Source organism: Ambystoma mexicanum, chromosome 5p (genome assembly GCF_040938575.1).
Source record: "Ambystoma mexicanum isolate Mex_15411 chromosome 5p, UKY_AmexF1_1, whole genome shotgun sequence".
Classification (NCBI taxonomy): domain Eukaryota; kingdom Metazoa; phylum Chordata; class Amphibia; order Caudata; family Ambystomatidae; genus Ambystoma; species Ambystoma mexicanum.
The window spans coordinates 66,309,198-66,381,286 of NC_090930.1; positions in this window are offsets into that span (position 1 = coordinate 66,309,198).

Below are 72,089 nucleotides of genomic sequence, written 5' to 3' on the forward strand. Positions count from 1 at the left end.
TTGCTTGTTTCAGGGACCATTGGGAATGTGTCCACTACGATCGCCACAATTTACTCCCCCAGTGTAGGGCAGGTTAGATTCCTCTCCAAAACAATCCCCAAAAACATGCTAGAGTCAACGGGTCATATCATCCTTGGAGGAGATTTTAATACATGGGCAGATCCCACGTTAGATTGGAAACCCGGCAACCCAGAAACACGTGATAAACTCGGAGGAGACCACGCTCAATTCAGGGTGATGATGGAACTGTATGGATTGACTGATGTGTGGAGACGAATGCACCCCACGGCGAGAGCTTACACCTTTTTTTCAGCCCCTCACAATACACTCACCCGCATTGACCACCTCTACCTCTCAAGAGATCTATGTGATACGGCCTCACACACAGAAATCACACCGATCACATGGTCTGACCATGACATGGTGACCGCCGATATAATATGGGAATCCCTACCAGTTAGAGGTGGAAAATGGAGATGCAACAAGACCCTATGGAAAGACCCTGTCTTTAAGTCGGAGATGGAAACTGAAATTGCTGATTACTTTCGATTGAATGATACCGGGGAGGTCTCTACACAAGGGGTCTGGGATGCGGGAAAGGCGACCTGGAGGAGGGTCCTGATGAGGGAGGGAGCCAATAAAAAGAGAGAGAGAAGCCTGATTGAAAATAGACTCCGTAGAGAAATCGCCCAACTAGATAACGAAGCAAAGGAAGCGGACGTAATGGACCATGAAAAAGTCAGTGAAGCAAGGAAAAAAAGGGAGGAACTCCGTCTCCTAGAACATGACCAAATAGCTCACAAACTTCTTTTCCTAAGACAAAGATTTTATGAGAAAGGAGACAAAGCAGACGCATTGTTAGCGGCCAGGCTACGAGCACAGCAGGCAGAGTGCAGAGTACAGGAAATAGTTGATGGTGGACCCAACACAGTTATAAGTAGGACCACCATCCCCGAAGCCTTTGCAGACTTCTATGAAGCCCTGTATACCCCAGAGAGGGAATCTGACCCGTCTAGCATTCGATCCTATTTAGCTGATATCGATATGCCCAAACTGACATACATTGAGTCTGAGACCCTGGACGCCCCCATAACTGAGGAGGAGATTCAGGAGGCCATCAAATGACTAACACTAGGTAAATCCCCAGGCGAAGCCGGGTATACTGCAGATTTTTACAAGACATTTGCCTCACAGCTCACATTCTTTCTAGTGAAACTATTTAATGAGATCCTGGAGAGGGGGAAACCTCCGGATTCATTTGTCAAAGAACTCATAACTGTCATCCCAAAAGAAGGGAGAGATCCCAAAAAATGCGGATCATACCGTCCTATCTCCCTACTCAACTTAGATACAAAGATATACACAAGGGTCTTGGCAGCCAGAATTGAAACATACATGCCCCGACTCATCCACCCTGACCAGGTGGGCTTTATACTGGGTCGCCAGGGTGCAGACACCATGCGCAAGACCCTGCACATGGTACATGCCTCCCACAACCTGAACACTGATCCTGCACTATTTTCCATCAATGCAGAAAAAGCATTTGATAGGGTAGATTGGGACTTTCTAATGGGTGTCTTTCAAAAAATTGGGATGGGCCCCAAGCTTAGAAAGGGAATCCAGGCGGTCCATTCGATGCCTACAGCTTCAGTATTTGTAAATGGGGTATATTCTAGATGGTTCCAATTGAAGCGGGGTACCCGACAGGGATGTCCATTGTCGGCCATCTTGTTTGCTTTATCGCTTGAACCACTAGCACACAAGATGAGAACGGACACCAATATAGAACGGATGCACCTGGGACACACAGAGCACAAGTTGGCATTGTATGCCGACGACATACTCCTGCATGTGGTCAATCCTGAAAGATCTATTCCCCGAGCTATATCCCTCCTTGAAGAATATGGTCAGTTATCAGGGTTCAAGGTCAATCGGTCCAGATCCATATTGTTCCCCCTCCAGGGGGCGGCAGAGGTAAACGAAACAAAATATTCCTCCCTTGGACTGATGCTTGAGCACGACACCATGCGATATTTAGGGATTCGAATTACGAAACAAATATACAATCTTTATGAAGCAAACTTTCCACAACTTATTGTCAAATTCCATGCGGATATGGCCAGGTGGGACAAATTGACAATCTCGTTACTTGGCCGGGTTAACGCCATTAAAATGACTTGTCTCCCGAGGTTTCTCTACCCCTTTCAGATGCTTCCCATTAAAATACCGGAGCAATATTTCACAGAGGTTAGAAAAGCGACCCTGAAATTCCTGTGGTGTGGGAAAAAAGCCAGGATCGCCTACAACACATTAACGTTGTCCAAAGATAAAGGAGGGGTAGGCCTCCCAGACCCCAAGAAGTATTATGTTGCTGCCCAATTACGGGTGCTCGTCCCTCACTTACGTAACCAAAAAGAACCATAGTGGATAGCAATGGACAACCACTATTTAGACCCAGCAACACTCTCGGAGTGGCTATGGGCCCCACGAAGGAGAGTGTTGAGGAGGACGAAGGAGCATCCGCTCTTTGCCACCATATGGGAAATTTGGAGGGAGGGTCCAGAGATGAGAGAAATCAGAACATGGCCATCTCCGCTGAGCCACCTATGGTCCCCAGGCATAAATAACCACATCCCCTGTGTTGAAAGATTCCAGGCGTGGTATGAAGCAGGAATAGAAAGGGTGGGCCAGCTTCTCCGAAACGATTCCTTTATCACTCTCCCGGAGCTAACAGGGGCCCTAAATATAGGTGTGCTGTCCACTTTCCACTACCTACAGATCAAAGGGGTCTTAACAAAGGCAGCATGGAAGGAAAAACTGAGTAGGGAGCTCACCCCCTTCGAAAAGGTGTTGGACTCCAAGACTGATAGGAAGGGCCTGATTTCCGCCATGTACAAATTACTAGTGGAGGCGGGTAGAGGGAACACACATAACCTCAGAACACGTTGGGGGAATGACATGGGGACGGAAATCGATGAAGACGTGTGGGATGAAATGTGCCGCATGGCAACACGCACTTCTATATCGTGCCAATACAAACTCCATTCCATCAAACTCTTGCACCGCTGGCAGTATGGCCCTTATAAACTATCCAAAATGTATCAATCATCCTCCCCCCTCTGTTGGCGTGAATGTGGACAAGTCGCAGACTATTGGCACATGTGGTGGGGATGTCCTAAGATTAAGATCTATTGGAATGAGGTCTTGGGGTGGATTAGACATCTAGATGGGATTCAAAGAACGGTGGACCCACATCTTGTCCTGTTCGGTCTCGAGAAAATAGAGGACAAATGGCAGAGAGTCCAAAGCCTAGCTCCCCATCTGTTGCTCGCTGCTCGGGCATTAATTGCCACCAAATGGAAATCAATGACGACCCGACCGAGAATGAATGGATCAATGTTGCAATGAACATATGTACCATGGAGAAAATTACCGCATCACTCCACGGCAGGGCGACACAGTGTGAAGTGCTGTGGTCAGATTTCCTAAGCAAACACACATCAAACAGACATCCAACCCCAAATGGAGATAGGGTTCACTGTCTATAGGGCCCGACTGGGTCCTTCTCCTCTTGGGTACTTTTCCCCCTCTACCTGTTATGAGACCGCTTCTACGCTACCTCTCAGGCATCAGTAGAACCGTGACAAGACACCCTCCTTATTGCGAGGCCCTGAACACACCACATCGGAACAGTTTCAGCCTGCGACAATGAGCGCATGACCATGAAAACACAACTCCTTGGTTACATGATTTCTTAGTCCGTGAGGGGTGGGGGGAGGAGGGAAGGTGTAAAAGAATAAGGAGAACGAGAAAAATATGTTGGTTTTTTCCATTGTTATACCGTTGGATCTATAGAAACAAAACTAAGCACTGTATATTAGAATCACTTCCACCTGTGTAACGAATATGGATGCATATGTAACTTTTTCTTTTTTCTCTTTTCTCATTGAGAGAACTGTTATGTGTTAAAACTTAATAAAATCAAATTAAAAAAAAAAAACTTTACAGATATCTACGGATTAGGACGAGGGAGATTTTGCTGGAACACTGATGTTTTAGTGATCATTTTAATTGGAATGTAAACAATGTTAACGGTATTGCTCCCTATCTAAACACCTGTGAAGAGATGTTAGAACTAGAGTGCTAAGACAGAAATTGAATGTGCTACCATCACAGGATGTCCTAGGTATGAGGCAGAAGTCTCCTGTGGATCAAAGGTTATGTTGTTACTGTGGTCCTAGCATTGAGACCCCAAGACATTTGTGCATGGAGTGCCCTGCCCTTGATAATCAACGATATGAGAGGTTGAACATATGTATACAGAACCTAGAAATAACTAGGGCTCAGCAATTATGGGTCTGTATCCAAAATACGAATTATTTCATTGTTAATTGTAATTTTAGAATTTGTGGAAATGGTATTGACTGATTTTAGTACTGCATTGTAGTCCTGATCTTAAAATAGTTTTTGTACTTTTCTATGAATTGTCTTGTATGGAATGTTTAATAGTTTTGAAACAAAATTTAAACATATTGAATATTAATTGTTTTCACTGTGTTAATGTGGTTCATGTGTGAAAGGTTCAGCTGTGCAACCAAAGCGAACTATAAATAAATAAATAAATAGATTGCTTTGCGCTGGAAACCTTGACAGCTGTGGGAGTTACGTACATTACTTCAAAAGGGGTCTCGAACCTGGGGTCCTTCCATTGTTGAACGAAGTTCCTGATGAAGACACAGTCACCTGGGAAAAGCTGTGATTGCTGCAGCTGCGATGACTCCTGTTGTGGCCACGATGATCATGATCATGTCATTGGAGCCCAACCTGGTGAGATATAAACCTGATAAAACCCCCTCAAATTTGAGCAGAAGTATGTACATCTCTAACAGTGTGTGTGGGTGTGAGCGGGGTATGCAATCTCCTGCCTGTTACTATTTCACGCAGTGCGAGGCGATGGTCAGTCCCTGGATGATTGCTTAGAGCAAATAAAACAAGAGGCAGACAGTGCTACCAACTTTTTTTAAGCGTGTTACATAATTTTGCAAGTGTCTGCTTGACAACCCGTTTATGCAGTGCACGCCCCCGCTGGCTTGTGGGTGAAAAATAGTGCATAGTTTGTGTTTTATACCTAGCAAAGAGCATATTTCATTAAACATTTCATTATAAAAATGAGTACCGTTGTCAGACCTGTAAACATCAGAAATCCCCCATCGGGGAAACACTTCACATACTAGAAAGTTTGCTGCAGACCTAGTATCAGGTTGAACACATGAACCTGCTTCAATCCATTGTGAGAATGGGCAGAACCCACCAATTAGGTAACGATCGCTACTGCACCTGTTAACCACGTCCAAGTAATCGATATGTAGATATTTAAATGACCCGAAGTGCAGGGAAATGTCACCTTGAGCTTTCTAAGTGTGCAAACAGTGCAATATGTTTGGCAACTACTACAGTTTGTTATGTAATTAGCAACAAGCTCTTGTAGGATTGGGATAAACAAACCATCTTATAAATCGGCAGCAATGTATTGTTTGGATGTGTGTGAGGGAAAGTGCAACTGATCAAGGGCAACGGTGAGAAACGCTCGAGGCATAACAGACTTGCCTGAAATATTCAGTCTCCATGTGAGGTCTGTGAGAGACAATTAACACCCCATCTTCATCCATAAATATTTTTCCTGCTGGGGAGCGTATGCTTTAAATTCAATGAGCTGGGTCAGGGGAAGGGCGTTGTAAGGTAATTTCGACTTGCTATAAAATCAATTCAGAGGAGATTGTGGCATTCGGGTTCTGTAAGTAAGCTGCCCATTTGGCTGCTAAATCTGCTACACGGTTGCCTTTAGCAATTGTGTCTGTACTGGTTGTGTGAGCTGGGCATTTTACCACTGCTACTTCTGTAGGGAGATATAATGCATCTATTAACCTGGAGAGTAACGCGGCATGCTGCAAGGGCATAACATCCGATTTCTTAAACCGTTGCCTCTGCCATATGGACAGGCCGGGATGTATGGTAGATGTAACATAAACTGAGTCTGAACAGATGGTAGTGGAGCACCCTTGGGAAAGTTCTAATGCTGTTATCAGGGCTACGTGTTCTGCCACATGCGCAGAGTAGTGTGAGGACAGTGGCATCTTTGCTAACACATGGTATTCCTCTGATTAGAGGCTCACTACTACTGCTCCCATGTGCCGTACTCCTGTGATCTGATCTATTAATGACAAACCATCAAAGAAGATCACTTTTCCCTCTTTGAGCGGTTCCTACCTAAGATGGTCAGTTTCAACAGTAGTGTCCTCATAGGTAGTGCAATCATGCACCGTGCCATTTGGATGTATTGGCACCACAATAAAGGTTGCTGGATTCATGGTGTACCATCTCACTATATGAATAGAGGGGTTTCACAGAATGACCTCATACCATGAAGCTCGTTGGATGGTGAGAGTACATTTTTACTTTTCTAGGATTGAAAGAACTACATGCTCTACTTAAAGTGTGAAAGGGAATCCCATGGTAATGGTAGATGATTTCTGCATGGGGAAATGTAGTGGCTGCCAGATCCTGCTCACACAGGAAGTACCTCTCCATGACAGGGTCCAGGAGACCACTGAAATAAGCCAGAGGAACAAATTGTTTTTGTAATATGATGTGGGTAAAACACAGGCATTACTGATCACATTTTTGAGCTCCTGAAATGATTCAGTCACCTGCACTGTCCAAACAATTGGTCCTTTTGTTATTTGCGCTTCCTTTAGCCCTTGGAAGAGGGCTTTGGTATAAGATGAATAGTCAAATATCCATGCTCAAGAATAGTTACATAAACCTAACAACTGCGGCAACTGCTTAACAGTAGTAGGCTGCGATGTGTTCTGTACTGCTGCTGCCCTTTCTGGCGTTATTCTTCTCCCTGCTGATATTATGTAAGCATGATAAACAGTGGTGTGTCTCAAGAAAATTGATGATGTACCATGTTTCACAAATATTTCTTTTGCATTATTTTGCATGTTGTTCTTTTGTTGTTTGTCTTGTGGCCGTTGTGCATTCATTTTACGGAAATGTATTTGATGACTGTTTGATTTGATGCATAATATGGATTTGCTGCCTGAATGTTTTATTACTGTGAATGTGGGAACCATTGCTTAACAAACATTGGTTCAACTATTTGTATAAACTGTGTGATTATTGAACATGGGTTGGAACACGTGACTTGACGTGTAAGATAACCATTATTAGTCCTGAAGAAGGACTTCATAGTCCGAAATGCATCGGATGTAGGTGCATCTGCAAATGAATTCTGTTCAAATAAGCCAGTTTGGCGCTAATGAAGAAAAACAAAACTAAGTCTGGTGTATTCATGGGATATAGAATTTGAATCAAAGATATGTACAACCGTACTTACTGAATATAACCACATTGTGATGTCTAGGGAGTGCAGCCCAAACAGCAGGCAAACTTGCCTTCATTTTATTGTTCATTCATTTTGTGAGCCCGGCAAGGAGGCACTAATCATTCGGTGTGCACCTCTTTCACAAGAATTATCACCTTTAGAATCTAATAAAGACATCATAGACAAGTCAGATTTAAGTTAAGCTGTGCCCACTCACCTCAACTACATACCCATATGTCACGCAACAGTGGGGGTACAACCTTGTATGCCTAGTATATATGTTTGGGCACACGTGTGCTGCACACAGAACAGGGTATGGGCTGGTGGCAGCTACCCGCTGAATTGACAGTGGCTCTGAGTGTCCTCCATTTTGGGGCACCCAGGCCCTGCAATAGGAATCAATGGATTCCTGGACAAAGGCAAGATGACCACTGTAGCCTCTTGGTTTATTTTGCCTTCACACCTTGTTTTCCCAAAGTCCTGGGGAGCCCTGACACTGCCCCTTCCCCCTGAATGGCTGCTGGGCGGAAGTACCATATATTGCGCTGTGGCTGGCTCCTGTCAGACCGACCGGAACCTTCCCAGGGCCTGTGTTTTTAGGGTGCGCCCTAGGATTGGGACCTATGTGAATGGAGTTGGGAGCCAGAGCTGTGAAAGTTCCAAACTGCTGAAGAATACTTTCCTCGCCGGAGAAGGACCAGGGTCAGTGAGTGCAGAGGAAGGTCCATCGGTGGGTTTCCCTCCCGCCACTACAATAATACAAAGATGTCAGAGGGTCCAGACCTGATGAGGGTCTGAAGTCCACTCCAGTGATCGAGTGCAGATCACCAAAAGCCCTCCAGAGGTCCGTGCTGCAGCTGCAGAAGCAAAAACACCAAAGGACGGAAAGCCAGAAAATTGTGAAATCCCGACCCCTGCAGCCGTCACCACCAGAAGTCATCGAAGGTCCCCAGATGTCTTACTCTCATCTGCCAAGCATTACAGGAGACCACAGCAAGTTTCATCTTCCCAGAACTCCTACAGTCGGAGAAATCGTCGACCAACGAAGGCACTACAAAGTAAAAAACTGCTGCCCTTCATAGAGACTTTTGGTACATTTCTCTTCTTGGACTCGGCATCCCAGTGGCTAGAGCTACAGAGAGAGAGAGCAGTTAGCTTTCAATACCAACACCTTGAGACCTTGAATCTCAAGGAAAGTGGGGGACAAAGAAAGAGAAAAGAAAGAGAAAGAAAAGTACCCTGTGGTGGAAGTTCTACCCCTCAATGGGGAGGCAGAACTCACATCGCAAGGAAAGACCTGCAGAGAAGCACAACAGGTAAGTGTGCCACAGAAGGTAAGTTTTAGCGTTAGGGGGTGATGGGAGGTGGGATAGCAGGCAGAGGGTATGTACGTGATTATTGTGTGCCTGACATTTCAAATTCATAACTTCCTGATTTTAATTTTTCAGCTACGAAATAATCACGTACACCCCTACAAAGTAGGCTCCCAGCGCATCAGGCTCAGTTCCTCGCATTCCTGGCCCCTGTTGGGAGTATGGGGCCTTAGACCACTGAAGGATAACCCCAAGTGTAAAGGTAAGTCACTTGGCGTCCAGGTTGTCAGCCTGACCTACCCTTACTCTCTGCCTGAAATGGCGGCCACTGTCCTCCCCTCCTCTCATGGGATCACTTTTAGTGCTCCTGTAGAGATTTCCTTAGTGTGCCTTGGCGCCTTGGAGCAGTACTCAGAAGTACTGCCTACTATCCCACAGAACACCCACAGATTGTTAGAAGTGTCCTCATAAATGGCCGTCCAATGGCTTTAGAGACACTGGGGCTAGCATGACAGTGGAGGACATGACCCTGCTCAGGCCAGATGACTAAGTCAGTGCTCCTCTGAGAACCATCAGGTTAGCTGGTGGGCCCCCCAAATGTTCTCCTGTAGCCCTAGTCACCATTTAGATTGATCACAAGACAGCAAAGCTTCCTGTCCTGGTGCAGGACAATGTACCTGCCAACATTTTGTTGGGTAATTCCTTAGTGGAGATGGGGGAATCTCTTATGGGTTACTCCTGACTGCTGCTGCAGTCACTGGGTCACAGGTCAAACAGGGTCTGACTGACAGCCAATTACCCAACCAAAGGGGAAACTCAAGGCAAAGAGGAAGAGGAAGAAACCCACCTCTGTGAAGGGGGCCCCTTCTCTTCTAGCTATTTCAGCAGCACCCACTGTGGTCCCAGCTCCTGAAGGACTAGGCCCAGTTGTGACCGCAGATTTGATTTGTACATTTATATAGTGCATATCTCATAATGGGAACCCAGCAAAGAACTGCATCTGACAGCAGATAAAACATTATCGTCAAGTTCTGCACAGAGTTTATACACTTGTTTTTAGTATTAACAGGGTTTAGTAAATAAATATTTCTTTCATTGCTTTCTAAATGTCCTCAATGATTTGATTTGCCGCAAGTTCTGTGGAAGAGAATTCCAAGAACGAAGGCCAGCGAAGGCAAAAGTCTATCCCCCAAGGTTGAAGTTCTAGATGGAGGAACTGCAGAAAGACCCTGTCCGACAGAGCGCAGGGTACGGTTGGGACAATAAGCAGCAATCTTAGATATGATATGATATAAGTTATTTATAACGCACCTGTACACAAGTGTTTCTAGGCGCGAAAAGACAATGAAGGGGCGACAAAAGGGGGACAAAACAGACGATCTTACTAGGCCTTGTTTCATTCAGATCATGCAAGTGCAATGGGGGGGAAGGGTGAGGAGAAGTGCCAGAGGGAAGCAGGGGAGAGTTCAATAAGCAAAGCTCAAGTAAGGGCCGCTGGGGTGGCCGGCCCTAAGTAAGTGCAAGGAGGCAGGGGACTTTAGGGTTGCAGATACAGTCCCTAAGTGTGCGGTAGGCCTGGAGGCAGTACATGGGGCTACTGGTCGTGAAGGAGCCTGGTGCACACAAGGTTCAAAGGGTGGCCAGGTAACCAATTAGAGCAGCAGAAAAATATATCAGCAAGCAAGGGAGAGAGAGAGAAAACAGAAGCGAAAAGGAAGGTCTTGCGTTGCGTCTGGAACCTTAGGTGGCCCTGCTCAAGTTTTATAGAGGCAGGGAGGCTGTTCTAGGGGGAGGCACCAGCTGAGGAGAGAGATCTACCCCTACCCTCTGCCTGGAGAAGCGCCTGACCCTCAGAGAGTTGGAGGTGGATGAGCGCAGGGCTCGAGAAGGAAAGTGCTTAGGAAGAGAGTTGGATGCAGTGTGGTCCCCAGACCCAGAAAGCCTAGTGGACAATGCAGAGGGTCTTGAACTTGATCCTTGCAGCCAGTGGAGAGATTTCAGTGCTGGAGAGATACGATGCCTGGGATTGAGGCCAAGGACAAGTCTCGCAGTCCTGTTCTGGATTAGTTGCAGAGGGCAAAGAGTAGAGGCGGGAAGATTTAGAAAGAGACTGTTGCAGTAGTCCAGCCTAGAGAGAACCAGGGCTCTTGACACAGTGAGCTTCTGGTGAAAAGTGAGAAAGGGAAGAATACCTGTGCGGAGGTGCAGCTGGTAGTGGGACTTCTTACAGAGGTCCATGATGTGACGAGAGAAGGAGAGGGTGGAGTTGAAGTTGACACTAAGGTTTTTTGCCTTGCAGGAAGGCACAGGCAGAGGGCCCAAGGAGGGCGTCCAGAGTGAAAGAGGTAATGATGCCGGCGCCGTTAACCCCTTACCGCCCTATTACGAGTCTGCTTGCGGGACCCGCAAAGGGTGCCTGGTAAAACCAGGCACCCTTTGCGGGTCCCGCTAGCAGACCAGGGAGCTAACAACGGGCCCGTTATTGACGGGCCCGTTGTTAGCTCCCTCCCCATTCCCATTGAGCCCTATCGGGGATCGATTGGGAATGGGTTCCCTGAATGGGGAATTCCGGGTCCTCCAAGGTGGAATGGCACGGTATTTCCCCATTCACGGAACCCGGACCCGGTATGCGGTATGGGGGTATCCATGGCGCTAATAGCATCATGGCTACCTCCATACTCGTAATGACCCCCATAGAATCTTCACAATATAGCATTGGGCCTCATTACGAGATTGGCGTTAAAAATCCCTCATTACCGGCATTCCGGTAACAACATGTCCGTGTAGCTTTGATCCCGCAAACAGCAGCAAATTACGAGTGTGCGAGTATGCGCATACCTGCATGCCGGTAACGGTTATACCGCCATGCCGGTAACGACCCCCAGATAGCGGCATCAAGAAATTCACAGATAAAACCTCTGCCATCGGCAGCCCCCAAATAGCGGTACCAGTATTAGCACAGTGGTATTAACGGGTCCGTTACTACCGGCCCCGGAAGTAACGTAATTGCGTCGGAACAGGAAATGCTTTGGCGGCCATCTTCAAAAACACAATCCATTGCCATTCTCCACAGACTGGACCTGTTCAGGCAAAACCCTTAACACACCTTGGAGAAGATGTTGAAAGCAACCCAGAAAGGCACTGCCTTCTTGAGCAAACCCAGATTCAAGGACGAGGAGCTCAACATGTTAGCGGACACGTTAGTGGAGCATGCGGACGTGGTCGTCTGTGCTGACCTGAGGCATCCAGCACAGCTCAGGAAGAAGGAGATCTGGGAGAAGGTAGCGAGGAAATTGAGTGCGGTTGGCATCACCGCACGTACCATAAGGGACTGCAAAAAGCGGTGGGACGACCTGCGCCTAAGAGTTAGGAACATTCTATCGGCCAATCGCAGCCAGGGGCAGGCAACAAGCGGCGGTGCCCACCCACCCATTAAATTGGCCAGGTGGGAAGAGACCTGCAGCACATTAATCGATGTCGAGTCCATCGAAGGAGTCAGTGGAGCGGAGTTCGGAGTCCTATCATCGTCAGATGAAGGTGAGTGTCCCCACAAACACATGACATCCAATGATCATAGTTGATCAACAAATGTGATTGTGATTGTGAGGCGAGCCAATACATGGCCCATCATACACACATTCACATTTCCATGTCCAGATGCTGGCCCCACCACTATCACATCAAAATGCATGCTGCATGCCACCCCCAAACCCAAATACACACCTGATACACAGATTAACTGCATGTGTCACACAACACGCAAGACACCACACACCCGTGGGCCCCACAGCAGAGACCATGGTGAACATTTGAACACCTGAGGGATGGCAATACTCCCCCCAAACCATGCACGCACCCAGTCCGCTGCAACAACAAGCATGCAGCGATCCAAATGGTACTAACTGCACAAAGACCAATGCATGCATGATGCAATTACCACCATCGCTGATGCCCTGACTCTCTCTGTCCCCCACAGGAATTGATGCAGACAGTGATGAACACGATGCAAGTGAACAGGGCAGGACACCTGCCAAAAGGCCCAGGGGCCGGGATGATGGCACCAGGCCATCCACGTCGAGGGGTACAAGGATGGCCCAAGTGCCACACAAATCAGCCACCAGTTCCCAACCAAGCCCGCAGCCACCTACACAGGACCAGCAGACACCTGCCCCTGCACCCCTGGAGACACAATCCACACAGGCTGAGGCCACATATGTGGAAACTGAGCGTGAGGGCTCACAGTCCGCCGCCACAAGCTCGCTAGGGGAGAAAGCCCGTTCGGCACTTCATAGTGGGGATGAGGAAGAGGGCCATGATGACGACACCAATGTAGAAGGCATCTTCTCTGAGGATGTTGATCAAACCCCAAGCCCCCAGGTCACCCCACAGGGCACCCCTCACCAGCATAGTGAAGCACAGGGCAGACATGGAGAGTGGTCTCCGATAAAGGACAGCCCCGTATTAGCTTCAAGCACACCAGCAAACCTCCCATCCACCTCCACCACCGCAATACGGGACGTCGAGGGACGTCTGTCCAGGATAGAGGGCCGGCAGGAGGAGATGCATGGATTTGTCAAACAGTATCTCGCAGAAGGTGAGGCAACACGCCGTGCAATGCGTGAGAACACTGCGGCCGTCATCAAGGCCATCAACCGAAATTCTAAGCGCGTCCATGATGAATTTGCTGCTGTGGCCCAGATCCTCACCAGGATAGCCAACACTATGGAGCAGCGGCATAAGCGGTATCTGAGCCACAACCATCGACATCCTCATCATCTACCACGCCTGCCAGTTCTACTCAGACCAGCCCTGTGCGCAGGTCCCTGCGCAGCAGGTGGTGCTCTAAGATGCAACCCCTTCCTCCGAAGGGGGATCCGCAGTAGCCAGGGCACTTTGCCCATGTTGACTTGCAGTGCATCTGGTCACCTGTTGTGCCATTGATGTCTGGGGGTGTTGGGGGGTGGGGGGTGCAGTCTGGGAGGGGTGTGTGGGGGCGTGTGGGGGTTTTGGGGGGAGGAGGGAGGGTGGAGGGGAGGAGCGGTTGTGTGGGGGTTGTTGGGGGAGGGGGAGGGTGGAAGGGGGTAGGGATTTTGGGGGGAGGAGGGAGGGGGGTGGCGGAGGTGGTGTGTGCGGGGTGGAGGGTCAATTCACATTGTATTTACTATCAGTCAGTTCAATACACCCGTTGTGTACAGAAACTTCACATGAGTGGACATTGCTTCTTCTGGGTGTGTCAATTTATTGCATTACAGTGCACATTGCCCATATACCCCCACACCCAGTGCCCAGAGTCCCACAAACATAGCACCCTCTGCATCCCAGTGTGTCAGAAAGAATGGTCTATGACCGATTGGCACACAACACGTCCCTCAAGTGAATCGCGACCCGGCCGATGTCCAACATCTACTCCTTCCTCATTTTCAACTTCACCTGGTGGTGGCTGGTCCATGTCAGGTGGCCGGGGTACGTTCCGCCGGATGCACATGTTGTGCAGCATGGGACATACCATGATGATCCTGCCCACCTTCTTAGGCCCATAAATGAGGGCGCCACCCAACCTGAGGAGGCAGCGAAACCGTGCCTTCAACAGGCCAAAGGTCTGCTCAATGACCACACGCGTGCGTGTATGGGCACGATTGAAGTCCTCTTCGTGCCTGTTCTGCGGATTCCTGACAGGGGAGAGGGGGATAGCCAGCATCACCTGCATGAGAGCACAAGAAGGTATGTGTAAGGGTACTTCTCAATTTCCATTTGTGCTCTGCCTGTACATCGTTCATGCTCGCATGCATTATTTCGTCAATGCAGCAATTGACTTCACAGCTGCACAACTATCTGCCCTGTACACTACTTGTCAATCCATGGTGCTGGTCTTGGGTGACGTACACGACTTAGGGGCCTTGACATTGGAATCATCTGTCACCCAGATGGAGTGACAAGGTCCATGATGTACACACATGTGAGGGTTGTGTGGCAGGGATGAGGCTAAATACATGTTGGGCAATGTTTGATGCATTAGGCTGCTGGACTACATGATATTGCTTGTTCAGACTGTGAAGCATATGGTTTATTGTAGACGCCATGCACGTGACCCTCAACTTCTTCACACTCGTCATAATGGCACAATGTGAATGTTGGTAGTGTCCGTCCGTGTTGGGAAGAGTACTTTAGATGAAGCAGGTTGTCAACTTGCATGCTGGTACTCATGTGCTGTGGGGGTTTCCCACACCAATCGCACCCATGTAGGTGTTGCTCCCTACTTAATGGGTTCAATTTGAAGCATCATTGTCGCATGTCTTCCACCATTTATATTCATCTGCACATGTTGCCATGGTGTTATGCAGTGTTGCTGTCGGGGAGGAGTGGTGACCGCGGAATTGCCTGAGGTGGAATTAATACTGCGCACTCATGGATGCTTGTCCTGCGAGGTGCTTCAATGCGGTCAAGTGTATTGAGCCTTGTGGATATCTGATGGTGCATTGTGATGCTGAGGCCATGGTCAGGTGATGTCCGGTGGACATGTTCAAGGGTGTGCACTGATTGTGAGTCTGAAATTTACACATTGGTGTGCGACCAGAGTGCATCAGCCTCCATTGTCTGTGTCATGCATCTTATTTGGTTGATTATGGGCACGGTTTTAGGCAGCATGGACAGTGTCCAGACACCACATTGAGGGCACTCCCATGGCCCAGTGAGCATACTGCTTGCATATGCATGTACACCCCCCCCAAACACTCTCCCATGGCCCAGTGAGCATACTGCTTGCATATGCATGTACACCCCCCCCAAACACTCTCCCATGGCCCAGTGAGCAGACTGCTTGCATATGCATGTACACCCCCCCAAACACTATCCCATGGCCCAGTGAGCAGACTGCTTGCATATGCATGTACACCCCCCCCCAAACACTCTCCCATGGCCCAGTGAGCAGACTGCTTGCATATGCATGTACACCCCCCCCAAACACTCTCCCATGGCCCAGAGAGCAGATTCACCCCGCAGCTAGCCACGTCGTACGACATCGCCTTCCATTTAGCGGGGTAGCGAGGAGTTCCGCAGCACCATTGCATCATGCGTGGATCCTGGGAATCTGGCACAGCAATGTGTTATCATCTTGCTGGCATCACACACCCTCTACAGTGGAGTGGAATGGCTTCAGATTGCAGTACACCACCTTCACGGCATGTGGGACTACCAACTCCACGTGGGTGCAGTCAAGGGCACCAATTACATTGGGCATGCCTGCCAGTGCATGGAATGCTATTTTGGTGTCATTCACCTCCTGTGGTATCCGCGTTAGGGATAAGTAGGCCCTTGCGTACTTTAAGAGTGCATCCAGCACTTGGTTTAGCACACCAGAGAAACATGGTTGTGAGATGCCATGCAGCTGGCCCACTGTGTGCTGGTAGGTGCCTGTGGCCAAGAAGTGGAGCACAGAAGCCACCTTCAGCAGAGGGGGGATGGCGGTGCAGATGTTGGTCAGGCTGACCAAGTCTTAATGTATTAGTTCCATTATGGTGGTGATGGTGTCCCTGTCCAGGCGGTACAGGGTGTGGATCTGTGCTGGGGTTAAGTTGAATGGATTGGCCCTTATACGTGGGATTGGTGGCTGCCTGCGGGGAACCACTGCCTGCACTGGTGGGATTTGCTGGACCAGTCTCACCCTCCTTCTCCTCCTGCATCTCCTCTGTGTTGCCTGTTGTACTGCCTGCTCAAGGAGTAGCAGTGCAGGCATGTCCTCCTGCTCCAGTATGGCGAGTGCAAGTGGTATCATTTTGGTCTTTGAAGGGGTGTGTGTGTGTGCTCCTTTTGTGCAGGGCCAGGCTCCATTGTCTCCACCTGTGCTGATTTTGTGCACCTGTGGCAGTTGGAAACACAGCAGTTTCCTATTAACGGGTGATCTGAGATGCCAGTATTGCCGGCATCCTGGTGACCCTTCTTACCGCCATCTGGATGCCGGTATGGGCATGTCCGTGCGTCTCATAATGTCCTCTTCCTTGCGGCATGCCGGTATTACAGGCAAGGCGGACGTGCACACGCGCGCATGCTGGTACAGTGCTGCGCGGCCACAGCGGGTCCCTGTCAATGCCGGTAGGACCAGCGTTGCAGGTCGTGATGGGCCGGTCCCATAAACGATGCCGGTAATGCCTTACCGGTATCGTTATTACCGAACCGCCAACCTTGTAATGAGGCCCATTGTATATATGTGCAAGCCCGCCTTCTGGAATTGAGAATCAGTGAGATATAGAATCTTTACAAGGTTCTATAGCATTGTATATGTGTGCGAGCCAGCCTTGTGGAGCTGAGAATCACTGAGATATAGAGTCTGCACAAGGTTCTACAGCATTGTGTATATGTGTGAGCCAGCCTTCTGGAGTTGGGAATCAGCTGCAGCAGGGGGGCTTCTTTTCTTTATGAAAATAAGTACTTCAGTTGGAGAAACCTACTGGACTCCGGGAAATCACTTACTTCAGAATGGCGACGAGCTAATGTCTACTAAAAGACCTCCTGCACCTTCATTATACTGCTCTACTTTCTGCTCCTTCTGGGCTGGATTTTTCCTCCTCCTGGAGCACCTTCTGCCCTTCAAACGTGCTCTCAGGGCATTTCAGGCCGTCTCTTGCCACCACGCCTGTGGATTTACCTCTCACGTTCGGGGCTTCACTTCTCAGGTGCCACACCTGTAACTGAAAGTCAGCCCCTTAGCCAGCAGCACCCAGGAGCTCTTCCTCCTTCACAGAGTCTCTCTGGCTTCATTCTGTCCTCACTGATGCCTCACCGTGGACTGCCATTCAGGCTCAATTTGGAGGTTTCACAACATCGTTTACCTGGTTTGGCCCCCACCTCGTCAGGCGGTTCAGAGTACAGCACACTACTCCACTTTGAGCTACCTTCTCAGCGTTACCCACGTTGCCAGTATAGCATCCTCATCTGCCTACCAACCTAGGCAAACCTCACTCAGCCTCCATTCTCAGCAGATCTTCTCCATTTCAGCATATGGCGTTCTGTTCACATGGACTAGACCATTCCCTGCTCCATTTTGCCAGAGCAACTTCTTCTTTTCTTATACTTCTCATCCTCAACTTGGTCCGGTCCATATACTTGGGCCGCTTTGCTGATCTGAATTACTATTGCATACACCCATACTGCAAATGCTTGTTTACCTTGCATGCCTTACCTGTCACTCATTTTGATACTTGTTGCGGATCATCTGCCAAGTTAGTATTATGACTTTGCCATCATTTACTTACTGCCTCCAGCACGTCCCATCATTAACCTTATACGGTCTGTATACTTGGGACGTTATGCTGAACTGAGTTGTCATTGCATTTACCTTTAGTACAGATTTTTGCTTATCTTGCAGCCATAATGGTGACTTATATTGATAGCCTTTGAGCATCATATGTCAAGTTATTATTATTGCTCTTGTCATAGGCATTGTTTGCATACTGCCTTGCCTCGTTCCACGATTAGCTTGGTAAGATCTGTATACTTGAGAACATATTCTAATCTGAGTTGCTATTGCATCCATCATTGGTACAGAGGTTTCTTCATCTTGATTGACCCCCCTGTTTACTTATTTTAATAACTGTTGAGGGTCATCCTTCAGGTCATTGTATTACCTTGTCAATGACATCCCAGAACAAACACACCAGAACAGCAACAAAGACTGACAACTGCAGAACACACTCCCACAGACAGGAACGAAAACCGAACCAACGCTGAGAGAAAAGACAAATCTCTCTACTTAACTCCATACCTCGCAAACAATCGGTCACCAGAACAAACCAACCCAACGCTAGAACCAGCAACAGCAGACAACCGAACACAACAACGCAGAAGAAGGATGGACAACACTAGAAACAACAAAAACACAATAGACATTATAACACCTTACATCAACAAAACAAGAGGAACTTCCACCCGACACCCACAATTCTTGGAAGAAGAACCTGATGAAAATAAAAACCCCTGACAGAAACTAGAAGAACTTTTCGACGACACAGACGCACCTGCACCAACACCTCAATTAGAGATTGACCAGAAAGGAAACCTCAACACCGATCGGAAGACGATCCCAACAATAAAACCCAAAGCAAACTACACCTACAAACTCCACTGCAACCTAATAAATGCAAGATCCATGTCAAAACACTCAACTGAGTTCTTTAACCTACTCAATGACAACGGCATTGACATCCTATTCATCACAGAAACATGGCTGGACGACAACTACAAAATCACACTCCAAAGCTGCCCCCCAACTAATTTCAAATACCTTCAAGTAAACTGGAAAAATAAAAAAGGAGGCGGCATCGCAATAGCATTCAAAGGACATCTGAAAATAAAAACAGACAAACCTCTCAACATCATCAACTGTGAAACCATGGTCATACACCTATCAGCAAACCCAAAAACCAATATCACATTCATCCTGGTGTACAGACCACCGACATACGATGCAACCTTTGTTGATAACTTCATAGAAGCCATCACCAACATAGCCATCAAGCACGAACATCTAATCATCCTGAGGGACTTCGATATCTGGTTTGAAGAAAGTCAAGCCAACTCCCAAAACTCACTGATTGGACAATTTATAGCCATGAAACTACAACAGCTGGTCAAAGGGGCAACACACTCGGCAGGACACACCCTCGATGCAATATTTGCCAAGGAAAAACCTATCACCACGGCACCGCTGATACAAATACTGTGGAATGACCAGCTCATCACCCTTTTCGTGATCAGACTACCAACCCAAGTCTGCATCCAACCCTCCAAACTCACAACCACCTCAAAAAGAAACTGGAAAAGCGTCAAGGCAAGCAACCTATTCGAACAACTGGAGATGACCAAACCATCAACTATAGAATTAGAGCTGGCTGACCTAGACGGGAAAGGGGAGCTACTACACAATTGGATTGCTAATACAATTGATAAGATCGCCCCGGAAAAACCATTCACCCCATCAAAAAAAGAGCAATGGCAAAATGGTTCACACCACCACTAAGCACCATGAAAAAGAACAAGAAGAAGATGGAACTGGAATGGAGAAAAGAACACAATCCAGACAAAAAATATGGTTCCAGAAATGAATCCACACATACAAGAAGGAAATACAAAAGGCGAAGAGAAGGCATTATGATTACACAATCACCAATGCCACCAATACACAAAAAGAAATGTTCAACATCATTAAAGAAATGAGAAACCCACCAGGCTGCAAGAAAACACCCCAACCCCGTCAGAGAAACTTTGCAATGACCTGGCAGACCACTTCAAGAACAAAATCAACGACATCCGACAAATCATACAGAACAGACCAACCAACCACAACATTCAACCAACCGGACCAAACACAGAACCACAGCACAAACTCCAAAACTATCCATAAATATCAGCAGAGGCATTTGTCTTGTTGGTAAAACACAGCAAGAAAGCAGGATCACCCATGGATCCCTGCCCCCCTAACATATACAAGTCAATCCTCGCACAAGGAACGCCATCAGAGTACTACAGAAACCTCCTAAATCTCTCACTAGCAACAGGAACTGTACCAACAGCCTTTATATCAACATATATCAAGCCACTTTAAAAAAAAACACAAGTGACGACGTAGAAGACCTCTCCAACTACAGGCCGATTTCAAACATTCCATACCCAGCAAAACTCCTTGAAACCTACGTATACAAATTAACCCAAGAACACGTAGAAAAACACCACCTACTTGACCAAGCACAAGTTGGTTTCAGACCTGCAATAGAAACAGAAAAAGCACTACTATCCATCTGGGACGACCTAAAAACTAACAAAGACTCCAACACAACCTCAGCCCAGATTCTGCTCGACCTCTCCACAGCCTTTGATACAGTTAGCCATGACACCCTAACCAAAAGACTGGAAAACATAGGCATAATGGACATAGCACTACTCTGGATTAAATCATTCCTAGCAGACAGAACAGAAACCGTATGGATAAAACCCTTCAAATCCACCCCACGAGTTAACAACTGTGGAGTACCAAAGGGGTCCTCACTATCACAACTGTATTTCAACATCTACCAGACCCCAGTAATCAGAATCTTCAGAAAATACAACATTACATGCTACAACTACGCAGATGACATTCAAATCATCTACAAAATCCAAGACACTCAAGCCGATCACTCAAACCTAATCGAGTGTCTAAAAGAAGTCTTTAACTGGATGAATGCCAACAACTTGAAAATCAACCCTGGAATGACAGAAATCATGATTATATCCAATAACCAAGAGAACAACACCTACATTCAAAGGCCAACGGGAATGGGAACCGCACCAACACCACCTAAGGTACTAAAAAGTCCGGGAGTGCTAATGGACAACACCCTAACCTTATAACCACAAATAAATGCAATCATCAAGAAATGCTTCTTCCTCCTCCAAACGGCAAGAAGAATCCTACCTTTCCTCTCCTTCACGCACAAAACACTCACAATCGTTGCCGTCATCATGTCAAGAATCGACTATGCAAACAGCCTCTATCTCGGGATATCAGACTACCTCCTGAAGAAACTAGAATGGATCCAAAACACAGCAGGCAGACTGCTCCTCAAACTATCCAAAAGAGACCACATCACTCCAGCCCTAAAAACACTGCACTGGCTCCCAGTCAAACATTGCATTACCTTCAAAACAATGTGCATAGCACACAGGGCAATCAGCGGACAAGGAGCTGAATTCCTACAAAAGAAAATAACAAACTGCAAGCCAACGAGACTCCTCAGATCAAGCAACGAAATCTTGGGGGCTCCTCCTTCTCATGCTTAGCCGCAAAAACCTGGAACAATCTCCCGAAAGAAATAAGAAACACCAAAGACTACCTACAATTCAGAAAATTACTAAAAACCTGGCTATTCAACACCACAGATTCAAATTGAAAAACCGAAACAACCAAACAGGAAACACAAAAAAGGATGACTAAACTTTGGATGACACTGCCAACACCCAGAACCGACCAGAGAAATCAGCATCCCTAGCCATCTCCGGCCAACAACCTCACCCGCCCCATAATTGCTATGCGATATCATACTTGCATAGAGTTGTGTGAATGTCAGCACTGGCCAACCTTGAACTAAGTTGTGGACAATGGCATGGACACTGACCGTATGCAGTTGTGAATGAAGGCAGGTGCCACACCTGAATGTAATTGGAAGCGTTGGCATGTGCCACGATTCGAAGGGGCTGGGAGCAGTAGCCTGCATGAATAACTGAATAAGATGATGAATGCCAACCACTCGCCACAAATGGATGGCATAGCCTGGCTAGTTAAGGCCGCGCACCGACTGGATCGGGAATGCTCTCTGGGCCAGATTTGAAGGGTTGCACATACGTCTGCCTGCCCCGCATACAGACAGGTGTCACATAGGTGGCAGAGACCGAAGGTGGACAAAGTTATGAATGTAAATGGATGCCACGTTTGAAAGGGACTGTGAGGATCAGACGGCCCAGATCAGGACATAGATGCAAAAATGCTCCCGCACCTCACCTGGAGAGAACACGGAAATGTGACGCCTCCATTCCGGGCAACAACACCAATTAACCAATCCACTAACAATTTCACCCCTCTGCATACCCCTCTCAAACTCTAACCAAACACAACCACAAGCCTACAACACAACAATCCACACAAACTTCACTACACTGCAACAACAATACAAATCACACATAGACTCGCACAACAGCACACGACGACTACCAACTGTAAAACACCCTAAGCCCCACCAATGGACCCACCGGGTTGAGGCCGCCAACAGCACATCACTGCTCTCTTGCACTTCAGAGCCGCTAGAGCGCCAGGGCACTACACCAAATTCTGTCGCAGCCCGTCCAATAAGAGTACAAGTATGAAATAAATCAAAGCTAACACTAAAAATGGTGCATCAGAAGAAGTATCCTCTGAAGAGGAGTCCACAGGCGGCACATGCTCAGTGTGCAATGTTGAGTGGAATGTTGATGGGAAACCTGTACGTGGTTACTGTGTCTTTACTGTGTGCGGCTGCGCCCGCACGTGTTCATGCAGCCTTGTGGGTCCCTGGGCTGCTGTCCCTTGTGCAGCAGGTTGCGCAGGAGCCTCCTTTGATATGCTCCTGTGTGACCTGCTGTGCGGAGGACAGCAATCAACACTTGCTCAGGGACCCAGGAGGCTCCTATGGAAGTTCACCTCTGCCTTATAAGACAAAGGCAGTTTTAATGATAAAGCAGGTACTTGTGATCATTTGCATACCCACAATGCATTGCTCGGTGGCTCTCAACAGGCATAAACCTTTGCTGGTGGCATGTGTGTCTTGGCTGAAAGTGATTATTTTACATTCGCTTTTTAGAAAGCACTAGAGATGGCATGAAGGTAAAAATGCTGCAGTACCACTGGCAACCTACAGATGTCCTCCCAAGGAAGCATCAGAAGCAGGCAGGTCAGCCTGTGATGGGTAAAAGCTGATAAAGGTTTGCATTTCTGCCAAGGGCTGCATGTTCCTTCTGAAATCCCATAAGAAATCCTGCAGGCTCTGCCCACTGGAGCAAAGTGCCATAAAGGTGACAAACAGCAGCATGTACCCAATGCCCCATCAATGTAAACTGTAAATGCCCCCTGCTGCACACTGGACACTGGTGCAAGAGCTTCTAGGGGGTGCAGCTACTTACAGGGATAATCAGGGGAGCACCTGCCAGAGGGGGGTGTGGGGGTGGGGTAAGAGGGTGGGCAACCACTATCAGTCCTGGCAATAAGGGGCATCCAGGGGGTGAATTAAACAGGGTCAACTCAGTGGGTGTAGAATGTAGCCCCTCCCTCGCGCCCCGCCCCCTTCCCTCACGCAACCCGTGGTGAATATCAGTTTACCCATAACGCCTTGCGGTAATCTGCATCCGTGCAATCTTCTGAATGATCTCAAGTTTCTCTTCTAATCTTAAATAAATTCCTAATTTCTGCCCGACGGCGCTTCTAGTCTTCTTTCCCATAATATGTGAACATCTATAGGCGACTATAGGTGTGCAGTGTTTTAGTTCTTATAGGTACTACATAAGGTTACTAATCGTCCTTCGTTTGTTTGGCCCGATTATACGGGTCGTCACTTGCCCTTCGTGTGGCGGTGATGACGGTAGAATCAATTTTTGGAAGATCTCGTTAGAGGTCTAAATTATGTAGAAGGAAGACTTGCAATATTGCCACTGCCCAAAAGCTGCATTCGTTCTGGATGCACTTCCTGCCTTATGCTCAAGCAACTCCAAGCCAAGGTGGATCAAATGCCCTTCCTGCTGCATGCCCAGGCAGCTCCAATGCCCTTCTTGAGTCATGCCCAGGCAGCTCGAGTGCCCTTCCCGGCTTCATGCCCAGGCTGCACCAATGCCCTTCCTACTTCATGCCCAGGCTGCTCCTATGCTCTTCCTGCTTCATGCCCAGGCAGCTCCAATGCCCTTCCTGCTTCATGCCCAGGCAGATCGAGTGCCCTTCCTGCTTCATGCCCAGACAGCTCCTATACCCTTCCTGCTTCATGCCCAGGCAGCTCTGATGCCCTTCCTGCTTCATGCCCTGGCTACTCCAATGCCCTTCCTGCTTCATACTCAAGCAGCTCCAATGCCCTTCCTTCTTCATGCCCAGGCAGCTCTGATGCCCTTCTTGAGTCATGCCCAGGCAGCTCGAGTGCCCTTCCCGGCTTCATGCCCAGGCAGCACCAATGCCCTTCCTTTTCATGCCCTGGAAGCTCCAATGCCCTTCCTGCTTCATGCCCAGGCAGCTCCAATGCCCTTCCTACTTCATGCCCAGGCAGCTCCTATGCTCTTCCTGCTTCATGCCCAGGCAGCTCCAATGCCCTTCCTGCTTCATGCCCAGGCAGATCCAATGCCCTTCCTGCTTCATGCCCAGGCAGATCGAGTGCCCTTCCTGCTTCATGCCCAGGCTGCTCCAATGCCCTCCCTGCTTCATGCCCAGGCAACACCAATGCCCTTCCTGCTTCATGCCCAGGCAGCTCCAATGCTCTTCCTCCTTCATGCCCAGGCAGCTCGAGTGCCCCTCCTGCTTCATGCCCAGGCAGATCCAATGCCCTCCCTGCTTCATGCCCTGGTGGCTCCAATGCCCTTCCTGCTTCATGCCCAGGCAGCTCCGATGCCCTTCCTTTTCATGCCCTGGTGGATACCCTTCCTGCTTCATGCCCAGGCAGCACCAATGCCCTTCCTTTTCATGCCCAGGCTGCTCCAATGCCCTTCCTGTTTCATGCCCATGCAGCTCCAATACCCAAATAAAGGGAAACGCTGAGAAAGAGCGACAAGAAATGTCTGAGGCCCAAATGACTCGGATGTCATTTGCATATGCGCAGTACCTGCATACTCGCCACCCTCTGTAAAGAGTGGGCAGCTCATAATCCCTTCTGAATATCTATGACCAGATCAAGGCTGGGATCCACAGGGTAGATGCTTATAGGGTTTCCTCGTCGTTTGTTGCAGTTTGTATCCCTTATCTTCTTCATAGGGGCCACCTAAAATAAAACTTGTATTTTTTAAAGGAAAGCCACTGTGTCTGACATGAAAAAGGGGTTGGATTCAATGGATGCATAACAGTATCACGCGACATTACTGCAGTGGCCTAAAAAGAAGATGTTTGTTCAGGCTTGCATTATTTTACATTCTGAGATTTGTAGTTTCCCATTTAGGATGTGGGAAAATAATCTGCAACAACATTCTTTCTGCTTAGCATGTTTCTCTAAAGATGTACATGTTGTAATGTTGATTTAATATGAGATATGTGTATTTAGCCAGTAAACGCAGAAGCTCTGAAGTTTCCTGTGACCATGCGTGAGAAGTCCATGCAGTCCTGTTTGCCCCTTTGCATTCTCCGACTAGTAGTTTTCTTTCCCATTTGAAATTAAGGAAACCTAAAAGTCCAAGAATTCCAAGCAAAATCAAGACAAGGTGCCCTTCTCATGCATAACCGCCACAGGAAGCTTGAGAGCTCTGGTCTATAACACATTAATGTAGGTCTTGAAATACAAAAAGTAAATACTTGTGCTAACCAGCACTTGGAAGGCATGTGATCAAGTGCCAAAACTGTAGCATGGGTTAAAATCTTCTTAACCAAGTGGGTGATCCTAGGCAAATAATGTAATCGCTGATAGTATGGAGGGCTCAACTGAGTAGGGCCAAATCTTATTTCTTCCTCTGTTCCTCCCAGAACAGAAAGTTGTGTGGGGATGTCAGAGTGCCCGACAGGAGAATGAGTGAAACTCTTTGCTATGCTCTCTTATGCTATGTTATTGAGTCTTTTATATCACACAGACTATCATTTTCACACTTTCTTGGGGTTCAGGATGCGCACGAGGTGGGGTAGTGGTCTAACGTACAAGCATGGCAAGGCTTCCTTGTTGCAGTATTCATGTGTGCTTGAAGTGAAAATCTAGGGGTTTCTGTGGTGTGCAAGTTTGATACATGTTGTGAGTAGTTTGGAGCAGTGGTTAATGTGCACTTCTGGTTACTAACGTACATTTTGGGTGTTATTGTAGTGTTTGTCAATGTGGTGTTTAAGGCGTGCAGAGAGTTGTGTTGGTTTATCTGTAGTGGGTTAGTGTACTATGTAGGCGCATGTAATGTAGAGATATGTCTTCAGGTGGTGTGTGTTCTATTGTGTAACCTGTGCTGGTTCGCTGGTGCAATTCTGTTTAAAGATGTGTTGTTGGTTAGGGTAGGATGTAGAATGCTTTTCATGTGGTTACTCTTAACATGTTTTGCTCAAAAGACCACCTAATGACAGCTTGGGACAACAATTTCATTTGGAAACATTACAGCTGGTTGCAATAATTTGCTTAACTCAATGCACAAGATTAATTCTCCAGCTTTTATGCCTACTTATGCCCTTTTGTGTAATGTTGGGCTAAGCGTTGCTAAACCAGATGATTTTGCCATGGCAACAATTTAGGGCCCACAGTTTCTAGTGGGTTTCCCGGGACCTCCGTTCTTACTGCCCACTGACGCCTTACAGACACTCCAGCAACACTCAGTCTTACATGGGATTATGGCACAATGGAACTGGACATGCATCATCAAGTAGCAGCTGACAAAGCCAACCAGGCACCACATGCCGAGCACCAGAGAATTGATGCACCGGAGGACGATTCACAAGGGAGCCAAAGACCAGAGGGGTGAAGGACCATATGAACCAAAGACCAGAGGAACATAATCAACCAGGTTGCCCAGGACCAGGAGGGTGACTGCCCAGAGGAGAGTGACTCACAAGGGAGCCAATGACCAGAGGGGTGATAGACCATATGAGCTGAGGACTAGACAAGAGAGGCCCACTATGGAGCCAAATACCAGAGGAGAGTGACCCATTAGGGAGCCAAGAGTCAGAGGAGTGACTGACCAGTGGGGAGTGACTCACCGGGGAGCCAATGACCAGGGAGAGTGATTAACCAGATGGGAGTGATTCATCTGGGAGGCAGAGAATAGAGCGGTAACTGACGAGGGGGCCAACAACTAGAGGGGTGATGGACTATATGAACCAAAGACCAGAGGGGTGATGGACTGTATGAACCGAAGACCAGAAAGGTGTGGGCCACCAGGGAGACAAGGACCCGAGGAGAGAGACCCATTAGGGAGGAAAGGGTCAGAGGAGTGACTGACCCGAGTGGAGTGATTCACCCAGAGCCAAGGAACACGGGGGGGGGGAGTGATTGACCAGATGGGAGTGATTCATCCGGGAGGTAGGGACCAGATGAGAAACTCACGAGGGAGCCAATGATCAGAGGGGTGATGGACCATATGAACCAAAGACCAGAGGAGAGCGATCAACCAGGTTGTCCAGTACCAGAACGGTGACTGACCAGAGGAGAGTGACTCACAAATGGGAGTCAAGGACCAGAGTGGTGACAGGCAAGAGAAGAAACTCACGAGGGATTGCTGCCAAGTGGGGGGCCTATGTCATGTGAGACACCAGGAGCCATTCCTGGATTTTCACTTTCCATGCTAGTTCTTGTAGGCCCTTACTTATAATAAGTAGAACACAAATACCAGTCCCAGCATTCAACAGGAAATGCATGAACTGGTTCAGTGTCATGCATGGCCGGGGCTACCCGGTAGGTATGCAAGGGAGCCAAGGGCCAGAGGAGGGCCGCTAATCAAAGACCAGTTGGACGATGACCCGAGAAGCCAAGGACCCAAAAAGCCAACGATGTGCTTTTATAAGTCACACACATACAAGAATCAAAATAGGCACTAATTGTCAGAAAAATAAAATGGAATTTTAATGAATGCTTTTTGTTCTAACAAACTATGACTGTGTTCTCTATCTGTATGTTTGCTTCATTGTTTTATTTGTCTTACTTTTGAGACCTATCCACAGTGGCTTAGAGGTGCACTTGCTTTTCCAGCTCATTTGGTTGGGAGTCAGCTTGGTTTGGGCTTGTTTTAAATGGTGCATTCAGCTAACATTTTCCTTCTGACCTGGCAACGCTGGGCAAGTGAAGGATGCAACAATTGCCTTCGACATAGTGAGGATGGCACTATGAATCCACTTTCCAGGCTGTTGGGGGATGGTCACCCTGGGGATGGACAGAGTTGCCAGGTGAAGCCCATGGAAATATAGGGGTAATATGGCAGTGCCCAAGACAAGGGTCAGAGGATTGGCCAGGAACCTTTAAAGAAATAAAGGAAGAGGCCATCAAAGGGGTGAGCTGCTGGTGCATAAAAAGAGGCACCAATGGTCTGGAGACAATTGCTTTCTCCCCCCAGTGTTTGGGCATGGATGGCCATCACCTTTTACCTTCCGACCCGCCCTGTTGGCAGAATAAGACATTACTTTGTCGCAAGAGACAGATTGGCAGTTACAAATGCAACCAGGCTGCCCAATGTTATATGCAACAAGCAAATTAAAAAAATGAGTGGGATTTCTGCCCCCTCCACAAATGGACAAGCACCCTCTGGATGTCGAACCGCAGGGGAACTCTGGTATAAAATTGCAGACCCCTTGCCACTTGCCCCCTTCACCAGGAGCTGAAAGTAGCATCACTCCTTTTAGCTCAGGCCAGTGGTGACCAGCATAAACATGCCAGCTGCTGAGGGGACATGGGTAAGGAGTTGCAGTCCGACCCCGGTGGGGGCTTGAAGGAACAATTCCCAAACGCTGGTCGCTTGCGTCACTCCTTGTCCATAAGGAATGTAATGATGGGGTTGATGTGATATTGTTGATTTAACATTATAATAAATCCTTCAGGCTTTTTGTCTCACAAAGTAAAGAGTTTAATCAATTTGTGTGTAATTATATGTTAAACTTAATATGCAAAATAACCCTATTACATTTTTATGGGGCACTGCAGTGGAAGAGTGTCAAGGTATTTAACCTGTGCCCAGCTGTATCAGTATCCTGACCTGCAGCACCTGCCCTACAAGGGGCATAGAGCAGGTTCAGAGGTCACAGGTGCCCGGTTGACCTCTTATGAATTGGGAACATTTAATGGGTGCCCTGCCCTTCGTTACGGTGGGAGCTGGCAAGTGGATTTATGCCCTTGAGAAACATACAGCAGGCATCAACTAGCGGTGGGAAACATGGACAGTCTGTTTGCCTCCCTGCTGGGGGAGCAGACGGACATAGTATTGAGAAAGCTAGGGTATAAGGGGATAACGTTTAATAATACCACCCATGATGGCTCCCCATTTAACAACTGTCGAATGCAAGTATGGAACATATTAATGGACTTGTACCCCGACAGACCTGGCCTGCGATCTAAAAAGGCTCATACGATGAGCATCCCACACTTTATATACAGCAGATACAAGATATGTGGCGTTTAGAGATGGGAGAGTCATGGGACAGAAATATCACAATTTTTGATCATGTGTTACTCAAGTTGGAAAGAAGCAAAGTCGTGGCCCAAGATACAGGCACACATAATACATTATTGTTGTCGGAAACAGGAGAAGGATCAGGCAGTACAGATACAAAAGGAAGAAGCAAAGTTTGTACCAAAAACATTGCTAAGCTAAGCATGGAAGGGACAATAATAACAGGCACTCTGGAAGGGCAACCTGCGCACAGCCCCCCACAGGCATGGGCACAGGAGCCTAGGAATGCAAGGATGGAAATAGGAACTTTCCAGAGAAGAAGAGAACATTTCCAGAGAGGTGGAGGGGAGGATTTGGAAGCATGCGACCCAGAATGGGGCAGCAATGTTGGCCTTGTTGGAAGATGAGTCATTTTGCATGAGAATGCAGGAACAGGCCGGCAATACCCTTATACCATAGTGTCCCAATGTATCAACCCACCTTTAGCTCTTAAACAGCCTTCAACCAGCAGCCCTCAATTTGCCCCAGGCCCTGTACCGCAACAACCAGTGCAGCAGCAGGCACATAATTGTACTCAGCCCCCCACTCAGCTGTGCAATAAGAACACATTGCCACAATGTACAGTAACTTACTAAACGGTGTGACGATCCTAAAGATGACATCACTACTCCCCATAGAGGAGCCCTTTTCCATGAGGCTACGGTGAGGAGGCCGCTAACGGATAGTTCCCCTAAGGGTGGTAATATGTGGGAGGACCTCATGGGGATGAACTCCAATCCTGGGGATAAGGATTTTAATCCAGGATATGGCCCTTCTAACCCAAACTCCCACGGGCCACAGCATCACCTAACCCTTCCTTGCCGATTATGATATCTGAGGCAATGTGTTATTGTAATGTATCAGATAGTCTAGTATTGACAGATGCTAGTATGGGGAAGAGTTCAAGAACGCTACAGCAAAGCATGAAGAATATTCAAACAGCTGTTGTGTTGTCAATCGAACTGATGTTGCATTGGGGCAGGCCCAACTCTTTAAGCTAAACACTAACGAAGAACAATAAGAACGATACCTGGAAGTCTATGGTCAGTGAGCCTGGAATCCGACAGAGAGCTTGTAAACCCAAAGCTAAGTGTGGAAGGACTGTTTTGAGGCAGTGGTACAGAGTTGAGAAAACGGATGGAAGGACACCCAGAACACTTCTACCTAGACTGTTCAGAGCCGGCACTCCGGAAGCTGAGAGACAGTCTTGTGGATGCGTGACCTGTAGTGGGTGGACTGTGTGGTCCAAGAACTACGCTCAGACTGCCCACACTATCCTAACGCGGAGCCTTTTAGGCAATTGTATGGGAAGCATGAGGAACTGTGGTGGTAGCGCAACCTGTAACTGGTGGACTGTGGTGTCCGATACTTGCGCCCAGACCACCAACAGTACCAGGTTTCTAAGTCACGTGTACCCAATACAAGTGGTAGAAAGAAGCAAACATAGCAGCAGCTCACTAAGCCAAGCAGTCCTATTGCGAGTAGCATAAAGAAGTAGAAGCAGCAGCGGGTCGCTAAGTCGAGATGACCCAAGACGAGTGGCCGAAAGAAGTAGAAGCAGCAGTGGGTTGCCAAGTCATGTAAACCCAATATAAGTAGTTGGGAAAAGTGGAGTAACAAACCCGCGTCCCCTGGCAAAACTTTTGAAGAGTTCCATGAGAGAAAGTAACGGGAACTGTGAGAAGTCTGGGAGGGGCCGGGAAAGCTTGAAAGACTGTATGTAATTGGTAATGTTAAGAGGGAATTAGAGAATCCCCGAATAGTTACAAAGCCTCTCACTCATCCTAGTGGGAACACCTGTGATGAAAGTGTTGAATTAGAGCCTAAGCTGAGCAGTGGGAAGAGAGATCCAAAGGTCAGGAAATTTGGATGAGAGGAAGACCCAGTCTGCTTGGAGTGAGTTGAAGTAATTAATGAGGAACTTGCAAATTACAACGCTAAGAAAATCTACCAAGAAGTGACTCTAGACTAGGATAAGGGAGTCATTCTCCTAGTCCCCGGACATGGTGGAACTTTGGCAAGCATACCTTAAGAGACTTGTGCCCTGTGGAAGAGATCCATTCTTCTGGGTTAGGATAAGAACTCTTTTCTTAAGTTAGTTTTGTGTTCAAGTGGTAGAGATGGGATGGGGATTTTGACCATGACTGAATACTTTCTTTTGGACACCACCGACTTCCTGACAGGCACGCGTTATAGTTTTGTTGAGGCACTTAAACTACCTCTCGTTTCAGGGATAGTTATGCTCGCTTTTCTTTTTAATCAAATTCTACAGCAATCAACAAGCCCGCTCTTGGTCTGACTCCTCATTCTATGATACCACAACGGAGCAAGCGTGTTAGGGGGCAATGCTTTCCCGCTCCTAGGATTGAATGTTAACCCTCAATAGGACAGCCCAGTGTCCAGTACTATCAGTAACTGCTGACCCGGATGAGGAACCCTGATTGTGAGTGAAGATAAGGGATCCAACATTCTCTTTTTTGTTCGACACAAGGGCTACTAGATCCTGCATTACGCAAGGGGCGTCCCGCTGTCATACAAAATAATGGGCACACAGGGGTTTTCAGAAGCTATCATATTGGGTCCTTTAACTGAAGAGTTACCTGTCACCGATGGATGCAAGAATGATCAGTCCCCTTATTGTATTCACTAGGCTCTCCCCAGTTAATCTTGTATAACTGTCCCATCTGGAAAAGGATAACACTGAATGGTGCACAGTTTCATGCATTGACCCAAAACAGCGGTTAAGAGATGTGTTCGACGAGCAGCTGTTTGTGGACACTGAGGATTCAGGGGAGATAGTTTTCCAAAGCTCCATACCCTGTCAGTCAAGGGTAGAAAACAGAGGTTCTCACCCCCTGCTCCTTGCCAAAGCATTGCCATCACATATGCAGAAAGACCTACGGAGGGTGCCCATCCATGTGTGGCACAGTAGCTCACATGATGAAAGGCTGCTGTAAAGCATAGGGGTTGTGTGCATCAAACTATAAACGAGGGGCAATTCTGCCCAGAGTCAACCAATTTCCCATGTCAAAAGAAGCAGACAAAGGCATTTATTCCACTCTTCTGGGCTTATGGCAGCACGGCATTATACAGCCATCAGATTTACCATGTAACACAGCCATTTACCCTATGAAAAAAGCAAAAGTGTCATTGTGGAGGATGGTGCTGAATATGCACCCTTTGAAAAACATTATGGAGGCAGAATTCCCAGAGGTTCCCAATCCCGCCACCATCCTTTATAATATTCCCATGGAAGCCACTTAATTCACTGTAGTAGACCGCAAGAATGCCTTTTTCTCTATCCAATTACGCCCTGAGTTGCAACCGCTTCCAGCGTTTACCTACAGAGGACATAGGTTTCAACACATACAGTTGCCCCAAGAGCACTGTGAGTCCCCCAGCATTTTTAACAGGGTGGTACAGATGGACCTAGGAAACGTACAAACCCAGAGCACAGAGATCCAATAAGTGGATGGCCTTCTGGTCTGTAGTACAGCAGAAAAGCTACTATTGATTGATTGTTTTGATTGATTGTTTATTTGTATAGCGCCTATACACAATGTGTTTCAAAGCGCTTCAAGGATGGAGGAAACATGGGAAAATACACTTACATTCTTACAGGTCCTTGATACAAATCAGAATGTGAGAAAACTATCATATCATAACAGATAGTACAAGTGCATGGACCAATAAGGGAGAGGAGGGGAAGGAAAAAAGGAGACAATACTAGCAGTAACATTACTATGCCTGATGACAATTGTTGCAGTGCAAGAGTGACAAGAGGAGGGGGAGGAGGGGAGGTGTGGGGGAGGGGAGGGGAGGGAAGAGGAGATGAACAAAACAAGTGACCATCTTAAAGGTCAACGCCTGATCATGGTAGTGCTGAGAGGGAGAGGGAGAGGGAGGAGAAGACAAGGAGGAAAAAGGGGGGGGGCAGACAAGCTCTTATCAAAGGTCAACGGGCAATGATAAGAGTAAGTGCCAAGATAATTGAAAGGTGAAGTGGGGGAAAGGGAGGGCAAGATGGCTGACAGAAGAGAAAGAGACATGGGCTAGAGGAGGCAAACAGAGGGACGCAGGAGTGGGAGGGGGAGCACAGAGGGACAAGGGGGCCAGTGGAGGCACACAGAGGGACACAGGGGCCAGTGGGGGCACACAGAGGTTCTAGGGGGGCACACAGACATTCACGGGGGCACATAGACATTCACAGGGTGCATTAGGGGTACACAGACACTCAGGGGGTGCATTGGGGGCACACAGACACTCACAGGGTGCCTTGGGGTCACACAGACACTCACGGGGTACATTGGGGCATACAGACACTCACAGGGTGCATTGGGGGCACACAGACACAAGGGGCACATTGTGGGGCTCACAGACATTCAGGGGGTGGATTGGGGACACACAGACACTCACATGGTGCATTGGGGGCACACATACATTCAGGGGGTGCATTGGGGGCACACAGACACTCACAGGGTGCAATGGGGGGCACACAGACACTCACATGGTGCATTGGGGGCACACAGACATTCAGGGGGTGCATTGGGGTCACATAGACACTCACGGAATGCAATGGGGGCACATAGGCATTCAGAGGGTGCATTGGGGACACACAGACACTCACAGGGTGCATTGGGGGCACACATACATTCAGTGGGTGTATTGGGGCACATAGACACTCGGGGAGTGCATTGGGGGCTCACAGACACTCAGGGCTGCATTGGGGGCACACATACACTCAGGGGGTGCATTGGGGCACAAAGACATTCAGGGGGTTCATTGGGTGCACACAGACACTCAGGGGGTGCATTGGGGCAAACAGACATTCAGGGGGTGCATTGGGGCACACAGGCACTCACGGGGTGCAATGAGGCACACAGACACTCACAGCGTACATTGGGGGCACACAGACATTCAGGGGGTGCATTGGGGGCACACAGCCACTCATGGGATGCAATGGGGGGCACACAGACACTTAGGGGGTGCAATGGGGGCACACAGACACTCAGGGGGTGTATTGGAGCACACAGATATTCAGGGGGTGCATTGGGGCACACAGACACTTAGGAGGTGCATCGGGGGCACACAGACATTCAGGGGGTGCATTGGGGACACACAGACACTCACAGGGTGCAATGGGAGGCACACAGATACTCACAGGGTGCATTGGGGCACACAGACATTCAGGGGGTGCATTGGGGCACACAGACACTCGGGGTGCATTGGGGGTACACAGACACTCAGGGGGTGCATTGGGGGCACACATACAATCAGGGGGTGCATTGGGGGCACAAAGACATTCAGGGGGTTCATTGGGGCACACAGACACTCAGGGTGTGCATTGGGGCAAACAGACATTCAGGGGGTGCATTGGGGGCACACAGACACTTACAGGGTGCAGTTGGGGGCACACAGACACTCACAGGGTGCATTGGGGCACACAGACATTCAGGGGGTGCATTGGGGGCACACAGAAACTCATGGGTGCATTGGGGGCACACAGACAATCAGAGGGTGCATTGGGGCACACAGACATTCAGGGGGTGCATTGGGGCACACAGACACTCACAGGGTGCAATGGGGGGCGCACAGACACTCACAGGGTGCATTGGGGCACACAAACATTCATGGGGTGCATTGGGGGCACACAGACATTCAGGGGGTGCATTGGGACACACAGACACTCAGGGGGTGCATTGGGGGCACACAGACACTTATGGGATGCAATTGGGGGCACACAGACACTCAGAGGGTGTATTGGGGGCACACATACACTCAGGGGGTGCATTGGGGGTACACAGACATTCAGGGGGTCCATTGGGGTTAACACAGCCTCGCACAGGGTGCATTGGGGGTACACAGACATTCAGGGGGTGCATTAGGGCACACAGACACTCATGTGGTGCAATGGGGGCACACCATCACTCAAGGGGTGCATTGGGGGGCACACAGACACTCACGGGGTGCTTTGGGGGGGCAATGCAGTGTACCGTGGTGGACAGGGGTAGACAGGGCCTTTGTTGTGGGCCTTCGGTAGTGGTGGCCAGCTCCGCCTCCTGGCTGCCCTGATTGGCTTAAGGGATAAGTGCAGCCAATGTGGGGTGAGGAGCAGGGCCAGACCACACACACAGAAGCAGATGGAAAAATAATACGGCCATTTTTGAAATGGCAATTTCAACACAGTCAGGGCTGCAAGATGCCCAAAGCAAAGGAAACAAAGGCAGAAGGGAGAAGATTTCTCCAGAATTCATGGTTTTTCGTAATGAAGCGGCCATGGGGCATATTCAGATGCATTTTTCAATTAAAAGTCAATAAAGATGTTAAATGCTCCAGTGCTTACCCAAGATGTTCCTGTCAGGGCAGCATGCAGGGGCAGGAGGAGCAGACATCAGGAAGGAGGCAAGAAGAAGAATCTTGTAGATCTATGTAGAAATGATTCAGCAAAACCTCTGACCTTATTGGCAGAGAAGGGTTACAAGGTGGACAAGGATAAACTACAGCATTGTCAGCAAGAGGTTGTGTACCTAGGACAGATAATATCATTGGCAGGGAGAAGAATAACGCCAGAAAGGGCAGCAGCAGTACAGATCACACTGCAGCCTAATATTGTTAAGCAGTTGCTGCAGTTGTTCGGTTTATGTAACTATTATCGAGCATGGATATTTGACCATTCATCTTATACCAAAGCCCTCTTCCAAGGGCTAAAGGAAGCGCAAATAACAAAAGGACCAATTGTTTGGACAGTGCAGGTGACTGAATCATTTCAGGAGCTCAAAAACGTGATCAGTAATGCCTGTGTTTTACCCACATCATATTACAAAAACAATTTGTTCCTCTGTCTTATTTCAGTGGTCTTGTGGTCCCTGTCATGCAGGGGTACCTCCTGTGTGAGCAGGATCTGGCAGCCACTGCATTTCCCCATGCATAAATCATCTACCATTACCATGGGATGCCCTGTCACACTTTAAGTGGAGCATGCAGTTCTTTCAATCCTAGAAAAGTAAAAATCTACTCTCACCATCCAACGAGCATCATGGTATGAGGTCATTCTGTGAAACCCCTCTATTCATATTGTGAGATGGTACACCATGAATCCAGCAACCTTTATTGTGGAGCCAATAGATCCAAATGGCACGGTGCATGATTGCACTACCTATGAGGACACTACTGGTGAAACTGCCCATGTTAGGGAGGAACCGCTCAAAGAGGGGAAGGTGATCTTCATTGATGGCTTGTCAACAATAGATCAGAACACAGGAGTAAGGCACATGGGAGCAGCAGTCGTGATCCTCTAATCAGGGGAATACCATGTGTTAGCAAAGATGCCACTGTCCTTACACTACTCTCCGTATGCGTAGAAAGCTCAAGGTGACGTTTCCCTGCCCTTCGGGCCATTTAAATATCTACATATCGATTACTTGGACGTGGTTAACAGGTGCAGTAACGTTTGTTACCTAATTGGTGGGTTCTGCCCATTCTCACAAGGGATTGAAGCAGGTTCATGTGTTCACCCTGATACTAGGTCTGTAGCAAAAGTTCTAGTATGTGAAGTGTTTCCCCCATGGAGGATTTGTGATGTTTACAGGTCTGACAATGGTACTCATTTTTATAATGAAATGTTTAACAAAATATGCTCTTTGCTAGGTATAAAACCCAAACTATGCACTATTTTTCACCCACAAGCCAGCGGGATGTGCACTGCATAAACGGTTTGTTAAAGCAGACACTTGAAAAATTATGTAACACGCTTAAGAAAAGTTGGTAGCACTGTCTGCCTCTTGCTTTATTTGCTCTACGCAATCAGCCAGGGACTGACCATCACCTCGCCCCACGTGAAATAGTAACAGGCAGGATATTGCATACCCCGCTCACACCCACACACACTGTTAGAGATGCACATACTTCTGCTCAAATTTATCAGGTTTATATCTCACCAGGTTGGGCTTCAATGACATGATCATGATCATCGTGGCCACAACAGGAGCCATCGCAGCTGCAGCAATCACAGCTTTTCCCAGGTGACTGTGTCTTCATCAGGAACTTCGTTCAACAATGGAAGGACCCCAGGTTCGAGACCCCTTTTGAAGTAATCTACGTAACTCCCACAGCTGTTAAGGTCTCCGGCGCAAAGTAATCTATTTATTTATGTATTTAATTATTGTCCGTTTCGGTTGCACATCTGAACCTTTCATGCATAAACCACATTAACACAGTGAAAACAATTAATATTCAATACGTTACAATTTTGCTTCAAAACTACAACATTCCTTACAAGACAATTCATAGAAAAGTACAAAAAACTATTTTAAGATCAGGACTAAAATGCAGTACTAAAATCAGTCAATACCATTTCCACAAATTCTAAAATTGCAATTAACAATGAAATAATTTGTGTTTTGGATACAGACCCATAACTGCTGAGCCCTAGTAATTTCTCGGTTCTGTATACATCTGTTCAACTTCTCATAGCGTTGATTCTCAAGGGCAGGGCACTCCATGCACTAATGTCTTAGGGTCTCAATGCTATGACCACAGTAAGGACATAACCTTTGATCCAGAGGAGAATTCTGCCTCATACCTAGGAAGTCCAGTGATGATAGCACATTCAATAAATGTATTAGCACTCTAGATCTAACATCTCTTCACTGGTGTTTGGTCAACTAGGGAGCAATAACGTTAACATTGTTTACATTCCAATTAAAATGATCACTTAAACATCAGTGTTCAGGTAAAAACTCCCATGTCTTAATCTATTCATATCTGTAAAGTTTTAACTTCACTTTAATAAGATTATTACTGAAGACTCTATCTTGTCCAACAGGTCCTTACACTTGCATTTACAATTCAAAAGAGCCCTACTTGTGCTTCCACCCTCCACTTTAAAGGCATTCCCGGTGGTAGTAACCCTAATTCATATCTGATTCCCATCATTGCCACTGAACCAGGCAGACGCAGCACCTACGGATCCCGCCACCCAGCACCACAACCTCATTCATGGATTTCAACATCTATAAGCAGCCGTGGTGCAGAGTGGCGCAGCGACCCTGCAGCAGTGCCAGTTATGCCTCTAATCCCGCCCCATGCGCCATGACCAGCGCACAAATCCAGTACATGGCGCAAAGGCCAGTGGACCAGCATACAGCCCCCCAACCACGAAAACGCGTCTAAAACTATCCTGCGCACGCCACAAAATACACATACCCCTCCCGCGGCGGCGAAAACGAATGTAAAACTCCCCGGGCAACCCTCTGAATACACGTAACATGCTCGCGCCAGGTAAATAGTGTAGAAAAAGCCCCCCCCCTGTGGCGTGGGCTGCCTGTGGGGCATGCCCAGGGTGGATGGGCTGCCTGCGTGTATTTGTGGGGTGCGTGTGAAGTATCACACTTGATGGGCCTTGGTCGAGCTGGGCATGTGTATTCAGAGGGGTGCGCGTGAAGTATCACACGCGATAGGCCTTGTGCGAGCGGGGTCCGTGTATTCTGAGGGGTGCGTGGGACGTTTTACACGCGATAGGACTTGTGCGAGCGGTGTACGTGTATTTGGTTGGTGCGTGTGAAGTATCACATGCGATAGGCCTTGTGCGAGTGGGGTACGTGTATTCTGGGGGTGCGCAGGGCGTTTTACACGCGATAGGCCTTGTGCGAGCGGGATACGTGTATTCTGGGGGTGCGTGGGACATTTTACACGCAATAGGCCTTGTGCGAGCGGGGTACATGTATTCTGAGGGGTACGCAGGACGTTTTACACGCGATAGGCCTTCTGCGAGCGGGGTACGTGTATTCTGAGGGGTGCGCGAGATGTTTTACACACGATAGGCCTTGTGCGAGCGGGGTACGTGTATTCTGAGGGGTTGGGTGGGACGTTTTACACGCGATAGGCCTTGGCGGAGCGGGTTACGTGTATTCAGCGGGGTGCGCAGGGAGCTTTACATGCGTTTTCGCTGCCGCGGGAGGGGTATGTGTACTCCTGGGGTGCCCCAACGCGAATTGGCAGTGTGTGTCCTCCCAGGTGTGCCCTCTCCCCCCTCCCCAGGCCCTGCAGGCAGCCCACAACACAGGGGACTACCCTGCACCCCTGGCCATGCCCCGCAGGTCGCCCATCCACCCTGGCCATGCCCCCCCAGCCAGCCCACATGTCACCATGCACAAGTGAGAACCGACACATGTCCCCCTGCACCCTCACCCACCCAGCAGTGACAGGCACCTGCCAGCAGGCCCCGACTCATGTCCCTGCTCACCCACCCACCCAGCAGTGACAGACACCTGCCAGCAGGCCCCGACTCATGTCCCCCAACCCACTCACCCACCCAGCAGTGACAGGAACCTGCCAGCAGGCCCGACACATATCACCCCACCCACTCACCCACCCAGCAGTGACAGGCACCTGCCAGCAGGCCCGACTCATGTCCCTGCACCCCCACTCACCCACCCAGCAGTGACAGGCACCTGCCAGCAGGGCCCGACTCATGTCCCTGCACCCCCACCCACCCAGCAGTGGCAGGCACCTGCCAGCAGGCCCTGACTCATGTCCCCCCACCCCCACTCACCCACCCAGCAGTGACAGGAACCTGCCAGCAGGCCCGACACATGTCACCCCACCCACTCACCCACCCAGCAGTGACAGGCACCTGCCAGCAGGCCCCGACTCATGTCCCTGCACCCCCACTCACCCACCCAGCAGTGACAGGCACCTGCCAGCAGGGCCCGACTCATGTCCCTGCACCCCCACCCACCCAGCAGTGACAGGCACCTGCCAGCAGGCCCCGACTCATGTCTCTGCACCACCACTCACCCACCCAGCAGTGACAGGTACCTGCCAGCAGGCCCCAACTCATGTCCCCCACCCACTCACTCACCCAGCAGTGACAGGCACCTGCCAGCAGGCCCTGACTCATGTCCCTGCACCCCCACTCACCCACCCAGCAGTGACAGGCACCTGCCAGCAGGCCCCGACTCATGTCCACCCCAACACGTCATGACGATCCACAATCATGGGCCTTATGGACACCCAAATCACACCCCACGCCACCCCAGTCCAAACACACAACCAGGTATTACATCCACCCCACATTGAAATCCCCATCACATGATACATCCCAAATTGCAAGTATGCACATCAACACATTTCCGTCACACACACACAATGGGTGCATGTGATTGTGAAAACACACATCGTGACATGCATGAAACCAAAGAGAGAATACCACACATTGAAGTATGAAATAAAAATGTATTAAACACAAAAGCAAGGGAATGAAATGAAACACACAATAATGGAAATAATGAAGAAAAAGCTGCATGTCCAAAATATAAAATAAAAATGTGTGAAAGCAGAATCCAAATCAATCCAAAAGCACATGGGTCCTGTCCGTCAAAACAAATCCAAAGTGAAAAAACAAGACAAAACCATTAATCCATGGAACAACAAAAAAAAATAAGTGAAATCCAGTGTAGAACTATATACAAAGTACAAATCCAGGGTCCATGAGCCCAACCATTAAAAGGAAACCTACAAAAAACCCTACCTAATGAACAACTATATACAAAAAGGTGGGGCATTGTCCAAGCGCCCCAAAAGAAATAAAAACAGAAAGGAAACCTAACACTAACTAACTATATACAATGGCAGCGGGCAAGTCCTACGGCTCACTCTGTGATGTCCCGGGCCAGGGCATCATCGAACTCCATGTCGATGTCCCGGAGGCAGGCCTCTTCCCTGGCCCCGAGGTCTCGCTGGGATGCAGTCCTGGCCTGTTCCAACTCCCTGCGAGTTGCCTCGTGGCACTCAGCCCGCCTCAATGTCCTGCGCATGGAGAACCCCCCCCCTGACCATGGTGAGCCGTGCCTCTTTCGCCCGCCGCCGCTCCGCATCTATCCGCTGGCCCAACCGCTGCCACTCCCATTCCAGGGTCCTCCTGCCCTCCGGCCGATGTCTGCCCCTCTGATGTTGATGGCCCCGAGCCATCGTTGCTCCCACCTTGAGCCTGCTGCTGCTGTCCATGTGCCCTGCCCGATGATGCCGGCACATCCTCCATCTGCTGGTCTCCAGTTGGTGGGGTGTCCACCCCTGCTGGACCTCCGACTCCCGACTGTGGCAGGGATGTGATCTCCACCAAGCTGGCTGCGTTGGTCGGGCCAGGTCCACAGGGGGCCCTGGTGGAATCTGTGCCGGAAGACGGCAGGGAGAACGACTGGCGCATAGTCTCCACAGAGGAGGAGAGAGCCGCCAGAGTGCTCGACACATGTAGGAACCATCTGACCAGGGCCCCTCCCAACTGTGCCACTTTGCCACGCAGCTCTTCATGATGGCGTGCCTGGTCCCCCCAGGAAGCACGCACATCATCACGAATGACACGCGTGCGCATCGTGACACCAGTCAGGACGGACCCCATACGGTCATGGGTCTCCTCGTCCGCAGGTAGTGGAGTGCCAGATGATGTGGGCCTCCCCCCTACCTGCTGACGGGTCTGGGCATCCCTGCTGGTGCATGGTGGTACAGTCACAGGGTCAGGGACAGTGACATGCACAGGCCCCTCCACGGCGACCTGTGCTGCCTCCTGCCACTGGCCCTGGACTGCACCACCTGCACCAGTGGTACCACCCCCACTAGGCCCCATGTGCGGCTTAGTAGTGGCCTCCTCCTCCTCTGTGTAGACCACAAACCTGGATGGCTCTGCACCGTCGTCCGCCATCGCAAGCCCCTGTGGGGGCTCACCCGGCCCTTCCGCTGAAGCAGTAGTGGCAGCCACGGCACCAGTCCCCTCGCTCCCGGATGATGGTAATTCCTCGGAGGGTGGCTGGGCCTTGCATCGTCGGCCGGTGGAGACATCCCTGCCGCTTTGCTCCACAGTGCCGTCTCCGCCCTCTTCTTCACTCAATGCTGTGTAGAGGGAGACATAGAACACAAGCATCAGGGTACTGTACAATGGTCCCCTAGACAGGAAGCAATAGCACATGAGTGGCACTGTCAAACGTCACATCCATCCTTTCCCTCCACAACACATGGGTCAATGCAGGCAACACACATGGAGAAACAGGCCCGGCGCATGCAATCAACATTAGAATCCATGTAAAAGGGCCTCTATTGACATAAATGTTGTCTTCAACTCACATGCATCATGGGTCATACTGATCCCATGCACACACATCACCGGAGGCTAATGCATCTGGCCATGTACACCACAGACACAGTGGCTACAAGGATGACTAGACTGCATCAGTGAATCAACACATCGTCATGGACATGTGTCATGCATCCATGGCGTTTCAAAGTCACACACACACTACTCAGACACACAGACATGTACACCATACATGTCCATGACAGCAGCACCCATCTCTCACACCCCATTCATGTCCAAGAACAGAGACAGGCATGCATTCATGTGTGCATTCTGCATGCTGCTCCCCATGTTGCATTGGAACGCATGCACCATCCATGTGGTTCACGCATGACTGGTCTCACATGCAGCACCATGATGTCCCTGCACACACACATCCATACATGGCCTATGTCACACATACTTTTTTTTTTTTTTTTATTTGTTTTGGCACAAGCCTTTTCAAAATAATAAAATTATAAAATTTGCAAGTGTATTTCATTGTTATCCACCAACCCTCCTAAATGTTCCTAACTTTTGCTGGTTCCAAATTTACAAATACTTCTACTTTACTTTATATTAGATTGTCAGGCCACTTTCTATTATGATACTGTATGTCACACATACAGTATCAGACTACCAGCACACTGCAACATGCCCTGTTTCACACAGCAATGCATGGCCACTTACCGCTCAACTCCAGACGGTCTGCCTCTGAAGGATCTGGACGTGGAGCACTTGGGTTATGCGTTCCAGGACCCTCATCTGGATGTTGGTCAGGCTGACCCGGCACCCATCTGCATCCTCTGCCTTCAAGAGGCGCTGGGCCTTGCTGAGTGTCCTGGACCTGAAGTCCTCCCAGCGCTTCAGGACGTGTTTGATGTCGCGGGTTGCCACCCCCTCCGCGTTGATGGCAACCACTATGTCCTCCCAGATCCTCTCCCTTGTTGGTGCGCGATGGTGTGAAGAGGGCATCATAATGCCCCAGAACTTGCTCCACCAGGATAGCAACTTCCTTATCGCTGAAGCTGGTAGCCCTCTGCCTCTCTGGCTGGGGGTCACCATTGGTCTCGGATGGTGTTTGCCCCGACATGGCGATCCCCGAGGCAGGTGTGGGTGGGCAACTGGGTCCTGGGGCTGGGCTGTGGAGCAATGGTATACCAGTCGGGAGTCTTATGTTCCAGCAGGGGTGTACACAGCAACTGGACCCCTGCATATGGCTGATGTGCAGGCACCAAATAGCAGGGCACGTGGGCAGCAGGCAGGCAGCAGCAGATGGCAGGTGGGAGCGTGTTCGGGGGTATGGGGGGCAGGAAAATGGCCTTCTGGGCAGGAGCGTGGTCTTCCGTGTGTTGTCGCGTGGCCATCTTGATACGGAGTGATTTGGCACGTGAAAAAACTGCACGTCAGCGTGTAATTCGAGGAAAGGCTCTTAGCGTGTAAGCGTGTCTGTGACGTTACGCACGCGGGTATTTCCCTCGTGACAGGTGCATAGTGATTCAGCACGTGAAAAAACAGCACGTCTGCGTGCTAATGTGTGTAATCCGAGGAAAGGGCCTAAGCGTGTAAGTGACGTGACGCACGCGGGTGTTTCCCTCAGCACGGGTTAAAGGTGAGCGGGGCCAGCAGTTCGCTGTACGTGCCTTTCGACCGACATGTGTGTTGCTACTTCGTGTTGTTTCGCGCACCAACACAACTTCACAGCAGATCAAGGACGTATCTCTTCTTTTGGCGGGGTTATTGGCTAAGCATGTTTTTCATTATCACGCTAGTCTGACGGTGAGTCGCGCACGCTATCTTTCCCACTGCGGGTGCCCCTGTGTATCGCATAACCATTGTCGAGGTCATAGTCATACTCTCTTTCTCTTGCAACGACCGCCGGAGCGGCTGCTGCTCCTTTCTCCCTCCTACCATCTGATGCCTCGCAGTGCACTGGGTGCACCTCCATGCTGCAGGCATGCATCCCCTGGTCCTCGGCGAGTGGCACACGTCCTGTGCAGAAAAACGAAATGAAGGTACGCAATTGCAGTAATGGACCTTATGCTCAGCAACATTTGACTTTGTGCTACTTTTGGAGCCTGTTAACGCTCAGCTTTGTCACCGTTTGGGTGTGCGCTATTTCGTTTTCTTGCTTACTTGCCATTTCAAGATGGCTGTGTGCGCCTGCTATGCACCGGAGTGCTAGGGCTGGTGTGTGCATGGGGCCCAGGATTGGCCATGGCCCTCTACATCTTGGCCAATGAGGAGGCCGGCAGGCTTGGCCGGCCCTCCCCCAAAGGCCCGATCCTAAGGCCCTGTCTACCGCTGTCCACCGTGGTACGCCGGATCGCCGGCCCCATGTGAGTCTTTGTCTACCCCCCGTGAGTATCTATGTGCCCCTCCTGCCCCCCTGCCCCTCGTGAGTATCTGTGTGCCCCCCTGCCCCCCGTGAGTATGTGTGTGCCCCCCTCCTGCCCCCCGTGAGTATCTGTGTGCCCCTCCTGCCCCCCCTGCCCCCGTGAGTATCTGTGTGCCCCCCTCCTGCCCCCCGTGAGTATCTATGTGCCCCTCCTGCCCCCCCTGCCCCCCGTGAGTATCTGTGTGCCCCCCTGCCCCCCCGTGAGTATCTGTGTGCCCCCTGCCCCCGTGATAATCTGTGTGCCCCCCTGCCCCCCGTGAGTATCTATGTGCCCCTCCTGCCCCCCCTGCCTCCCGTGAGTTTCTGTGTGCCCCACTGCCCCCCGTGAGTATCTGTGTGCCCCCCTCCTGCCCCCCGTGAGTATCTGTGTGCCCCTCCTGCCCCCCCACCCCCCATGAGTATCTGTGTGCCCCCCTCCTGCCCCCCGTGAGTATCTGTGAGCCCCTCCTGCCCCCCCTGCCCCCGTGAGTATCTGTGTGCCCCCCTCCTGCCCCCCGTGAGTATCTATGTGCCCCTCCTGCCCCCACTGCCCCCCGTGAGTATCTGTGTGCCCCCCTGCCCCCAGTGAGTATCTGTGTGCCCCCCTCCTGCCCCCGTGACTATCTGTGTCCCCCCTCCTGCCCCCCGTGAGTATCTATGTGCCCCTCCTGCCCCCCCTGCCCCCGTGAGTATCTGTGTGCCCCCCCTGCCCCCCATGAGTATCTGTGTGCCCCTCCTGCCCCCCCACCCCCCATGAGTATCTGTGTGCCCCCCTCCTGCCCCCCGTGAGTATCTGTGAGCCCCTCCTGCCCCCCCTGCCCCCGTGAGTATCTGTGTGCCCCCCTCCTGCCCCCCGTGAGTATCTATGTGCCCCTCCTGCCCCCACTGCCCCCCGTGAGTATCTGTGTGCCCCCCTGCCCCCAGTGAGTATCTGTGTGCCCCCCTCCTGCCCCCGTGACTATCTGTGTCCCCCCTCCTGCCCCCCGTGAGTATCTATGTGCCCCTCCTGCCCCTCCTGCCCCCGTGAGTATCTGTGTGCCCCCCCTGCCCCCCATGAGTATCTGTGTGCCCCTCCTGCCCCCCCAGCCCCGCGTGAGTATCTGTGTGCCCCCCTGCCCCCGTGAGTATCTGGGTGCCCCCCTCCTGCCCCCCGTGAATATCTGTGTCCCCCCCTGCCCCCCGTTAGTATCTGCGTGCCCCCTGCCCCCCGTGAGTATATATGTGCCCCCCTGCCCCTCGTGACTATCTGTGTGCCCCCTGCCCCCCGTGAGTATCTGTGTTCCCCCCTGCCCCCCGTGAGTATCTGTGTGCCCCCCTGCCCGCCGTGAGTATCTGTGTGCCCCCCCTGCACTCCCCTGCCCCCCTCCCCCCTATGAGTATCTGTGTGCCCCCCTCCTGCCCCCCGTGAGTATCTATGTGCCCCTCCTGCCCCCCCTGCCCCCGTGAGTATCTGTGTGCCCCCCTCCTGCCCCCGTGAGTATCTATGTGCCCCTCCTGCCCCTCTGCCCCCCGTGAGTATCTGTGTGCCCCCTCCTGCCCCCCGTGAGTGTCTATGTGCCCCTCCTGCCCCCGCTGCCCCTCGTGAGTATCTGTGTGCCCCCCTGTCCCCCTGTGAGTATCTATGTGCCCCTCCTGCCCCCCCTGCCCCCCGTGAGTATCTGTGTGCCCCCCTGCCCCCCGTGAGTATCTGTGTGCCCCCCTCCTGCCCCCCGTGAGTATCTGTGCCCCCCCTGCCTCCCTGTGAGTATCTATGTGCCCCTCCTGCCCCTCCTGCCCCCCGTTAGTATCTGCATGCCCCCCTGCACCCCCATGAGTATCTATGTGCCCCCCTGTCCCCCGTGACTATCTGTGTGCCCCCCTGCCCCCCGTGAGTATCTGTGTTCCCCCCTGCCCCCCGTGAGTATCTGTGTGCCCCCGTGAGTATCTGTGTGCCCCCCTAACCCCCCCTGCCCCCTGTGAGTATCTGTGTGCCCCCTCTGCCCCCCCTGCCCCCTGTGAGTATCTGTGTGCCCCCTCTGCCCCCCGTGAGTGTCTGTTTGCCCCCCTGAGATTCTGTTTGCCCCCCGTGAGTATCTGTGTGCCCTCACCCTGCTTGCCCCCCCTCTTGCTCTGTGCTCCACCCCCCCTCCTCATTTCCGTCCTCTTCAACTTCCCTCCTACTCCCCCCTCCTTTTCTCCCCCCTCTTAGACTTCCGCCTCCTAGCACTTACTCCTATCATCTGTTCCGTGACTCTTGATAGCAGCTTGTCTGTCCCCCCCTTTTTGTTCTCCCCCTCCCCCCTCCCCTACTTTTCAATTTGTCACTGACTTTTGCTCAGTAGCGTGTCTTGTTCTCCTTCCCCCCTCCGTCCACTTGCCCCCCCCTCCCACCCCGCCTCTTGTTACCACCTGCACTGCGTAAATTTTCATCAGACTTAGTAATGTTACTGCTTGCTCTGTTTTCCTTCCTTTCCATCACCTCTTGCCTTACTTGTTCTATGCACTTGCACTATCAGAAATGTCGACAGGCCTATTATGATAGTTATTTTTCACATTCTGTATTATTTCAAGGACTTTTGCTGAATGTAACTGTATTTTCCTATGTCCCCTCCCTCCTTGAAGCGATTTGAAACTTATTTTGTATAGGCGCTATATAAATAAACTATCATATCATATCATAGTAGACTGCGTGTCCCACGCGTACGTGTTTTTCGTGTCCCTGGGTGCCACCGCGTACTGCGGGAGCTTAATACCACACACGTGGACTACCGGGGGTTGCGTGCACGGTTTTACTGCAGTTTTGGGGTGCCTGAGCGTTGCATGACCCGTCACTTTATCACAAGGGGTCACATACAGCCTTGCAGGTGCCGGGGTGCTGTTAACATCTTGTATCCCACCCCCTTCACCCCAATTGCCCAGGACAATTGTCGTATACACCTCCCATTGGCACTACTCCATCCGTGCTGGCACTACTCCATCTGTGCCATGGCTGGGAGGCCACGAAAGGTGAGGGGTGCCTCAGCTGGGTGTATTCCACGTGGCAGGAGTGGTCAGGGACGTGGCCGCGGTGACCAGGGAGTAGGGGGACTCCAGGGTGTCCAGGGTGGCTGCAGAGTGGGAAGAGGCAGGGGTGCAGCAGCTCGGCACAATGTTGTGCCACGTGTTGGTGCAGTCAAGCCACCACCCCCTGCAGGACCAGGAGATGCCGTTCTTGCATCTGACACTGGCGCCCATATGACCCGGCAGTCCGTTTCACTGACTGCCACGGGCCCAAAGGTAGCGGTGGCTGCAGGTGCAGCTGTAGACACCACCACCCAGGCTCGGGGTCTGCCAGCGCAGGCTGCGTTGGCACTTGAAGAGTCCATGGCAGAATCCCAGGTGGTCAGGAGGCACACCGTAGGTGCATGCAGGGCTGCCCTGAGGCACGTGTCCCTGGGGCAGCAATGTCATCTACTTCCCCGACCAGCCGGGTGTCGGCAAGTGCAGGGGCAGATGCAGCCGGTTGTAAGTCTACCAACCAGGACAGTCACGGTCAATGACCCTGGTACAGCGGATGTTGTTGCACAGGGTCCATTCCAGGGCACCCAGCAGCCACTGATGCAAGTCAGGGACTCACTCCATGTTCCATCTGCCACTCCCTCGGCTCATTCCACAAGCGCCACTGCCCTTACTGATCAGGGCGGCATTTGCCAGCCACGGTCCGGACCAGCGTCCAAGAGGAGGAAGGTTGCACCTGCAGTACAGGCTGGAAATCCAGACACACCTACGGCCTCTTGCACGTCGAGGAAGAAGCCTTTCTGCAAGCAGGAACTGGACTTCCTCGTGGACTACGTGCGGGACCACAACCGTGACGTGCTAGTGGGGTCGAATTGTCAAACTACGGCTGCCCATCATGATACCCGCTGGAAGCAAGTTGCGGAACATATGAGTGCATTCGGCCATGAGGTGCACACGGCGCAAGAGTGCAAAAAGCATTGGAATGACCTCAAATGCAGCACTAAGGCAAAGCGTGCCTCAAATTACAACATGACTCTGGTGACTGGCAGTGGGCCACCACCTGAGGAGGAAGACCTCACTCCGCACGAGTCACTCGTTGCGGAGTTCATACCACCAGTATTGGTCGAAGGAGTGGGAGAGATGCAGGACTTTGATGCCCAGTCCAGTGACTGTTGTTGCGTGTTTGTCGAGGCCATGTGTGTTTTACTTGTGTGATGTGTTGTGCACGACTGGCACTACATGTCATGTGTACATGGTTCTCATGTGCAAGTCATGCAATGCTTCACTGATGCATGCCTGCCGTGCAGGATGGTGGACATGTAGAGCAGACGGGGACTGTCCTCATCACCACACTTGAACCCTACTCACATGCTAGTCACCCGGATGCCCCTCCGGTCCATGTTCCAGCTCACTGGCCCTTATGCATGTAGCCTGGGGTGTCCTTTCTCACAGCACTGGGATTATGTCATTGCATGACTTACATGCATGTGTCCTCTGCCTGCATGCAGGTACTCCACGTAGGCATGCTTCCTTTCCCCTCCACCCCCACCTGTGCCCCAATTTCAACATTGCACTGGTGTGCATCATGTTGGTGTACTGCAATGGCCTGTTCCAGACTCCTGTCTACATGCAAACTTCCACCAGCCAACCTGCCAGACACATGCAGTGGGGTACATTCTCTGTCCTTCATTCAGGGTGTCTCACTTGGACTGTGCAGATGGCAGATGCTCCGCAGGGACGTGAGTGCCCATTCATGCTCCATGTGCATTCCATGCATGCCCCTATGTGTCCGTGACTGGATGATCACTGTAGTACTTGTCTAGGGTGACCTGCATTTCATGGCATTTCATCAGTCTTCCCATGCCCACTCTGGCTCAGTCCTGCGTCCCACACATGTTTAGGGTGTGACAGTCTGTGTGGGGCACAGGCCTCACCTTGTTTCAGGCCCACTGACTCTGTCCAACTGGTGTAGTGTCTTCTGCACACATGGGTGTACTACTGAGGGTTCATCATGTGTCCTGCTTACTGTCCCATCATCATCTGCTGTGTTGTCAGTTGACTCCTCTGATGCTATTGATGCTAGTTAACACTGTCAGCCAATACTCACGTGTCTGGTCATCCTTTTGATACCATGCAAGCCATCCCTGCATTTCCACTTAGAGGGAGGAGTGGTTTGCTTGTAGCCATGTAACCCATTGCATGCACATTGCACATGATGCCTGAACTTGCCCTTGCACTGCATTCACATATATTCATGTACATCATGATGCACTTGTTCATGTAGATAGTGGGTAACTTACACATGTACTGCACTGCATGAACCCACTTCTGAGCCGTGTTACACCGTTCTACATGCCTACTCACTGATGCCATGTCAAAGTGACCTTGCATGCATGGCAGGTTCTCAGTGTGTATGACATGTCTGCTTGATGTGTTGGCTGTCTGTGTGATGTCTATGTGTGTGTGTGTTATGTGCTTCTGGCATGTGTACTGATGTTAATTTTCTCCACTTTTCAGATGATGACGCAATGGAGCCAGAGGATGGTGTTGTCATGCCAGGCACAGGGTTTTTACCATAACAGCAACCCAGCACAAGTGGGGGTCGTCGGGTGGCAGACCACGAGAACCCACATGTGTTACAGACCATCTTGTCTATGGCTGGCAATGAGTCCAGCCCAGATGACCACTCTGATGTCCATGTCGAGTTGGATGTCCATCAGGTCCATTTGACAGGGGTGAGTGATTCTGATGTGGACGCTCCTCTGTCCGCGACACCCGCACTGAGGGGCCAGACGGTGGTGGGACCTCCGCCTGTGGTGGATCGGGACACAGGGTCACCCTCCACACCAGTCACTGTTGTGCCTGGGACATCACATCGACGGGGGAATGTAGTCCTGCAGCCGCGGGCAGTGCCGACCCAACAAGGATGGCCGGTCCTTGGGACTCGCAGGTGTCAAGCCCAGCAACGCGGTGCCGCGCGCCACCGAAGTATACTGAGTGGGAGCAAGACATGACTGCCAATTCAGAACACCAGGGGGAGGCAATGGAAAACATCGCTGTGAGCATGGAGCGTGTGGCCCAATCCGTGCTTCCCCCTGGTAGGCAAGTTCCTCTCCAGCAGCGGGTGGCATAGTCCACGGCCCGCTCGCTCAGGCTGGGCATGGAGGCCTCCGACAAGGCACGCCAGGCTGAAATGTTGTCTTTGCGTCACGCAATTGCTGCTCACGCAGAGGCACACATTGAGGCCCTGAAGGCTGAGTATGAGTACCTCAGATCCACTCTTGGTGTCCTCTTGATGTCCCAGAGGGTGCGGTCAGAGGAGAGGTTTGAGCAGCTTGAGCGTACCATCTCGGCTGAGCTACATGCTTGCCGGGAGGTGCATCAGTTGTCCAGCCAGGCCACGCAGGAAGAACTCTGTGTTACACTTATTACCTTGCAAGAGGAAGCACGTGTATCACGGGCGGTTCTGCATGCTGACCTATGTGTAATCGCCGCACAGAACCAGGCTCACCCGTCCGGCAGACTTGCTGCCGACGAGGGGCAAGCTGTGCCTAGACATGGCCGGGCTCCTGTGCCCCGTCAACCTTTTCAGGAAGAGGCTGACTCGGACGACTAGATATCTCCCACACAGGTCGGGCTGTGCAGGCGTTGACCCATGGAGGTTTTTCTTTTTGTCTGAGCATCATCGCATGTGGGTGTTGAGGTGTACCCTGTACCTCCCCCTTCCTGAGTGCCTCCCCACCCCCTGGGTCGCATGTGGCCATTTTTGATTTTTGATTTTAGTATTTTAGTTTAGTTAGTTAATATTGACTATTTGATAGTTATTTTAATTAGGTTATGTAGGTTGTTCATTGTTAGTTTAATTAGTTAATATAGTTTAATATTGTTTGTCTATTGTGCATTCATGTGTGGTGCTTTGTGGCATTTGAAAGCATCCACTGTCTGTTCCAGCTGGGCCCTTCAAGCTTGTCTTGTGTATGTGTTTGCAGCTTGGGGTCCTGACTCACAGAGGCCACTCCTGCTTCCCTTATCCATGGGCTTGCTAGGATGGTTTGGTTTAACAAACATTTACACAAGGGCTTTGGACTTTCGTCATAACTGTGGCCTGTCTGCTGCTGTACTACTTGTGTTACCACCCCTAGTGGGGATTTGTAGCGTTTTATCCACCCCATGTCTGTAATCAATTTGGGTGAGTACGTGATTGATGTCTCCATTAATTGATGTGGATTGTAATGTATGTTATTTTCTTGCCTGTACATGTACTTGATGCCCTTTCTGCAGGAAAATGAGCCTCCACACTACCTTTGCCAGCAGACACAGGGCCGAGTAATCCTTATGACTGGCCACGTTCGGTGGTGCAGACGTGTGCATGTGTGCGCAAGCAGAAGCAGAGGGCTTGTGCTGAGACGTCCAACAGAAGCAGACGTGTTTCCAGGAGCTCCAGGCAAGGTAAGCAGCACAAGGGCCCACACCGCAGCCAACCTTCCACCAGGCTACTTGCACATGCATGCTAAGTAGCACCAGTGCTGGGGAGCTTTGCCAGGCATTGTTGGAGAAGCGCACAGTGCAGCTGAGATGCGTTGAGGGCCAAATGCAAAGTGGCTTTACAAGTTGTCAGGGACACACGCAGGGGCCATCGAACATGTCCTCGAGTACCCCCTGCTACATTGAAGCAGAGTTATTAGGGCAGTAGCGTTCCTAGCCAGAAACTGGTACAGCGCACAGGGACACCCTGCGAGGCACAGACTGCACATGATACGAACTGTCAAAAAGTGATCGCAACCGTATCCGCGGTATCGTGTTTTGTTCATAACACCGGTTCATTCAAACACAGGGTACTTACCTTGAGACATACTGTACAAAGTGAATTAGTTAGTTGTAGTATATATAACGTGTGGTTTTGTTTAAAGTTTAATAGAGGTGTTGTGTTTATAACTGATGGTTTAAAAATAAATATACTTATATTTGTTACCTGAAACCTTGAGTCAGTGTTTGCTTGAGTCACAGTAATTGTGGTCCCTTTGTGTAATCTCTGCTAATGCTCATATACTCTTGAGATAAGCCTGGCTGCTCTGATACTGCTACCACTATAACTTAGGAGTATGGGCCTGTACCAAAGGTAAACTTGCATTGCCACCTGTAGTCTTAATTGTGTGTAGTGGTCCCTAAGGGCACTGCACAGGATTCTATCAGGCTGGGCTGGTGGACTCACCACTTTATCAGGCAAATCAGTAATGTCTTCCTCATCAGTGGAACTCAGCTCGTCTCCCGGTTCCCTTTCCTCCTCACCTGAAGTCGAAGAGTAATTTAGCTTCTTCCTTCTGTCGTGCAGAGCGGGAAGTCTTTTCTTCTTTAAGAGGTAGGGTCGGCCTCGAAAGGAAGCCACCGCGGCTCCTCACAGGAGGCACGGTGACCCCCCTCCGCGACGGACTAACAACGGAGTGAGGGGAAAAGCCAACAGCGTAAAAACCCCTCCGGAGTCCTGGAGCAAGCTGAACCGGAACCAGGATAACTCGGTGAAGCGCACTCTGATGATCCAATGCGAGGTGAGTAAGAGGGGGAGCTATGAGAGGCAAGCTCCGTGGACAGAGATGAGAGCAATGGCGAAACCAGCAAGGGAGGGGGGAGGACCTCACGGGAATGAAGGAAGAAAATACCGGAGCAGTCCGGGACCCACAGATGAAGGAAACAGGGGAACCAGGAAAAGAAGGGCAGAGTCCAGAGAGAGAGAGAGAGCAGGGCAGGAGAATAGGAACAGAGCGGGCAGAGCACCGCCAAGGAGAAAACAATGGAGGAGCGAGAGCAACAGAGGGAAATCCGAAGTTGCAACGCGCCGGGCCGCCTAACGTGGAAGTGTAAATACACGTAGGTGGCGGCCATGTTGGGAAAGACTAGAACGCTGGTGCCGTCAGGGGGGAAACGTGACGGCACAACCTAATGGCGGCCCAGTTTCCACCTCTTCCACAGCCGCCAGCGACCCGCGGTCGTGACAGATTCTGCCTAACAGTATGCGATGCAAAGGGAATCATCACCTCTGTCTATGCAAACAGCCCTGGCTCCACCCATGACAATTTAATATACAGAATGTCTGCCCTGAGCAGGGTCCTGATAGCTGGGAAGCATGGCGACACATGGCTCCTATGTGAGTACAAATGCCTGTGCACATGCATGCATGTCACACACAGCCAAATACACAAACCCCAATAATCACAACCATTATCACCTCCCCAGGGGACAGTGCCTACCCTCTGAGCAACCACATGATGACGCCAATCCGGAACCCCACCACACCACCCCAGGTAAGATACAACACTGCCCATATTGCAACCAGGGGCATAGTGGAGCGCACATTCGGAGTGCTCAAGTCACGCTTCCGCTCCCTTGACCGCTCTGGCGGCCAGCTACTATATGCACCCCCAGTAGTGTGCAGGATCATTGTGACAGCATGTGTCCTGCACAATGTTGCAACACGGCGGGACGTACCAGTGGACATGGTGTTGCCCCCACATCCCCAACCACAGGCACAGGCACTGCCCATGGGAGGGGAAAGGGCACGTGGCGAGGCAGCCCGGACCCAGCTTGTGGTCACATTTTTCACCTAAACTCCCACCCCTGCAGAGTGCACACAGGCCTGGCACATACCAGGTGAAAATCGATGATGACAAAGAGACAGTCAACTGTCACAACCTTACCACCCTGAGAATGTTGCCATGGAAGTGCTACATTGTGTGCATCCCTAGCTACATAACCAATCCTGTGTGACCAAAAGGAACACATGCAAAGTGTGTATCACCTCCCCCCCCACAAAACAGGCCATCACAATCCCTGGTATGTCACCCAAACCCTTCCAACCCACATCACCCTTGTCTGCCACATCATGACATGGCATGCAATAGCAAAAGGCCAACACATGACCAATAAGATACGAAGTGACATGTCATAAATGAAAACTGGCACGAGACAATGATGCCTGACATGGAATCAGATGAAATGACTGACCAACAACCTCCCACACATGAAAAGTCAGTCCCAAATGCTTTCCATCAGTCGTAGCATGAACACAACACTGAATGCCTGTTCACATGCACATTGGGCATAGCTACTCCCGAACCCGTGTGCTGTGTGTGTCTCCTGCAACACACTGCTCAGCACACAGCACATTGAGCAGCCATTGTGTTGAAGATACACCTTGAGCATCACATGCAAAAGACTAATCAAATCAACAACCAAATGACGCATGTACAGGATACCCAAATGGTAATAGATCATGTGCTGCATGGACACAGGGGGCCTGATAATGCAATCTGTGTGCACCTGCGTTCATGGAAGGGTGGTTGCACGTGTGGTGGTTCATTGTGCAACTGTGTGTGTCATTAGGGACATGCACTCAATATATGCATATGAAATAAAGTGACCCTCAGTGTCCTGCACACATCACATGTGAACATTGCCCATGTGAACACCCCAGCATGTCAAACCACACCAATCCACTTACACCTGAAAAGTAAAGACAACACAGGAACAGGCATTGACCAGCACAACACATCATGTACATAGTGCCCCACAATTACAATGTCATTTACTGTAGCCCAAGACAACTGTCCAACAACAAAAGGCCCTCCCTCATTTACACATCACTGTGACCTTCTGAACAACTGTGTCTGGGGTATGTAGCCTTTTTCCTTCAAGTCTACCTGGCTACAGGATCACACTACCCCTCGGTCGCCATGTTCCAGCTTGCATGTAAATAGGGTCCAGCCCCCTCAGAGGCCACCTTGACTGGTAAAAATACCAAATCACAGAGAACTCCAAGGAGCCAAACCTACAAACCAGGGAAAAGCCTGTAGGCACCAAAAACCCAGGAAGAGTCTCCAGTAGATGACTTGAAGTAGCAGGAAATGTTAAAGCACATGTACAAGCACAATGATAGAACAACCAAGGTAGCACCGTTGAACAATGGTCCTACAGGATGGGTAACATTTATGGTACATAACATACAATGAGGATGCAACAACTGATGGTTAGTGTCACAGCTCCGGTGTCCAGGCGCAGGAGTGGCACGAACCAACCACCCCCTCCGTGGTCTGGGCGCCTGCAAGGTCAAACTTTCACAGGCCTCTGAGACCCCGGCGGGGAAGGAGGGTCAGGGATATGTTGTTTGGACAGGCATTGGTATGCAGGATAACCGGAAAGAGGGGCAGGAGAGGGGAGTCGGATTGGCAAGGGAAAGTAGTGAAAATACATGAAACTACCATTCACAATAACACATACTCAATCTGACAAAACATGTTCATCATGCACATTGTACCAAATGAGTCAAATGCAAGGCACAGAGAGACCTATCTCTGGGGTGAGTGCTGGCCTCCTGCCTGCACACTCTCAGGTCTGGTAACAGGAGAAGTTCAATGCTGCAAAGAGAGCGTGAGTTACTAATCTGAATGTGTGTTAACAACACACACACACACAACACCATCCATGCCCCAAAGTAAGTGACTCCACCACAAACAAACACTCCTGTCTGCTGCTTTGTACCCATACGTTAGCTTGGCCTCCTCATGGTTCATACACTGTCAATGCAGTAAGGCAGGCGAATGTGGGCGCGTGGGAAATGGAAGACCAATGCATCAATAATTACACATGATACAATGGTCCCAGGGTGAGCTGCTGCACGCGTATAGTGAGGTGCAACTTCAGTACAAGTTGTGTTCTAGCAGCCGCGGATTTCAATAGGTAGTGCAGATGGCAATTTGCACATGCAAATGATATGCACTGCTCATGAGTGGGAACTCAGAAACTGATACAGCGCACAGGGACACCCTGCGAGGCACAGACTGCACATGATACGAACTGTCAAAAAGTAATCGCAACCGTATCCGCGGTATCATGTTTTGTTCATAACACCGGTTCATTCAAACACAGGGTACTTACCTTGAGACATACTGTACAGTTCGGTCTACTCAATAAACGCGTATCCGTGACATGAAATGCTACCGGGGTAAAAAGCACACTTAGCACCTGAGATACCCAGAGGAAGTTGGAGGCAAAAATCACAGGCAATATTTAGGTTAGGCAGACAGTACCGAGAAACACTCAGAAACAGGAGTTCAAAAGTCAAAGGGTCGGAGCCAGGTTTAAGTGACACCGGAGTCCTGTGCCGAAGATCATACTGTTAGACAGTTCACAATTCAGCGTAGCCCAAAAGTACTTGAATATTGTCAAATGTTCAGAAGCAAAAGTTATAAGAAGGAGGGAAGACAAGGACGAGCCTTGAGGATGAAGAAAAGGGATTTACCCAGTTTCCTTGAGTATAACACAGTACCTTATTTCCACGATGCAGCTGGTGCCCTGGCAGTTGTTCCTGTTGGTTTCCCGCAGACACACGATTCCTGGAGCTTCGTTGTGCAGGAGGACGTCTGAAGGGGGTCTGCACCACGCAGGGATGAAGCCGGCAGTAGCGACAACAAAAAAAGGTGTGCTCCTTAAAAACAGGAGAGGCTCAGCAGGTGGCTATCAGGACCACTACAGCAGTGTGCAGCGATTTCGACCACGGCAGAGATCTCTGGCTGAAGAACATGAGCTGGTTATCTCCACCAGGCTCAAGGGAAGAAGACTCCGGACTGGATCTCCTCTTAGTCGTCGAAGGGTAGATAGCTCAGGATTGCAGCAGGGCTTCACCGGGATGGGGTAGTTGCAGCAGCCATCGTTCTCTCCGCTTCTCTTTGGTTCCTTGTAGTTCCAGAGGAGACTCTGACTTCTAGCCCAAGAGACCTGCCTTTTATGCGCAAAGCCCCCATTCACACAGCCTGGCTGTCAATCACGCAGCAAGGGGGTTGTCCAGCCGGGACAACCACCTCAGCCAATCATGGCAAAGTGCGAGTTGGGTTTCCTAGGATACCCTGTGCAGGGGGTGACTACACCCCTTCCCCACATTCAGTCTACCTTGACACCCAAGCACCAAGAGGAGGGCTTCTCTGCAGAAGCCCGCCAAAAGACGGTGAACAAAGAAGGCAAACGTAGTTTGCCACGCAAAGTAAAACAGAAGAAGCACTTTAACAAAAAGAAATGGCAAATAAACCCAACCGGAGCCAAAAGAAAGACGATTTGGTCAAGCGGGTTTATGTTCGAGGCTAATATAATAGCCAAGAACAGTACCACGTTTATCTTATATAATCACGGTAGAAAAGTTTGGGTAGATACCACTGCCACCAGCAAAGTCTAAATGTTAAAAGAGCAAAACAATGCTCAGGGAGGTACAGACAGAAAAGGGGTACAGATTAGCCCTTTCCAGTACTCCATGTAAGATGGGGTGTACTGGGACTGTGGTAAAAATGACTATGTAAAGTAAATGGCAACTTTACCTTTCTCTGGGGGACAGTAGTCAGCCTCAGCGAAATGGAGTCAGAGGGAAGTCTTAAAGACAACCCTGGGTTACTACACTAAAGGTGCTGTGTAACCCGTACAAGAACAGGGGCACCTGGATTGGTGTGCTCCAGTGCCCAAGATCACACAATGAGTAAAAACACATAGGCAAAACACATGTAAGAGTGGAAAAAGGATGTACACTCTTACCAGGTGGAAAAAATAATCTCCAGAAATCCAGCATAGCTGCTGTTTGCACTAAATTTTATCCTGTGCACGGGGACGCTTCGGCCTGCCTTCGTGTGGCAGACGTGTTGATGCCTATGCGCGTCTTTTGGCGTGCGTGGGTTTCCCGTATTCGATTCCATGAATACGTGTTGTTCGCGTGCGTGTGGGCATTCCGTGTATTTCCCTGCAGTACTTCCCATGTTACGCCTTCTTTTTCACGCAGTGTTCCCCATTCCACGTGTTACGCCCCGTGTCCCACCCCCTTTTTGGTGTGTGCGCCGACCTTGTGCGCTTTCCCTGTGCACGTCGCGCACGACGTTCGGGATGTTGCAATGATGTGTGCGCCCGTGTGCGCCACGCACGGATTTGGTGCACATCCTGGTGAAAACACGCGCAGGACCTTCCTGCACTTGCTTTTTCACACTTGCGCCAGCTTGCGCCAGCTTGCACTGAGATTTTCGGCACACATTTGTTCCATGAATCGGCCCCCAAATACAGTAAATCACATTCTCTGACAAACAGGAAAGAAGGGCACAAGGAGAAGCATTCGGGATAGATCTACTTGACACACTAACTCTGAATGGAATAAATGAAGAATTTGATTTGAATTGCTTTCTCTGAGCGAACAATCTAGAAACATAAGGCAATGAATCAGAGTCACTAGATATTATGTATATGAAGAATGAGACATGTCGTTTCAGCAAGGGGCTTGAGATGAGTCACTTTAACATGCACACTTTATCCAGCAAGTTCTATTGGGCACGCGTATTACTCAAGTATTTTATAAAAACAATGTATATATTTGATTACTGAAGAGTTTTTGGTAGTACATTTTGTTGTGATATATGTTATCACAGTGCTCAGCGTGATTGAATTCATTAAGATGATTACAGTAATTTACTAACATGTACTTGTGTAAGCTTGAGGCTATATGAACGCTAACTGACTGGGGTTTACACTATGATTGGCAGTCCTTAGACCCTTGAGGACAATAGCGTATGGTAGAACAATTAATTTGCATCAAAGAAAGATACACTGACTGACCCCCAGGCTGCTGAGTCATAGGTAAAGTTTTTTGGGGAATCACAACATATACTCCAGCACCGATGGTGCATCAACACAGATGACGACTATTTTGGACCATTTTTGCATCATGCACATCACTTTTGATATAGATTATATACATAACGCTGAAGGGGGCACCAAACACAGGGCTGGGTACACTGTTCCAAGATGGCCGACGACCATACTGCACGATTCCAAGTAAACTCGCAATGAACAGTGATGACATGGTTCCCATGGTGACCCATTGCTGTCTCCCCGTATCGAGCGTCTGCCGCCTAGCGGTGAGGTGACCAGGCATTCTGGTCTGCAGATACGCTCCCCTCGGTAAGTTCTTTGTCAATGTTATCATACCATGAGATCTCAACCCTATACAGAGACACGTTCTAATTTTGTTTCTCATACCATTATATAGCGGAATGACTCTGTACGGCAATGTCTGTTATGAAAGATTGAGCAATACTACCCATGCAGGTCTGACTACATGAGTTAGGTGATTAGGATACTAACCATGAGAAGTCGCTACAATACTAATGACGCTTAGCCTGGGTCAACCCTTAATACACAAGGACCTTGTTTTGTTGTAAACACAGATGCCTTTTGACCCCCCTGGTGTGTCACTCCTGGGTCAGACCACTGCTGCTAGACGGTGGCACTCTTTTCTGTATATAGATTATTTGACAACCTAGGTTGTTTAGTGGTCGAGCTCCCCATCACTTTCGGGTTTTGGGATATCATTTAATCACTTAGAATAAGCCACACTCAGGCTTCCCTTTAGACAAACATCTCTTTATTTCCTTCTTTGTATTGTCTATTCCTGAATCATTCTTTCTCTCTCTTCCCGAATCGGTTACAGCTCTGCATGGGCTCTATCACCTGTACATGTCCGTAGGCTCTCAGTTTGGGGGAGTCAGATATGGCCGTGAATGCAACCTTAAGCTGTTCCGAGGAAGAAACCATTGAACTGACTCGAGGTCCTTCCTTTTTTGATCCCCCGGATTCCAATCAGCCATCTACCTCATCGAGTACCTCAGACGATCTATTAAAACTTAAAAAGAAAACTTTCCGCACTGAATTACACGGCCACTTCCTTAGGGAATATTTGCAAAACAACATCATACCGAATGGTTTGATAGTACGGAATGAACCCAGATTATTCCTAGAAGATAAGGAATACACCACTAGTTTCAGCCAGATTGCCACCAAGTGCAGTCGCGATCTTATGGTGTTAACCATTACTACTGCTCAACGGATCAGTATCAACTTACAAAAAACTCTAGACACAGAACTAACTAAATTTAAGAATAATACTCTACTCATTGAAATAGAGGCTCAACTTTCTAACATTAACAGGCAATTTTAACAGTTTAAGGTCAACACGTTGACCAAGAAAACAAACAAACTGAATAAAGATATCAAAGACTTCAAAATTGAAATTGTCTACCCATATACGGCAGAAGGGTACATTGATTCTCTTAGGAAGCAAGGAGGAGGACCTCAGCCTCCATCAGGTGGGAGAAGAGGCAGAGTCACATTTTCGGGTTCCAGCAGCTCTGGTTCCTCAAGTGGAAGTCCACATCAGAACTTCCCACCTTTCCAGCCGTACAACTTTGGTCCAGCACAATATCCGGGCCCATATCCACCACCTTTCCCTTTTTAGGCAGAGGAGGACAAGGAGGAGGATGGGGTCCCCCACCTTGGAACACTCCATACCAAGGAGCACGGAGACGACCGAAAAGGCGCCGACGGTAGACCAAACACTTGATACCAATCAATTAACAATTTATAATCTGGGCAACTTTCATTTAACTACATGCCAGACCTCCCTTCTAACCAAAGGCCTTTCCTTTGTGCCTACTAATGATACTGACTGGTATAAAACAGAAATAGAGATCCGCCAGTTTTTTCGAAAATTAAGACTCCGGGTTTTTTTCCAGGACCATATTGAACACGAATCAGACCTGGATACAGGTCTACACCCTCAATCATCATTTACACCCACAAATAGCCAAACACCGGATGACCTTCTAACATTCGAGAAATGCGTCCTCAAAGATATTAGGCAGTTGAAGAAGAAAAAACATACACTCCAACACAATCTAACCAAGGGTGAGAAAAAAGCCCTTAAAGATTTATCCAAGAACAGGGAAATGATAATCAAACCTGCCGACAAAGGTGGTGGTATTGTTCTCATGACAACTGAGCAATATACTAATATGATTATGACCTTACTTAATGATGGAACCAGTTATCGTTCACTCAAGAAGGACCCATCTGGAGATATGAAAATTGAAATCTCTGAAATGATCTCCTTTGCCCAAGACTGGAATTGGATAACTGAAAAAGAAGCTAAGTTTCTAACCACATCATCAAACCGTACACCATGTCTGTATGCTCTCCCCAAAATTCACAAAACTTTTCGAAATCCACCGGGGAGACCCATTGTCTCAGGATGTGGATCCATTTTGGAACCTTTGGGTCAGTTCATCGATTATTTTCTCAAACCACTGAGCAACAAGACCTGATCATACCTGAGGGATACCATGCACACTATCCAGGTATTCGAAAATTTACCATTCACCAGTTCACAACAATTTCTGGTGACTATGGATATTAAGGCTCTATACACGTCTATACCCCAAGACGCAGCCATTAATTGCGTATATGAACACCTAACCAGAGAATATGCTGAACCAGGATCCTATCGATTACCACCAGAGTTCATTATTGAATTACTAACTTTTGCGCTCAACAAGAATTTTTTCACCTTTGATAATCAGTTTTTTCTCCAGACTAAAGGCACGGCAATGGGTGCAACCTTTGCACCAAGCCTAGCCATCTTATTTATGGCTACTTTTGAGGACCAGTACGTCTATAATCCGATCAACCAATGGGAAGCCAACATCTCCCACTGGCATCGATATATTGACGACATTATCTCCATCTGGACAGGGGATGATATATCACTCCAACAGTTCTTGACATGGCTTAATGCCTGCAACAACAACATACAATTTACTATGGAGTACAGCACCACTAAGATACATTTCCTGGACCTTGAAATCTCAAGTCTCAACAATAAACTTGCCAGTAATCTCTTCAGGAAACCCACTGACCGCAACACACTTTTGCACTACCAGAGTGATCACCCGCATCACATCAAACAGAATCTCCCATACAGACAATTCCTGAGAATCAGAAGGAACTGTACCTATTCGGAGGACTTCTATACTAATGCCGAAACACTCGGCACTAGATTACGCTCACGTGGCTACCCCAAAAGATTGATTAATATCGCCACCAAGAGAGCCAGATTCACAGATAGAGACTGTCTCTTAACACCAAGACCAGAACAAGACACACCTGAAAATGAAAGACTCACATGTGTAATTACTCACGGGCCTAATACTTTTGATTTTAAGAAAGTCATCAGAAAATATTGGCCTATTGTGAGACTACAACTAGTCGATGAACCCATACCCAGATTCGCTTTCAAAAGAGCGAAAAATATCAGGGAATATGTGGTTCATTCATCTTTTACCAAAACCGTACCACGTACAGGTCTTTGGAATTTACGTAAAGTGACTGGACACTACCCATGTGGGTCATGTACAGTATGTAAATTCACCAGAAAATTACAAACATTCATGATTGGCACCAAACAATGGGTCCTCAATAATTTGACCAACTGCAAGACTAATCAAGCCATATACTGCATCGAATGCCCCTGTGGGCTTCGATATGTGGGACAAACCACACGTAGCGTGGGCACCCGCATCTCCGAACATCGCTCGAGAATCCGATGCAAGAATACTACTTCTCCACTAGTCTCTCACTTTCTGGCCAACCACCATACACCTGATGACATTTTTTGGTGGGTTTTGGACCGGATTAATACAGGTCAGAACATGCAGACCAGACTACTGGAACTAGAAAAGAGATGGATTTATAGGTTAGATTCCCTGGAACACGGACTTAATGAACAATCTCCTTTCTAATACCCCCCCCTTCGCTTTACACATTCCCTTCATTTCCTAGCACTTGGATTCTTAGGCACAGACATCTATCTTCCGTGTATTCACAGGGATACACGGAATACTTATACTGTTCTCTTTACCTTTCTATGCGGTACCTCACCAAACGGGACAGACAGATTTTTAAGACCACACTGGTTTGTACAGTTGTCCAGCTACAGCGGTCGTCCACCCACTTACACTCACGCTTCTCGCCGGCCCGGCCCAGGCCCTTGCACATGGGTAAAGAATCCTTCCTCGTTACCCTCGGGGGCTGTAGACAACTGGAACAGACAATCAATCACCTGTTTCCCGGGTTACGAGCATTTTTGGCAATGAGCTTCGGCTCCGCCTTACGACACTACCCCGGGCCTCCGACCACACCATTGGTCTGACGCAGCTTACACACCCCTCGTCACTCGTTTTGATCTGAGATTCCCATTGGACATCTATTTCCTGGAGGCACCTCTCCCTCCACGTCGAGGCCTGACGCATAGTCCGGTTGCTCTGACAACCACTTCCTTGCCTCTACTTTACAGCTTTAGCTTGCACTCGTGCTGCCGGCGCCAGCGAGGATAGACATGCAGGGACGACTCTGCTCTCCCTCACTCTGTATGAATGCCATCTGACTTGACACATCCTGCTTACCCTACACAGGTAACCACGTGGGTTTCACTACACGGTTCTTTTATGGCCCCAGTTTGCCATAGAATTTTTATAACTCCTTCTCGCCTTGTTGCACTGTCTCGCCCTCTCGCAGAGCCTCGCGCCCAGGGATCCCCATTCAGAGATGCACCGCCAGAGGCTGCTCGCAGGCGGACATCTGTCTATCTGGATTCTGCTCCCCCAGATTTCCTTTCTTCTGCACGCCAGACAAGGCACCCCTGTAGGTAATTATGCCTCCACATGCAGGACAACACTCATTACCTCTGATGCCTTCTTCTTTCTTTCTCTCTTTTTTTAAATCCAGGCATATTTTCGTTCTAGGTCTCAGCCGGTCCACCGGACCTATGATGAGAATCTATGAACATCACGAACTTCTTCAAAAAAACCTTTTTTGCGATTCAAAATAAATAACCATCCTCACGCGCTCTACAAAGACACTGTAACACAATAATAGCCTTCCAGAATCACTTTCCCTTGATCGAAGCTTTTGTGGTGAGTTTTAATTTGCCATTTCTTGTCCCTCTCTCTCCTCCCCCCACGTGTGCCACCGGACTGACAGGTCTGCACGGAGACCCTTGCATTGCACTTCCGAAGGGGACCCAATACCATTATCTTTTTATGTTTTCGGGAGGGGTTGTTCCATCAGCACTATCTGAGGACTCCTCATTCCTATAAACATGTTTACTTGGTAATATGAGACACAAGGCAGACAAGACCAATGTCCTCTGCTCTGCCCATATTCTAGCATGGCACTTTAGTCTGCATGCGGATTTTTGATGTATAATTTGTTACCCTTCACCCATCTTTACAACTTTGTATAACACTTTCATATCCTATCTTTTTCTCTTCACTTAACTGGCTCTCCCCCTTTTCATAATTACAGGGTCCTGCTATTTATTGCCCTGATGAAGGCGGAGTATTCTCTTCAGATACGAAGATCATTATTCTTTGGAGTCTGTACCGCCGAAACGCATTGTTAACCAGAGGGGATATAAGGTACATCACACAACACTGTGACTTTCAGGATCCCTTCCTTTCTGCAACCACCAATCAAAGGACAAGGATACTTTTTCTACAAGCTCCATTTTTGTCACTTTGTCTCCATTACTTCGTCCCCCTGATGCGTAGGCAGACCCAATCCCAATATATAATAATTTTTGATTTTGGGATGTGTAAAAATATGTAAAAATAACTAATTTATTTGTTTCATCACAATTGTCCAACAACAAGGGGCACTTGTTTTTCCTATGATTTCCAAGTAAGGTCACAGTTTATCATTAATACAATTGTTTCTTCAATTCCATACTTCCACTTGTTAAGAGTTCATTTGTAAACCAACTGTGACTAAGAACAAATTTATGTCAACTTTCTTCACAAAGTGTTCTTATTTCCTTAATGACTCTACACCTAATAATTGTATGTACCATTTATATCACTGATTTTATATGCTTTTATATGCTAGATCTCACTTATGCATGTTATTTCTGTTTCCTTGATATAAAGCTTTTACTTTGTAATTTCCATAATGTTTATGTCTCATTTTGAAGGAATGACTTTACTTTTTACCGCATGTAATATCTATGAATTATACTAGCTACAAAGGTTTTGGACCGGATGAATAATTCTAATTCATTTATAGCCTATATGGGCCAACCCTTTATACACCAGGACCTTGTTTTGTTGTAAATACTTAGCCTGGGTCACCCTGACATATCCACGAGGTGTTGGAGTACACAGCAATATCCATTAACAAACGCACTAAGAATATTATGAATGCACATCAGGAGATAATATGTAAGCAGGATAAACAGTAGTGTGTCTCAAGATCGTTCATGACGTACCGTGTTGCACATTCATTTTACGGAAATGTATTTGATGACTGTTTGATTTGATGCATAATATGGATTTGCTGCCTGAATGTTTTATTACTGTGAATGTGTGATCCATTGCCTAACATAGACTTGTTCAACTATTAGTGTAAACTGTGTGATTATTGAACATGGGTTGGAACACGTGACTTGACTTGTAAGATGACCATTATTAGTCCTGAAGGAGGACTTCATAATCCGAAATGCATCAGCTGTAGGTGCATCTGCAAATGATTTCAGTTAAAATAAGCCAGTTTGGCGCTAATGAAGAAAAACAAAACAAAGTTTGTTGTATTCATGGGACATAGAATTTGAATCAAAGGTATGTACAACCGTACTTACTGAATATAACCGCATTGTGGTGTCTAGGGAGTGCAGCCCACACAGCAGGCAAATTTGCCTTTGTTTTTGTGATAATAGCTTTTGTGTGATCGGCACAGAGGCACTAATCATTCGGAGTGCACCCCATTCACAAGAATTATCACCTTTATAATCTAATAAAGACATCAAAGACAAGTGAGTTTTAAGTTAAGCTGTGCCCACTCACCTCAACTACATACCCATATGGCACCCATGGGTGGAGGTACAACCTTTTGACCCTAATATATATTTTGGGCACTTGTGTGGTGCGCACAGAGCATGGTATATGCTGGTGGCAGCTACATACTGGAATGTCAGTGGCTCTGAGTGTCCTCCATTTTGGGGCACCCAGGCCCTGCTATAGGAATCAATGGATTCCTGGACAAATGCAAGATGACCACTGTAGCCTCTTGGTTTCTGTTGCCTTAACACCCTTGTGTTCTCAAAGTCCTGGGGAGCCCTGACGCTGCCCCTTCTCCCTTCTCCCTGAATGGCTGCTGGATGGAAGTACCATATATGGCGCTGTGGCTGGCTCCTGTCAGACTGACCGGAACCTATCCCAGGGACTGTGTTTTTAGGGTACATCCCTGGGGTGGGCTGTGTGTTAATGGAGTTGGGAGCCAACTCACATTCTGTGTTATGAGTGTCAGGTTCCTGTGTGTGTGACACAATGCCTGATACATCCCTGACTGAAACTGGTATGAATGCACTGTAGTGCTCTGAAAGGCTGGGTGCCTACTCCTATCCACAATTTGTGTTATGGGTGTGTGGTTTGGGTGAATGGCCTGAATGCCTGTGAGCCTGATTGGTTAATTGCCTGCACAAATTCCCTTCTGTGTGATTGGTTGACTGAGCCTGGCTGAGCCTGAGTGAATGGGGAACAAATGTGTATAACTAAGGTCCCTGCAAGCACCAATTTGTTCCCCAGCTAGAGTTGAAAACGAAGCTGATCCATAGAGTGCAGCTGGAGGAAGAAGATGGTAGCTGTTATTCTTCAGAGAAGTCCAAAAGCTGCTGTGCTGCTTCAAGGACTGCTCCAAAAGAGGACCTGGCTAGGAGAACTAGCTCCTTGCTGCTCTTTACTAGAAGCACCCTGGAAGCCATTCCTGTGTGCCTGCTGTCCAGAGACGGAGTCTTTGTGAATCCGGAAGTGGAGTGCTGGAATGTCTTAAGTCAAATAAGTCTATTGTTGTCACCCAGAGTCCAGGGGAGCATTTGTGACAGCTGGAAGCCTGTTGCAGTGAAGCATCCAGAAAAGGGGGTACCCTGGCATAGGGCTGCTAGACACCCAGAGCTGCGAAAGTTCCAAACTGCTGAAGAATACTTCAAGGGACATCCATGCAATCATCACTGACTACTTTTTCCTCGCCGGAGAAGGTCCAGGTTCATGTTACGTCCGTAATGTATGTGCGCATGCGCGAGCCTCGTTGTGGCCACGCATGTGCGTAATGAATAAAGACGGTCCGCGAGGCAGTTGCCGCCGGGACCCTGGAACGACCAGACGTGCGTGTACGAGTCTCATTCTGTGCGTATGCTTGGATGCTAGTACAGGGCAGCCCGAGGCACGGGAAACCCCATCACACTGGCGACGAGGCGGGATACGGGGAGAGAAACGCCCGGCACATACAAACGTGTCGTTATGGGCATTTCATCTCACGTGTGCCACGATCCTCACACGAGTGACGGTGGCCATTTTGTTTATGGTGTTTAAGGCGGTTGCGGCCCGCGAGGGTGCTCATGCGCTGTCTAAACACTGAGGTAGACAATCCCTAAATTTTTGGACATTCTGCAGTCTTCCTAGGAAGGGAGACTGCCCCTTTTGCCAAGTCAGGTACATCGGACACGGATATAGCCAGGTTTGCGGCCTCTAACACGGGCTGAGGTGCCTGTGCGACCTGTCAACATGATGGACAGCGACGGAGAGGCCTCTGGAACAGTGAGGGTGGTGAGAAGGCAGCATGGGTCATTACAACCAATGCAAGAATTTGACACCTCGGGTCCCCCCTCGAAACTAGGCCCGAGATGGCTGCTCTGGATAAAAACTTGACATGTTTTTCACCGCCACTGGAGAAACAGATGATGATGCCAAAGTGGTGACGCTATTGTACTCGGCGGGCACAGAGGTACTGCGCATTTATGAGTCTCTCACCTTACCTTTGGTAAACTACGATGCGGTCAAAACCGCATTAAGGGATCATTTTATCCCCTTATCCAACGTGGACTTTGACAGGTTTGTAATGTGTGGAGAAAAGCAGCACGATGAGGAGACATTAGATCAATTCTGTGCACGTTTGAGACAGCTAGCCACCACATGTAGATGGACGGATGCTGAGTTAATGGTCCGCCACCAACTGATTCAAGGGTGCAGCTCAGGGAAACTGCGGAAGCAGGTCTTGAGAGAGCCAGGTATGTCGCTGGTGCAGATTTTGGACAGCGGAATGGTATACGAACTTGCCGAGAGTAGAGGGGCTAAAATGGACGCTGCTGCATGCCCAGACAAGCTCGAGGAAGCTTTTGCGGTTGGGAGACAGTCCCAGACAAAGTGGAGGTGGAGCCAGAAGAGGCAGGAACCGACATCTCCACAAGGCAATGCAGTCATTTGTCAGTATTGTGGGTACGATTTGCCGCATTCGGAAGACTGTCCAGCCAAATCGAGGACCTGCGGAAGATGCAACACGCCAGGGCACTATGCCAGAATGTGCAGAGCTGCTGCCCCAGTTGCCACACAGCGGGGACCCGTGAGGTTAAGTGGTGGATATAGAAAAAAACGCAGTGTCGCTACTGTGGAACAGGATGTCCAAAGACTCAACATCGCAGAGGAGGAGGAAGAAGATGAAGAGGTCTTTTTCATCTCAAATTTGGCTACCGGAGCGAGAAAACGCAGACAACCGATGTGTGTTGTAAACATTCAAGGGGTCCCTACGCAGATACCTAAAGACACTGGTGCCTCAGTATGTGTGTTGGCTAGCGAACATTACGAAGCCCTCCCAGGCCCCCCTCCATTGGACCATTCGAGGGCAAAGATCTTCACGTTTGGGGGTGACACTCCCCTACCAATCAAAGGGGTGTTTGTAGCTCCTGTAGCCCGTGAAGGAAAGACGATTAAGGCAAGGTTTTTCGTCACGGATGTAAGCCTGCGGTCCCTGTTGAGTTGTGCGGCCTCGGAAGCATTAGATTTGGTCCACTTTGCATGTGCAGTTTACTAAGGGGACATAGACTCACTTTTGGAGAGATGTGAGAGTACGTTTCACGGGATTGGTGGACTAAAAGCAGAAACAGTGCAACTGCACATAGATGAAACGATCCGCCCAATGGCATTGAAACACTGACGAATTCCGTTTCATCTTCAGTCCCAGGTTGAAGAGGAACTCAAAGCACTGATCAGTATGGATATCATTGAAAGGGTGGAAGGGCCGACTCCATGGGTCTTGCCAATCGTGGTGGCACCTAAGCCCAAACAACCGGGCAAGGTTTGCATCTGCGTGGACATGCGGTTGCCCAATGCTGCTATCAAGAGAGAACGACACCTGACACCCACTATAGATGATATCATCAATGAACTGCAGTGTGATAAGATATTCTCGAAACTAGATTTAAGAGCGGGATATCACCAGCTGGAGTTCAACGCGGATTCAAGGTACATTACTACTTTTACAACGCACGAGGGTCTGTACCACTTTAAGCGCCTCAGCTTTGGGATATCCTCAGCAGTGGAGGTGTTTCAGAATGCCATTAGGGGTGCTTTGGCAGGTCTAAGGGGAGTAATAAACATGAGTGACGATATTTTCGTCTTTGCCACTACACATGCCGAACACTTGAAGCGTCTAGAAGCAACCCTACAGAGACTGAAAGATCTTGGACTCACCTTACACTGGGAGAAATGTGAATTCTTCAGAGATCGCATTGGGTTTTTTGGCTTTGTGTTTCATGGCAACGGTGTATCCCCGGAACCCGAAAAGGTCAGAGACATCCTTAAGGCTTCACCCCCCCAATCGCCGACAGAAGTTCGCAGTTTTCTGGGGATGGTGAATTACGGCGGCTGCTTCATCAAGGGGTTGGCGTCACTCTCTGAACCCCTCCGGGCCCTCACGAAAAATGACGCTGTTTGGGTCTGGGGTACCAAAGAACAAGATGCGTTCAATGAGATCAAGAAGGCATTGTCAGAGCAGGACACAGTGGCGTATTTTGATCCCGCAGCCGAGTCTGAGGTGTTTGTAGACGCAAGTCCGATGGGTTTAGTAGTTGTGCTGATGCAGAAGGACGTGAGAGGTGAAATGCTACCGGTCGCATATGCGAGTAAAGCTCTCACAGAGACTGAACGTCGCTACTCTCAGATAGAGAGAGAGGCGCTGGCCATCTTATGGGGCTGCAGGCATTTCAGGTTGTACATTCTTGGGAAACCGGTAACTGTCATCACGGATCACAAACCGCTTCTTCCAATCCTAGCGGGTGTATCCTCGAAACCTCCTCCCAGGATAGAACGGTGGATGCTCGCCCTCATTGAATACGGGGTCAAATTGGTGTACCGCCAGGGACGAACAGTCCGGCGGACTACTTGTCCCGTCATCCCAATATGGAGAGGGAAGGTGATCAGGGAGATGTGGCAGAGTGCAAAGAGTTCATACACAATGTCGTGGCAGTTGCCATGCCGGTGGCGTTGGACAGAAATCAGATGGCACAAGAGTCGGCAGACGACAAAGTGTTTAAAATCATCAGAGATGCAATTCAGAGTGGCGATTGGAGAAGCATTCTGCAAAATAACACAAGGAGGGAGGATAGAGCCCAGAAGAATCTTCAAGCACTATGGAAAATCCGTAATGAACTCTCCACTTCAGAGGAGGGGTTGCTACTAAGAGGTCGGCAGATAGTTGTACCACGGTCGCTAAGAGCCCGAGTCATGGAACTGGCTCACACCGGACATCAAGGAGTGGCGAAGACGAAGGCGAGGCTGCGCACAAAAGTTTGGTTCCCAGATCTGGAAGCCCTAGTTGAGCTGCATGTAAAAGGGTGTTTGTCGTGCCAGGCGGCCAGCCCCGTAGAAAGAGCACCCCCGATAAATTCCATGGAACGGAGCGAGAAGCCGTGGGGCACAGTCCACACTGACTTTGGGTCAACTGGAAGGGGCATGTACTTTTTAGTGGCAGTAGATCAATGGTCGAGGTATCCGGAGGTGGAACTAGTTGACTCACATGTCACAGATCATACGATCCTTGCGTTGGAAAAGATGTTTGCCACGCATGGCCTCCCTGAAATCCTTTGCTCGGACAATGGGCCACCATTCACTGGGAACCAATTTGCACAATACCTTAGAGAAAGGGGCATACAACATCGGAAGGTGTCGCCGCTGTGGCCCAGGGCGAATGGAGAGGCCGAAAGGCTCATGAGGACACTGAATAAGGTATTCTGCATAGCGGCCAACAGTGGGGTGGAACTAAAGAGAACCCTATTTGAGTTTCTTCGAGAATATAGGTCGACACCGCATCAATCCACAGGTGTGGCTCTGGCCGGGGCTCTGTTTGGGAGATGTCTGA